The sequence below is a fragment of the Spinacia oleracea genome, chromosome 3 (assembly GCF_020520425.1).
Source record: "Spinacia oleracea cultivar Varoflay chromosome 3, BTI_SOV_V1, whole genome shotgun sequence".
Classification (NCBI taxonomy): Eukaryota; Viridiplantae; Streptophyta; class Magnoliopsida; order Caryophyllales; family Amaranthaceae; genus Spinacia; species Spinacia oleracea.
The window spans coordinates 11,071,796-11,143,884 of NC_079489.1; the positions used below are offsets into that span (position 1 = coordinate 11,071,796).

Consider the following 72,089-nt stretch of genomic DNA (forward strand, 5'->3'; position numbering starts at 1 on the left):
TACGGAGTAATAATTTTAGCCAACATTTATGAAAAGAGATCTAAAAATTAAAATTCCAAGACAATATGAATTTAGTGAACCTAGTTATAACTATTTTATCAAATCTAAAATGACGAGATCAGATTTTATTCGAACTGAAAATCTGATAAACAAAGTGTATCTAAATGCCTACCTAATCAATTTAATTACCACTTGACTTGAACTAAAACTGATTTGAATTAACACCAGACATCTGCAAAAAGACATGTATTAAACCATAGAACATTAGAATCCCATTGAATTGAACTTCACCTGTATTGAATAAAAAAGCTTACCTAAAATAACCCGAACCTGCTTGAATATAACATTTGCTACTTTAAGATTTACTACTTTTAAGGAAAAAGTAGTATTTTGAATGTATCCAACTATATAGACCATAAAGTTCAATTCATAATAAAACAGATTAGAAGGACGGCAAAATTACGAAAGAGAAGCCTAGTGATAGGGAAAGCTCCAAGCAACTTGAAAATTTCATTTTTTTTGTCAACTTGTTAGTTAGCTTGTGTGGTTACTCGTTAGAGCTTAGAGGAGAGAGATAAACAAAAACAAAAACAAAAGACCAAGAGAAGCACAATATCCATGACACAATTGTTTTTTTTTTTTTTTTTTTTTTTTTTTTTTGCAAGGTAAAATGAATAGTCCTACCGACTCTCGCGGGTTAGCAGGCTAGACACTTTGAGAGTGGGGGGAGTGATAAGGGGAACCCTCCCTCAAAGTGCCCCCTAGTGGGGATTGAACCCCCAACCTTTTGGTTGGAAAGTGGAATCCTTTTCACTAGGCCAAGACACACTTGAGTGATGGATAGCTCAGTTGGTTAGAGCTTCCATCCCGGTTCCAGGTGATCCTGTGATCGATTCTCATCCCCGCCTTTGTGGCTCATTTGCACCCAAAAAAAAAAAAAAAAAAAAACAATTGCTGAGGAGGATGCAATTTTCTCATGGATCAATAATATAATTAATTATTACTTAGGATGCATTGTTTTTACCTTTAAAAAATAATAAGTTTTAGGTTTTAGAAGTTTAGATAAATTATATTGCAGACTATAAATTTTAACGAGATCCATTAAATTCCAATCAAATCATATCAATTTAGTCGTTTAATCTCTTACAATCAAATTTAATCAAATTTAATCGGATCAAATAATCTCTAAGCAGATTCTACCGAGTCCAATAATATCAATCAAGTTTTATCTATTTCAACAAATTCATATTTCTTACTAGCATACCAGAGGCGGAGGCCGTGTACAAGAAGTAAGGTCATGACAGATGACCAGTTTTTTTTTGGTTAATGTTTGTAATTTTTTAATTTTTTCAAATAGTAATCCCACTCGGTATAATTTTGGGATCAGTCACTGACCATAGCACCATACCAGTACCAGTGACACTACTAATGATTTTGCCCAACTTCTCATTAACTTGTATACATCGAAGTCAATGTTGATTTTGGACTTTTTGTGCGCAAAATTATTGCCTCAAGTACACACGCTTTTACAAACTAGTTGTTGGCCGACGCGCTATCGCGCGCCGTCCCCCAAGGTAGGGAAAACGTATGGCATAGTTATTTTCATTAAAATATATCAAATATGTTTAATTAGTATTATAACCATGTATTTGTAGGAAAAAAAACTTTTTGTTTAAAGATTGCTAATAACATTTGTTTTGTAAGGGAGATGAAATAAATTGTGTATCATGTTGCACACCTCCATATCCGACAAATAAGGATTTGAAATGATAAAAAAAAAATTACAAATATGCAAACACATGAGGTATATAAATAAGAAATCAGTTACAAAATTATGGGGCCATTATGCAAACTCATTGGGACTATGTATAGCAAACAACAACACACCAAGTTTACATAACCACTTTGGTTAAAACTTCACGGAGCAACAAACAGAACCAGCAACAGAACCAGACTACCCCGCAACCCTGAACTAACTTTCACTGCCTCGGACCAGCAACCTTCATGCAAACCAGAACACAAAATCATCAGCACACTTCAGAGAATCAATTACCTGATCAAAGAAAGAAGGGTGTAATTAATATCTTGATTGCAAGATTTAACCTTTTAAACAAAATTTTACATTTTAAAAACCATCATTTTCAATAAACAATGATCCAAATAATAAAGTTCTCTCGCTCTGTCTCAAAGGCCACATTTTTATTCCGAAATTCCCCAAATAATAATAGGCCACTCCTCATATCTTGTAATGTCTGGTTATAAATTTCATATGTTTCTGTTACAATTTCCTAATATCATGGATGCTTCTTCTAACAAATACACTTAAACAAACCCATCCAAATGTGGTTTCTAACCTCTTTCATCTGGAGGTTAACCGTTGTTAGTGGACGTAGTGTCAACGAAGCATCGTATCCGTCCAATGTCCCAAGAACATGTACTAAACATACCAACATATACGGAAGACATCAGCCAAAAGAAATGATGCAGAATTGGCATGTCTCTTCTAAGAAAAGGGAACCACGAGTACGATATTTGTACCTTAATACTATGTGAATAATTTGATACTATGTGAATAATTTAAACAAATCTGATACTTCTATTCGATCTTTACTCCCTTCTCATATTTTTAGTGACAGTTAGCCACTATATTGATGCTTCATTAAGATACTAACAATTACCTTTAAATTTCCATTTGCCAAGCAGAAACTCTGAAGATCAATTCTTGAAGCCTCAAATCCCTTAGTTAATCATACAATTGGCAGGACTTGACGAATCTCATCAGAGACAACTTGCGTAGATTCTGCAAAAGTGTAAAACCTCAGTCAAGAGACCTGAGTAGGTGAAGAAAAGCATATACCAGTTAGGGTGGTTGTAACAAAATTTCATATATATACCAAGTAATAAGAAACAACTGCATAGTCACATTAATAAACCGTACACGCTCTAACCAAACACACATTTAGCAACCCTAGAATTAGAACCCCTCATATGGTAAATGCAGGCTACAACCCCATGCAAAGAAGTAAGGTCAGGCTCACAGCCACAAACGAAATACATATTGAAACAACAAACATAGTAAATGCAAAGCAAACACCTAAACTGAAGCAACGAATTGATGCAGGGAAAGGCACAAGACAAGTGAGGAAGCGGATAAATGTGGTACCTCGTGACAGTGGGCAGCAGATGGAACAGAACAACCACCGCAAGCACAAACAATGCACTCTGTAAAGGAAGCAAATACAGTCAAGTTACCACTTCATAAGTCATGACATACCAAACAGACGTCTCCAAACATACACTGGACAACAAACCCAAGACCTAAAATATAACACGGGCAGTAGAAAAACACCAGGATCATGGACTCTAGTACGTTCATTATTTTGCAATAGAATAGAGGGCAACCCAACATAACTAACCGAGATGCGATCATCTCTAGATAACCGCGCAAGACAATAACTGGGTGATTTTGGTTTATGACTTAAGACCACTAATTGACCCTATCACCTAGGCCCTCCAAGTCTCCAACATTGATGTCACACTTCCAATTGTTTTGGGTTTTTAAACATAGCAAGATCAGTATATATTCATGAATGTAAATTCAAAATGCTGACACAAAGCTATAGTTTTGATGATTCTCATAACCAAGATAGGATAACTGAGCGCATTAGATACTAATTACAAGTAGTACACAAAATAAAAGAGTTAACATAAATAAATAAAAAAGGTAAGTAAGTTAAAGTAGAGATTAAGGCAACAGCTACACAATAAAGTGGAAACGAACTAAAGTAAGCTAAAGTGGAGATTAAGGTAGTGGCTGCACATTATTAAAGGAAAAGGTTGGATTAACCGTGCAACTCTCAACAAGTAGCTAAAAGCTGATTGTGAAATGTGTATAAGCAAGTTACAATAGCAAGGTAGGCCGTATTTAAAAGCAAGTTACGCAACTACGAGATCAGTAATGTTGAATTGAGCTTAATATTTCCACTTTTAGTTTCTCACGGATCTTCACTTCAAATTAACTCCAATCATTGCTTCAACTACGAGATCAGTAATGTTATCATCCTAACTAAAAAAAGAATCAACTCCAATCAAACACCAAAAGTCATTCAGTAAATCAAATTAAGCAAATAAAACATCCCTCACATCAAACATTCAACTAACAAAACTTCACCAGCTAAATATAAAACTCTGTATAAATCCTAAATATAAACCTTAAACCTAAAGCTAAATCTAATCCGAATCCAGTGATGAAATTAAGAGAAATCCACGTAGTTCAGTTGATCAGATTAACAGTGCATGCTTCAAGTACATGTACACACAAGGAAACAACACATCAGACTCTCAGACGGACTAATTTTGAAAAGAAAAGAATGATTTAGATGCTCAGACTCTTAACAAATCCTTTTGAAACTTTACCAGTTGAACCCGACAGTATGACTTACAGAGGGATCTCAAGCAGAACATGAACCATTGAGCCCTAATGAGAATCATAAAGGTAAAGAGTCTTTACTTCCAATCTTTTTCATGAATTACAAGCACAAAAGGAACCCAAATAATGAAACTACATAACAGATGCAGCAGGGGGGACAACAAAAAGATAATAACTACGCAAAATGAGCTACATGTGTGGTAGAGAGTTGGAGACAAACACATCACTATTTTATCTAGAAACATTATACTTGCATATTTCGCTGTAGCTTAGTAGCAAAGTGACAAACACAGAAAACTAAAAATGCCCAAAAATCTGAAGAAATAGAAGACAAAGTCCAACCATTCTACTTTTGTAAGCAGCAGATAAATGAATTTGACAATACAGAATCCACATTTATACACCAATAGTCTAGCAACCCTGGTCATAATTAATGAGATGAAAAAAAATAGTAGAATGTCACCTCCGCTCGAGCCATCTCAGCCCAGAGTATCCTAATGCTTTTCAAGCTCAGTTTCGGCGTTATCTCCTTCCTTTGGCTGGTAATCTACCTAAAAAATTAATAAACCAACCAATTATGAAAAGAGTAGAATCCTAACACCCTCATAAGTCATAAGAAATCCAGATGCCAAGATAGTTAATTTATGCATAGACCTAGAAATTTCAGAAACTAAGAAAATATAAGAATCTGAACACCAAAAACCCCTAAAGTTACCTAGACCTAAAAAACTCAGAAATTGATAAAAGATAGAAATCTGAAACACCTAAAACCCCTGCAAAATCACCTAACAAAATCCAGACCACTTAATCAAGCACTTAACTACAATTTGGTGTTGGCCAAGGAATCATCCTTCCACATACAAGATCAGCAAGAAGATGTAAAATCAGTAACTAAAGCAAATAGATCTGGAAAACGCTAATGAACTTGGGCAATTGGAAAGCAAAAAACGGCATCGTATGCATAGAGATCTGGAACAATTTGGGCCAATGTTAAGACAAAAGAAACAAGAGAACATGTTCAAGCAATAAACGAACCCAGGGTAAACCACAATTGCAGATGATAAATAAACAGTAAAACACAAGAAAGGACGGAAGAGAAACATTAAAAAAATCCAGAGAAAGGAGAATCATACAAGGGAGAAAGAGACGAATTGATATTGAGGAGATTCCTAAGGAGTAAGCGTAGTGAGGATAAAACTTCCCTCGGTTTCAAACATCTGCTCCTACTCACATAAACCTTCCCTCGGTTCCACATGCTCTGCCTCCTCAACCCGATTCTCCTCCTGTTATTCCTGATAACAAACCACCAAAATCACTCCAACTTAAATTAACCTAATTTACACAATTCGATCTAATTACCAACATAAACCTAATTACCAACAAAACCCTAATCACCAACCATTTCTTACACAAAATTAAATTAAAAAAATTCAAGAAACAGAAATAAATTAAAAGAGAGAGAAATTACCTTGTGAAGATCCAAGTCAAGAAGCTCAGCACCAGCTTTTGATGCCGACACCGAAGAAGAAGGCCGCGCCTCCATGGACAGCAGATCTGCAGAGAAAAGGCTGGAGGTGAAGGAGAGGCAAGGGAGAAAGAAAGGCAAACCCGATAACAAACTCTGGATGACAAAGCCAAACAAAGAGAGGATAAAAAGGAGGGCGGATTTTTAGAGCAGAGTATGGAGGTGAAGGAGAAGGAGAAACAAGGGAAAGAGTAAGGAACACAGAAGTAGGTCATGGGTGAGAAAGAGGAAGGCAGTCATGTGTGAGAAAGAGGAAAGCACGTGTGGACAGTTTAGAAAGGGCAAATCTGTTAATGGGCATAAAACGAAGGGCTTTTTAGGGATAATACTATTGCATGAATAGTTAAACTAAGGTTCTCTTTTTTAAAAGGTTGTAGATGAAGTCGTGGTCTGATGATAAAGGCAAAAGTCTTGAGTATGATAGATTACAAGTTTTAATCATTTTTGTCATATTTGTATGGAGTAGTTCGTAATGTCCTCATGACTCATTCTTATCAATTTAATTAATTAAATTCATAAGTACTCTTTTTTTACCTTTTCAAGGCAACTAAACAACACCCCCCCCCCCTCATATTCTTACTTTCTAGTGGGAACAAACTCGTTGATGACCCCGGCCCATAACTTAGATCAGAATCCTCGTAAAAAAAGATAATTTGAGAGATTTTCATCACGTTGTAGCCGGGAAACTGGACCATAAAGTCATGATTTATTTGATTAAAAATAAGAGTGAGAAAGAAAGATAGATCCTAGAGAGATATAAGAAAGACAGATCCTGCAGAGATATAAATATCTCATGCAATTCAGCAAGAATAATATCTACCTTTTAAATAGTCCTGAATCATAATGGATTACAATTATCAGACAAAGATTCCTAATTTCATAAATATTAAAGGCCAACTCAAAAAGAATTCAACTACTAATAATGGTATCGTGCAAACTCACCACACTATTTTGTCCATCATTGGTAATAACTGAAATCCTTTGTGTAATTGGGGGGGGGGGGGGGGGGGAAGGCTTTTAACTAACATGTCCTTATTTAGCTTCCTAAACACAATGTTACAGAAGAAAATACTTCAATAAATTACAGCCTGATGTAATTCAAAGACACGCATTCTAATATGCAAACTGAAACTGCAGTGTAAATCATATACGCAAAGTTAGATCACTTACGATCTACAAGAGGTTGCTCAAGTCCATGTAACAATTTGCTCCCACGGCTAACAATTTGGTCAACTTTCTCAGAATACACTGCAGCAGTGCAACACAAATTAGATAGGATCAACAATGACCATAAAGGATCAACAATGACCATTAATAGCTAAAGGTTCATCCTTAGAAACAGCATAAACCAAGTTTTTCTTTTTCTCCTGTTTCCTACACACCCTATCCTTCTTCAAATCAGAGAAATCAACTGATAATTCAATATAGCTTATTTTAGACGCTAAAAACCCCTTTTCAGAGCTAAAATTAGCTGAAACCCTAGTACCAATTCTAGTTCTTGCACCATTATTGCTTTGAATACAATGAAATGAGCAAAACCCTTCATGGGTTTGCTTCGCAGGTATCATTACATCCATAATTACTCCTTAATTGTATGTTATATGATTGATTTAACACATAATTTTACACAGAAATGAAAAGTGTATTCGTATTCTACTGCTAATGAAATTGAAATTCCCTACAGAATTAATTGAACAATTTGAAGGATAATTACTTGGGGGAAAGAGGGAGGCTCACTTAAATAACAAATAACAATTACATAGAGGATTGAAGGCGGGTAATTACCAGTGTTGCCAAAATATGCATAAAAACCAAATTAAAGACAAAAATGAAGGTGGGTAAGTTACCTGTTACCTCATACAAACTCTAACAGCAGAAAGCCTATGAGAAGCAGCGTTTGTTGTAGATGGCGCGGAAGCAGCCAAGCGTAAACCTGTGATTGGTGGCGCTTCGTAGCCATATCCCAAAAAAAAACCTAGAAATAAATTAAACAAAAACACCAATCCAATTAAACCAGCCATAATTCAACAAAATCAACAATTAAAAACAAGAAACAAAACCCTAATTCGAAAAACCCAGATTAGGAGAATTATACCAAGGAGAAAGAGACGAATTGATAGTGAGGAGATTCAGAAGGACTGAAGGAGTACGCGTAGCGAGGAAGAAGAAAATGGTGAAAACCACTATATCGGAGAAAATGGCGAATGGAGAGATCAAATTCCAGATACGGCGAAAAGAAGGCAAGTGTGTATCCATGGACAACCGCGGACACAAAGAACAAGGAAAAAGAAACTGCGAAAGGAAGGGAAGACCGGAAAGGGAAGCACCGAAAGGGTGAGGACTGAGGAGCCCAGGAGGAAAGGGGAAAACCTAAACAAAGAGAGGAAGGGAAGCAATGAAGTGGGAGAAGGAAACGGTGGATGCGAGCAATTTGCAACAACGTGTCTAACGGTTGAGAAGGAGGGCAAAACCATAAATTGTGAGAAATTTAAGGGCATTTTAGGGACTACACTATTGAATGAATAGTAAAAACATACTCCTTGCTTTTAAAAGGTTATAGATTTATTACTAACCTACTCCTATCTTTTTAAGAGCTTTAAATTGGTATACTCCTAAGATCTTTTTAGGTAAAATGAGTTGTAAATTTGTTAATGCAAATTACTCCATAAGTTTTATAAAAGTACGAATAATATCTAAATTACGATGGCAAAAAATTATTATTATGAAACGGAAAAACTTGGTATAGTTTATATAGTTAGTACTTACAAAGTACTCCGTATTTTTAAAGGCAAAACCCTTGCCGCCAGATCCTTCACATACCGTCTAACCACTCAAGCATCGTGGATGAGGTAAGTCGCAACATGTGTCTTAATCAGTCAACTTTTACAAGAGTTTTTGTTTCTTTTCACAAGATTTAAACTAAATCATACTTCTATTATTTTCTACGCCGTATGAGTTTTAAAATATATTTAATTAAACCCCTAATTTCTTATTATATCGCCAATAAAAGTTAGGACGATGATAATAATTACTCCTACTCTCGGCATGCAATTTAGTCATATGATGATCAATTAAGTGTCAAAGTCCGGTTATCACTATAACAATCTGATTATTATCATTATAATTGTAATCTGTAACATTGCAAGTTTGCAACAGTTTGAAAATAAGTAAAGTATATGTCTTTACGAAAGTTTTCTTATACAACGTATTTTCCTCAATAACCTCGCCATATGAAAAAAATAAAAAATACGGAGTATTGATGTTTGTCGACTAAAAGACTGCGCTAACCACGAAATGCCAATTGCCAAGTCCCAAACTTAGCGCACGTTTGGATGATCATTTTATGTATTTAATTAATTATTAATTAAATTACTCGAAAAATTAAACAAATCATTGTCAATTAGCACGCAGTTGACCCATATATGAAAATCCAAGAACAAAGACCCATATATAAAACTGGACCCCAACAAAAACGGGGACATTCTTCTTCCAAAATTCTTGCAAAATTTTATGCAAATAAAAAAACCAACCATTTCTCACTCTCACAGTTTCATACCATAAAACCCCAGAAATAATTGTTTTTTAAAAGTTTTTGGAGAATTATTTTGATTATTTCAGCAAAATTGTTGCTGCAATCTGTCCAAGTTTGATTTTTTGGCTTTAAAAGCAGTTCCTTTTTACTGATTACTGATTTTATACCATAACTTACATGTATAGAAAAGGAAGAGAATGAAAAGAGAGAAATTGGTTGGTGGGTCTTTGGATTCTTTGCCAAATCTTACATTTTGGAGGCTTTATATACTGCACAACATAAAAATGTTTTCTGGGTTTGACGTTTTGTTGCTTTTTCTCAATCAACAGGTATAATACTTTTCTTTTTCTTTTTTTATTCCTTTGATTATGATTTTGATTCCTACTTTTTTGGTTCACTGTTTGCTTTAATGGGGTGTATTTTTGTTATTAGTGTTGTATAACAGTTTTCTAAGGGACTTTATCTTGTTAATTGTTGCTTTAATTCAGTGTTTCTATTGTGATTAATGAGTGCTATTTGAGTTTTTGGTACTGGGTTTTGGGTTTAAGGTACTTTTTCTTGCTAATTGATGCTTATCTACATTTCATTGTGATTATTAGGTGCTAAGTGGGTTTTTGGTGGGGTTTTTTTAAAAAAAAACAAATGGAGGAGAATTTGGTTTAATGGGTTTTGGAGTAAATTTGGTTTTTGATGAGTTTGGAGCTTGTTTGATTGGGATCAAGTTTCATGATTTAAGATATAAGATTGAGGGTTCTGGGATTTGAACGGTAATGTGAAGAATATTTGCTTATTTGTTGGAAATTGTGGAGATTTTGCAGTTCGCCCCTTCTAGTTTTATCTGTTTACGATGGCTTAGATTCTGATATCTATGTATAGATTCTCCTTTTTGTCATGGTGTTAGTTAAGTTTTGTCAAAAATTTAATGTAAATGGCCAGTGTTTGCTGCATAATTCTTCATAAGAGAGATTTATTAGCATAGTCTCTCAAAGATTTTCCTCTGACATTTGTTGTTATGTGTGTTTGCGGTGGAAAAGAAGTACTTGTGTGTAATATGAAAGCTAAACCTTGGAGAAAGAGTGAGGGTTCCGGTGGAAGAGGCAGATTGAAGAAGATGATGAAGTGCATTTTCTTAGGGAAACAAGTAAGGGCAGATGAAGCAGCTGAATCATCAGACTCGTCCTTAGCTACCCGGGATTATTCAGCCAGTGGTTTTTCAGGTCAAGGTGGGGAGATTGAACCTAAGACAACCACAAGCACCATTGAAGAAGCTGAATCATCTCTTCGTGCAAGTGGTTACTTGAACTATGAGGTTGGTTTATCAATCAATGACTTCAACGCTCTTTTAAGTATTACGTCATTTATTAGTAACTATGTTAGGTGAATAACAATACCTAGCAGGCTATGATCAATAGATAATTCATAGTATATGCTTATACATTGTTAATGTGTGTGTACATTGTACAATATCCATTTTTGTTCAGTACAGCTAATTATATATGGCTCTGAACTTTGAAAAGGTTTCTATGATTCCTGCTTTGCTGGAAGAGGGAGTTTGGTATGATTAGTACCCTTCTTCATTTCTACTGGTGTCATTTTACCGGGAGTTGCTGTAGGGTTTTCTTCTGAAGTTATCATGCTTTCAACTGTAAATTGATGATCAGGGTTTTTGTATATGAAAAAAATCTTGCATATGTGGATATTTCTACGCAAGTGAAGTAGTAGTGCTTAAAGAGAAGGTGGAACCACAGTTTAACTTACCGATGAAGCTTTATTACCACGTAAAAGGTCAAATCATATCTTGTTGAAGAACTGGTATTACTTATTGTTTAATGAATAATAGTTAAGGCAGTGCAAACATCTGTAACCTCAGCTGTTTTAACCAAAAGTCCTATCTTTGGAATGCTTATTAAGTGTGAAGCTTTTCAACTTGTATCTAAGCTAGAAGAGGTATGTGTCAGGATAAACTGGCTGAAGAAGCAATAGATATATTACTTGATCATAAGTTGTTGAGGATAACATTGTTATCCTAGAGGATAGAATATTATGAGATAGAGTTATGTTATATGATATCAGATAGTCTCATATCATATAACTTAACTCTCTTATATGATATCCTTTAGGATAACTACGTTATCCTCAACATAAGTCCTATTGGTTTGCTGTTTTTAGTCCCCGAAAAATTTTCATTGCTGCGTTCTGTAAATTAAGGTGTACGAGTAGAAATGCAACTCATTGTTAACTAGCTTAACCCCTTTTCCTCTGCTTACAAATAGAAGGAACTGATAGCAGTAAGTAGTTAGCTGTTTACAATTTGGCTATAACCTACAGCTAACATGAGTCTTTTCTGCCAGTCCTTTCAAACTTAAGATAAATGTCTTCCGTAGTTTAAGAAATAGTGTGATGGATACCTTAACAAGGTTTGATAGGGGATTATAAAGGTAAAGTGCTTAGCTAACTTTAAAGTAAGTTATCCTCAGAAGGACGTCCCCTTGTTTGATGGTGATAAACAGCAAACACAATCCTATCATGTCATACGAGTTATTTCACTTATTAGAATGCCACGTCATTTCTGTTTATCACAGAACTGTGTGTTCTTGACTAAAAGGCAGTGATGAAAGGCACATATGATTGAATTCTTATGATGACCTTACTAAACGAAGATGACTGTTTGACATGATTATGTTGAAAGTAAATAATAGCTTAGCTATTGCATTTCTGGAGTTCTATAAGTGTATCTGAGATCGTTAGATTGGCTGGGAAGTTCCTTTTATACGCCTATAGTATTGCTGGCTTGCTGCTACCGGAAGGGGTAGTTTTAAGTTTGATGGATATTGAATTTAGAGAAGTTATGCATAATGATATTAAAAACAGCTTTTATAGAAGGGACTCCCTCAATAATTGGGGACTGAAATTCAATTTGGTGTTTATGATAACTTTGGCTGCAGCAGTGATGAATGCAAAAGATTTCGACATTGAACAGAAAATAAAAAGACGCGTTTGATGATAAGTTCGAAGATCTTTAAGAGGGACAGTTGAGTGAAAAAGATGACAATTGAAGGTTGTGGAGCGGTACGAACAGGATGCTTATGTAGAGAGTGGAGTTGAAACAAGGAGAGGTTATAATTTTAGATACATCACTTTTCTGGTGTAAGATAAAGCCTAAAAAGTGAGAACTTCCATAAAAGCCATCTTCAGAATAAATTGGAGGTTACGTTTGCTTTCTTGTATTCTACGTTTACCTAGGACCAATTATGGAAATGGTTTAGCGACAATATCTCTTGTTAATTGAGAGAGGAATGGTAGAAGTAATATCATTACCATTTACTCCTAGATACCCTAATCTTTCTGCTTCCCTGCTAAACTTTCGGCGATGCCATATTTGGTTGCTGCTAAGGTACTTCCTGTTCATCCACCCAGCTGCAGCCAAATCCAGTTGCGGTAGGGAAGTGGAGTAATTGACAATTACTCTGCTTCCTTTTTTAGAGCATATGTCTTGAGTAATGAGACTCGAGAGAAATTAAAGCCATTTGGTTTCCTTTTTTAAACCCCAATTCATCTGAACTGTTATAATCCTCAAGTCTTGACTGTTGGTTTAAAAATGCCAAGCAGGAAGTATCAGAGTGTGACCCAAAGCTGACTGAAAATGAAAGTGAATGGTTGCGGCTTGCGACCATTGTGTTGCAGTTTCCAGTGCGATTAGGTCTTAGGAATGACGATGACGAGACTTGATCTTTTATACAATATGAACGATGAGGAAGCACTGATGCTTAGTGGTATATAGTTGAACTTGGTAACACGGGGTGGTGTTTAGTGGTATATAGGTAGACTTGATAACATGGATTGATGCTTAGTGGTATCACTGGACACTGGTGTATAGGTGGATTTGGGTCATCTTGTTGGTTCACATCCATCTTATGTTAAAGTTACATGAACCGCTTCTCTCTCTGCCCGTTGTTGCCCACTGGCAAAAAAGTAGAAGTCCTCCGTATAGAGTTAAATTACGGCAATTACACTTGACTTTTGGTATTATCATAAAAATATGCTATGCTTACATCATGAAATCCATATTTTAAAAACTTATACAAAATAGATAAAATAAGTAGAAGAAAAGTTACCAGACAGGAAAATATCGTTTGCTGTAAGTGTGTATGACTGTATTTTGTGAGGTGTTGTTAAGAAAAATTCACCTGATATTATCATAGAAGGAAATTTCCATCTACCGGCCAAGTTTTGATTGGTTGCTGTAGAAACCACTTGACACTTAGGAGCTGGTATTTGTTGGTTTAAAATTCACTCTCTTCCTCTAGTTGACTTCCCACCTATTTTCCCCCTCTCAATAGGTTTATTCGTTTCTAAAAGAAAAAGAAAAAGGAGAATACTTAATCTTGGAAGAAAGGAGATACAAATAATCTTAATGCACACTCACTCTCCCAAGCCTTTTTTGGAGCTGGATTACAAGGATTAATTGCCTTGTTTAGTGTTCAACGGTTCATAACTTGTAGCCTTATCTAGATAGAAACATAAGATATCTTTTTTATGGTATAATGAAATAATGAAATAATGAAATTGAAATAATTGGGCTCTAATGAGATATGGAAAAGAATAATTCTGCAAGGTCTCTTGATGGCTGCTACGTTGTACAGGAAGCCAGAGCTTTGTTAGGAAGACTTGAGTACCAGAAGGGAAATGTAGAAGCAGCATTTCGCGTATTTGAAGGCATTGACATTGATGCAGTTACACCTAATATTAAAGTTTCATTAGCCAGAAAATGCGAGGGACAAAGACGCAATTCACAGAGTGATGCAGTGCTGCCCATGTCAATGCATGCTGTTAATCTCCTTTTTGAAGCAATTTTTCTCAAAGCAAAGTCATTACAGGCTCTTGGAAGGTTTGAAGGTATTCTTTTGATTTCTTTTCAACCTATTATTCATACTTACATTTATGGTTTGGACTACAGATGCTAGTTTGCTGTGATCAACATGTTCATGTCTCATTTGTACGACTTATCTGTCTAGGCACTCTGTTGATCCTTGTTCTGTTTGGTTGTTGTAGGAAGCCCATAATTATTGTGAACAACTTTTTCAGAGTAGCCTTTTTTTCTTAGGAAGTTTTTGATTGATTGGTTTGCAGGACATTAAGGTCAAAGTGATTATGTCAGGCTTGGATAATTCATGGATGGGATCCTTTGGAATTTTGGCTAGTTAGAGTCTAGATATAACATTGCTAAGAAAAGAGGGACTTGGGACATAAATGTCACGACATAAACATATAATTTGATCAACTCGAGGGTTTATTTGTATGTAAAAGCATGAGGGTAAGGTGGAACCTTTTATGCATCCTATATTTTAGAGGCTGATTTGATGCAATACAGATGTGAAATGATAAAAAAAATTCATTCATATGTTAGGCACTATAGTACAAGGAGAGAGGATTTGCTTATTTTAAGGTCCGGCGTGTTCTTTGCTTACACACCTTCCTTTATTTTTGAGATGACAAGTACTGTTTGGAAGAGGATTTTTGTTGTGCATGGGGAGTACCGGGTTATCCCACATACTGTTTTGGATCTGCTGCAAGTCCAATTTGTGGGCTTTGGAAGGGTGGAGGGGCAGAAGATTTTGTGGTGAAATGCTTTTATGCCGATTTTGTGGTGTTTTTGGTTAGAACGGAATGCGCGAAGTTTCGAAGGAGCAGTTTTGAGTGCTGGTTTTCTGTGTGATAGGATTATGTATTTAGCCTTTTTTTGGGCTGAGGCAGATGGGGGGAATTTAGAAGTTACCAGTCAAGTGGGAGAAATTCAACTAAAATGGGCTAATTTGTAAATCTGTTTTTTTGGTTTTATGAGGACGACTTGTTTTCCGTTCTTGTACTTTCTGCTAGTTTCTGATGTTCAGTATAAAAGAATTTTTCTTTGAAAAATAAAATTATGTTGTAGATTTTAAGCAAACTAGGGAGCCCTTATTGGAACTTATACGAACATTTTGGAACTTATTGGCCCTTATCTGAACTTATTTCTCCTGAAATTAGTTAATTGAGGTGAAAGAGCAGAATAGGCTTTTTGATGGGTGATCAGCTGAAATGGCCCAAATGCCCAACGGGTAGTCGGGTAAGCTCCGGCAGTGGTTTGAAGAGATCTTGATGAGGCTTCAGAATGCTGGATATGGAGGGAAATTTTTGTTTGTTCCTATTATAGTATAAAATTTACATCGCATACATAGTGGCCTAGGGGGTTAAGTTCGTCCAATTAAAATAATCAATTGCTATATCTTTCTAATTAAACCGTCCTATGTTCCTAACATCTCACTTAAGAAACTCAAAGAATAAAAAGATCAAGTAGCATGAACCAAATGTTTGTACAGTTGAAAAGCTTGAGTATACCCATGGTCCTTTTTGACCAAAGTCCCAACAGTGTAAAACTTGGAGCAAGAGATCAGACTTATCAAGTACCCCCTCCATCCCGTATTTAAGTTTACATCAACCTTTTGCACGGATATTTTGGAGAGTGAAAAGTAGAGAAAAAGTGAGTGGTTGTGGTCCCCAACTTTAACTTAAGAGAAAAAGTAAAGAGATTTCTTTTTAAATAATGATAGACGTTAACTTACTAGCTTTGGGAGATTGCAAAATGGAAAATTTTAACTTCAATCTGATGAAGGGAGTACCTGCCAATATAGGGTTCATAATTGGCCAAGGGTTATGATCAATGTATCCATATTCCAGTGGTTCTTGTACACTGACGACTCTGGCTGCCTTTTACTCTATTGATCTCCATCATAACATTTGTCTCAGAATTAACGTGGAGCTCTTTCATGATGCGCAGATTTTGTTTCTCAGTATAATCAAGTGGTTATGACTTAAACTAAGCATGAGATTGATTCAGTATGCCCTATCATTCTTATAAATTCGAAGTAGCAGTATGTGTTTTCCCTTGCTCTTTGAGTAGCGTAGTATATTAAACCTGTAGGGCATCCCTCACGAGTCATGGTATAAATTGAAAGCCAGTTTCTTATGATTCTAGAATTAGTTCAAAGCCTAATTTCAACTTATGTATCTTTCTGCAGAAGCTGCTCAATCATGCCAGGTGATTGTGGACACGGTTGAGTCAGCAATACCACAGGGTTTGAATGGGAGGTTCTCCACCAACAGTAAATTGCAGGAGACCTTGAATAATACAGTTGAGTTACTACCTGAGTTGTGGAAACTTGCTTTATTTCCGAATAAAGTAATTTCATCATATCGGCATGCATTACTCTATGATTGGAATCTTGAAATGGGAACTCAAGCAAGGATTGAGAAAGAATTTGCAATTTTTCTATTGTACAGCGGTATTGATGCAAGTCCCCCAACACTTCGTTTCCAAGTGGAAGGAGCATATATTCCTAGTGACAATGTAGAAGAGGCAATTCTTCTTTTTTTACTGTCACTGAGGAAATTTCTTCAGGGAAGTATCGACTGGGATCCGTCAATCATGGATCACCTTTCCTTTGCGCTATCCACTTCAGGAGATTTAGGGATCCTAGCCCGTCAATTAGAAGAACTACCTGCAGGTACCATAGACAGGAAAGATAATTATGGCAGTCTAGCGCTATGTTATCACGGTCTAGGAGAGGATAAGGTTAGCTTAAACCTACTTAGGAATCTTCTGAAGGACCGAGAAATTCACAACTGCACCCGTGAGCTATTACTTGCTTCAAAAATCTGTACTCAAGATACAAATTGCTCTGAAGAAGGGATCAAGTATTCTGAAAAAGTGATCAAGAGACTGGATGGAGACTGTCAACAACTGGTCTGTAAAGCCACCTGCTTGCTAGGTATTTTATCCTCAGCACAATCCAAGTTGGTTACTTCCGAATCCAAAAGAGTACGGATGCAATCTAAAGCCTTAGACCTGTTGGGAATTGCTGAAGCACTGACGAAAGAAACAGACCCAAACGTCATATACCATCTTGCCTTAGAAAATGCTGAGCAGCGGAAGTTGGATATGGCACTCTCATATGCAAAAAAGCTGCTGAAACTTGAGGCTAGTTCAGGTACTGCAGGATGGGTTCTTTTGGCTCGTATACTGTCTGCACAGAAGCGCTATATTGATGCAGAAACTATAGTCAATGCTGCTTTGGAGCAGACTGGGAAGTGGGAACATGCTGAATTACTGAGAACCAGAGCAAAACTCGAAATTGCGCAAGGCAAAACTAAGATTGCTATACAGACATATACTCATGTTCTTGCAGTTCTTCAAGTTCGTAAGAAAAGTTGTGGCATTGGAAAATTATTTTTAGAGGTATATTTCTCTTTGGTTAATTGACTCCATATCCTTCTGACTGTCCACCTACTATTCTGGCTAGCTTCAAACTGATTTGCTGAATGTTCACTACAAATAATGCACAAATCCAAACTCTTGGTTTCCTCATTAAATACTTTTTTAAAACAACTCTTGGTCGTAGTTGTGAAAAGTCAGATTTGATAATCACTCTATAGGAATATTAGATCATCAAACTAATACCAGTATTATCGAGCTTCATGAACTATGTGCACTGCAATTGAAGAGCTAGAACCTGATTAGTGCTGTTTTTTATGTTCATGGTATTTGCTTGTATAACACAAGTATGTTCAACTACAGAAGGATATTGATCAGCTCAAGAACTTGCAAACATTGTACCAAATGTACAAAAAGAGCTGCAAGTGACTGTTTTGGTTTGATAAGGTGTTTGAAAATATGCACTCGAGAAAAACTGTGAATTTGAAAGTTTGATGAATTGTCTGCTCTGGTTAGGTGCCTAATGAAATGATAACATATTGCAATTAATTCTCTTGACAGAGGAAGGAGCGAGATAAAAGCTTGGAGGTGGAGACATGGCATGACCTGGCCAACTTATACACAAGCCTATCACAATGGCGAGATGCTGAGGTCTGCCTCTCAAAATCGGAGGCTCTTTGTCGTCATTCCGCTTCTAGATGTCACTCCAGAGGTAAATGTTGTTATATTCAAGTCCATCACATTTCTTGCTGGCCCACGTTGACAGTTTTGATAGAATATGAGGAAGTTATATAAAGTTTTTGCAGTTCTTTTACCAGTCCTTTAGATGAAACCATTATTGATTTAGTCCCAACCCCTCTTTCCGTATGTGCATATCCGTGGACTTTGGAGTGACTGGAGACAAAAACCTTGTCTCCTCCCATTTGATGCTATGAAAACATGACTTGCTATATGCTTACTCTATACTCCCACTTTTTATTAATTTTATTTACACACATTGTGCTTTTGTAGTATTCACACTCCTTCGACCATATTTGGTGATTTATACATAACGAAAAACATTGCCATGTTGGTCTAGTTAGATTTTTTTTTTCTTGTAATATATATTTTCAAAATATCGACTTCTTACTACCTCCATTTATTTAGTTCTGCGGACTACTTCTACCATATTCCTTTCAGGGGTATTTTGAATTAGTTCTACCATTTCTTATTTTGGTATGCTAGAATGTTTTATAAAACACCACTGCGGGCATGGGTTTGTTTTTAACCAAGATATTTGTCTTTCTTCTACTTTTTAGCTAGTCGTATGGGTGGGTTTGTCATCTTGATACCATTTCTCTTTGACCACTAATATATTTTCCTCTCTCTCTAGTTACTCATCTCAAACATATCCCAAAGTAGCAAATTAACAAATTTCCTGCCAACTCATCCTCAAATTTTTCCACACTTATGGTGTGCCATCAAACGTAGTTGGCGACAACAATGTGGAGTGTTCATCCTCCTTCCTCCTCATATGCAACTATGCAAGGGCTTGTAAATGGGCGGGTCATAGTGGCTGAGATAGATGGGGGGCCGTCCCAAAGCCCACGTGTGCCTGTCCAAAAAAATTATCTGTGTGTGTTACCTGTCTTTATGACTCCTGAATGAGCTTTGTGATTGATTTTGTGATTTAGTACTGATGCTTATGTGTATGATGTATTGTTAACAAGGTTTACTTTACGAAGCCAAGGGCCTTGAAAAAGAAGCTCAGAAGTCATTCTGGGAAGCGCTGGACCAGGATCCGAACCATATCCCTAGCTTGATCTCCATGTCTAAACTTCTAGTGAAGTTCGGAGAGCAATCCCTGCCAATTGCTACAAGCTTCATCAGACAAGCAATTCGTCTTGACAGGACTAATCATATGGCGTGGCGCATTCTTGGGTTACTCCATAGATGTGAACCTGAAGGCGGATCAACAGCTGAAGCTCTTGAATGTTTCGAGGCTGCTACACTTCTTGAAGAGACTGCTCCAGTTGAACCCTTCAGATAGGTGTTGTTCCCCTGTTGTACAGACTACAGAACTTCTTGTTATAGAAAATTTTATCTCTAGGAAACACACCGGCTCCCTGGGCCGGGCCGGGCCGGGCTAGAACAGTTTCCTGAAATATAGACCACAGTTTTAAAGTCAAGTTATCATACACCACAGTTTCAAAAGACATATTTTCCCAAGGATCTTATTTACTGCATGGTTTTGCAATCTAGTTCTTGGCCTCATGTCATGGATTAGGTTGCTACTTGCAATTTATCCAAAATATTATTCCTAGAAAAACCAGTTTAAAGGGCTACAAATCATATACTTGTTGGAGTAAAGCAAAAATGATGATACATTTTGAGAAAGTATCATAAGGTATCTCTATCAACAAGTCTGTGCACATGACAATCCACTATGTTGCAAAACTAGCTGCTGAAAATGCTGTCGAAACAGCTTCTATGGTTTGTCTATTGAAAAACCACTCTTCCAACTCGATATTCATGCCATACAAGCTACCGTTCCAGATACAGCATCTGAGATTATGGAAATGGTTCTAAGTTTCTAACCATGAAAGTTTTCTTATTATGATTTGGTATTGGGTTCTTACTTGTCATCGCACCAAAAACACAAGTTTTTTGTCAATCCGTGGACTATGGACCGTGGTGAACATAAAGCATGGTGCACCAAAAGAACATATGTGCATAAGCAAAAAAGAACATGACACTATGACAAAAGAACATGCAATATAATATTTCACTTTTTTGTTATAAAAATAATATATCTAGTACTCTACTAAAACACAGGGCACTCAATTGACACGTAAGAATATAAACTACTATAGAATATTTAGAATATTATTAGATACGAAAGATTTTAGATGGAAATCTACTATAGAATATAATTGGCAATAGAATCGTGTACTAGGAAAAGATTGTCATCTAAAATCTTTTCCTATTCCATATATTAGAATCCGTGTATTAGGAAAAGATTTTAGATGGCAATCTACTATAGAATATAGTTAGGATACTAGGAATATATTTTGCGCACATTACCTTTGCTTCGTATTACGTTTACTAGAATAATAGGAAAATACGTTTAGTAGGGTTTGCAGCGTATCTATCTATCTATCTATCTATCTATCTATCTATCTATCTATCTGTGAGGGGGTCGAAAAAGCACGAGGCTAATGCGTGACCTTGTCCCTCGTGGGTGTGACGATTCTTTTTATTCAATCAAGTGTAATTGGATTTCCTGTGAGTATACACCCAATTGACTAGTAATATAGGAGTCGCCATTCAGTTTTTAACGACAATGAGAAAAACTGACAAAACCCGGTTATCGTGACATAAAGGGAGTGCAATTATGTTTGACCACGATGGCCGTAGGTTCCTTTGTGATCCCTGGTGTGGGGATCTCTCAATATACACCCGCAAGGTAGAGATTGAGGGTTCGGGGGACTGTAACTACCGAGAGGAGTAATTCGCTCGTCGATAACTCCAGAGGCAGGATATCCTTACTAGCTCAGCATAAATAATTGAAGGGACATGCGTTGACTATCAAACTAATCTGAGTTGATTTTAGCAATATGCAACATATAACACTAATTCGATCGTGATTATCTGATTTAAATAGCATTAAGGGACCTAGCATGATAATCCGATTTCCCAAAAATATTATATTTGTTAGGCGTGATAGAACAATCAGATTAGGTTAGTTTAACAGTTCATAAAAAGGGCGAGGAAAGCAGTTAAATCATCGAAAAGGGACACATTACGACGCACCCTTGAGAGGTGCGTCACGGTTCTCAGAAAACTAACCACTTTGACTTTGCTATTTCTCCTTTTTATTTAACGAATCTCAATTATGGGACAGGATACGTTCTGTTCGATTTATGGATCGATTGCGACAGAACGCGTGAACAGTTTCGCAGCGAGAGGCTTAGGCTAAGGGTTGGAGTCAATACTCAGAATATAATTATGTGTTGTTATGTGTTCTTTCACGTCGAAACTAGGGGCCTATTTATAGGGAAGAGTTCGTGGAAAGATAGAATTGCAGAGTTCTAATCCACAAAGAATTAGGAAAAGAGACGTACCCAGGTATTTTCAGCGCCCAGGCCTGGGCACCGAAGATTTCGGCACCCAGAGCCAGGCGTTGAAAATAGGGTCTGGGCAGTTTTGTTTAGTCAGATTCGGATTCCTAAAATCCGTAGAGTTTGAGATTAATTCGAGTCTTTTAGCGCGTATCAATTTTATGACGGAATGCGTCTGGGCCCGTTACGAACTCTAGGCTCGTTAGGATTTTAATTAATACGTAACTCTTATTTCCGAATCCTATTAGGAATAGGATTCTCGCAGTTTTCTATCTCATTTAGGATTTATGTTGGAATGCAACACCTAATTCTGACAGGTTTCTATCTTTTATGATTTTCCACTTTTAGAAGCTACCTTTTACGGCAGTTACTATTTTTAGCAGGTTTCCATAAATAGCAGGTTTCGGGTGAAATGAAATGGGGAATCGAGATTCGTTTATTTTATAGGAGATGCATTGTCAAGTGGAGTTTTTATGCTTTCATCATCGAACCTTTCCCTTGCGGGAATGGGGACAAAAGTAGGTGTCTACACTATCTATCTATATTCTATACACTCTCTTAAAACACAGGGCACTCATTCTGAGGCTGACAAATGTCCTTGTATAATAACTTTTATTTTATTTTTCTTCTAAAATTCTATGTAGGCTAAATAGGAAAGCAATTCTCACAAATATACACCAAAGATTATACTCCGTAATACAATGAAAATAATAGTAATTCCTAATTTGAATCATTATACTCATGATATATTATGGCAACAAGCTACTTACGAAGTATTTTATATGTACAGAAGTATTTTGTACATCATATGGCAAGAAACTATTTTTTTAATAAATAAATACTATTTTTTTTATCTATATATCCCATCACTTAAGATTGTTAGTTTGTTGATGAATTTAAATTGTACTACTTTAGATCAAAATAGTCAGTCATAATATTTAATATGCTGTAAAATATTTTACTATAATATTTAGTTATATGTATCTTCTATATTTTTTTTTTGAGGGGGAAAAGAAGCTAGTTCATTAATCAAGGGACAAAACGTCCATTAGTACATAAGGAGAGATCTCCGTCGGGCAATGATTCTCCCATATTTGTTCGGTACCAAAAGGAACTAGCCTAGCAAGCTGATGGGCTACAGCGTTCCCGTCTCTTCTAACATGAGACCAGGAGATTGATTTAAAAGAGGAGCTAATTTCTGAAATGTCTCCTAAGATTGTATCGAGGTCAGAGAAATATATTGCGTTCTTGGACAAACGGGACAGAACTGACTGGCAATCTGTTTCGATGATCACGTCCTCCAAGCCATACCTTCGTCCCAATTTGACTGCGTTGGCTACTGCTTTTGCTTCAGCTATTTCCACGGGCCAGTGGGCTCGACATCTTCGACAAGCTGCAAATTGCACCTTACCCATCCAGTCCCTTGCAACCACACCTATACCAATCCACCCTTCCGTTGCTAGAGAAGCGTCCTCATTCAGCTTAATCACACCTTTCGGAGGAGCTACCCATATATTTGCACTTCTGGGAACACTGCAGGCAGGCCTGCTGTATATACGTGATGCGTAGCTCCCTTGCTCGTCCACTAGTCGCTGCACGCGGTTAATGAGGACCTCATTCGTAGTTGTCTTGTCTTGAAAGACCTTGTAGTTCCTCTCTCCCCATATAACCCAAGCCAACGTGGCTCCCCACTGCTGCACTTTCACGTCTACCCCCTTCCAGCTTTCAATGAAGTCACACATGGTCTCAAACTCCTTCCACTTTGTTAGGCACAAACATTGGCTTACCTCCCACAGTTCTTGGACACGGGGACAACTAAAGATTGCGTGGCCCATGCTCTCTTCCTCCAACCCACACCAAGGGCACAAAGCATCCTCGGTTAGGTGTCTGTACTTCAAGAGGCTTTTCACTGGTAGGGAATGTGTTCCCATGCGCCATAAAAAGTGCCTCACTTTCGGTGACACCTCCAGCCCCCATATAGTCGACCAAGCAGAGTACAAGCTATCGAAATTTAATCCTTTGCCTAACATGTATGACGTCCTCACTGAGTACCTCCCGTCATTCGAGTAAGCCCAAGTAATTTCGTCCTTCGGTTCACGCCAACTTAATGGTATGGCTAGGATGCATCTCACATCTCTTTCACTGAAGTTATCTGTAATCACCTCATGTCTCCAATCCTTCGTGTTGTGGTCGATCAAGTCACTTACCGTAACCAACTCCTCATCGATCTCACTTTCAATAAATCTGCCAGCAACATCAGTGAGCCACGGGTCCTCACGAATCCGAACGCTTGCCCCATTCCCAAACTTATCATTGTTTGGGATATTTCGTAACTTATAAAAGATTTTAAAATAACGTTTTCGTTAACGACTTATTCGGAAACTAAATTTAATTATTTGCACTTTATAAATATTATTTTCAGAAACTAATTTAGTCAAAATTGTTATTTTAATTTTGGTTATTGGTAATTAAATTATGAAAATTAGCCCAAAAATTTCTAAACTACCCTTATTAGCACCTAAATGAAACAAAGTCAGCTTCTCTTTTCTCTTCTTCTTCCTCACGTCACTTTGGCCATGGGAGTCAAAAGCTCCACTTTCTACTTGTCACCACCTCAAGGCAACTCAGTCTACTTGTCACCACCATATTGCAATTCAAATCTTACTCATCAAACCTACTTGAATATCTGGAAGTCTAGAACTAGAATAGCTCATCTTATTCATCAATTTCCTTGATTCAATCTCTTCCACTTGTCAATACAATCAAGCTGAGTTGTTGCATCTATGGAGCTCCATAACAACTATAAATGGATGTTCAATCACCCCCAAATGCAACCCAAATCAGATTAACAATTTCAATTTCAATATTGATTTTGGGAATGGGGCAAGCGTTCGGATTCGTGGAAGAGACAGGCTAGGGAAAAGAAGAACCTAGATGTACCGAGTGAAGGGATCCTAGCTAGACCAGAAACGCCACAGGGAGGTGGTGGATATGGAGATTGAAGAAGGAGCTAAAGAGAGTGTGAAGCGCTGCAAACCTGCTTTGCCTTTGTCTGCGAGCCTTCTAGTTTTGGCGGAGGTTGGTTCGACCCAACCCCGCCGAGATCAATGAGTATTTTAATTTGGAACTGCCGGGGGATAGGCAACCCCTGGACAGTTCGACAGCTCCGTCGGTGGAGTAACAAATATGCCTCTAACATGGTCTTCATTTCGGAGACTATGATTAGCAAACTGGATAGTGAAGCACTAAAAGGAAGGCTGGGGTTCTCGAACTCTTTTGGAGTAGGAAGCAGAGGTAAGGCAGGGGGCTTATGCTTATTCTGGAAGGAGGAGAAGGTGTCTTTTAATCTTGTATCTTATTCACAAAACCACATATGCGGAGATGTCCAAGATGGTGACAGGGTGTGGAGATTTATCGGAATATATGGGTGGCCGGAAGGAGAAAACAAGCACAAAACTTGGACCCTAATGCGTCACCTGGCAGAAGGAGTGGAGATTCCGATAGTTTTTGGGGGGGACTTCAATGAAATTTTAGGATATGAGGAACAAGAGGGTGGAGCAGGTACGGAAAGAAAGGAAATGGGCTCGTTTAGAGAGGTGGTAGATGATTTGGGGCTTAGAGACATGGGGTACAGGGGAAGTTGGTATACTTGGGAAAGGGGGCTAACCCCGGCCACTTGCAAGAGGGAACGGCTCGACAGAGTGTTGGCAGTGCCGGCTTGGCTAACTCTCTACCCAAACACGAAGGTGGAACATCTCATTCGCTACAAGTCTGATCATGTAGCAATGGTGGTACGAACACAGGATCGAAGAAAGGGGAAGAATAGTCGGGAGAAGAAGGGTTTCAAGTTCGAGACCAGTTGGCTTCTAGACGAAGAGATCGTGGTATGCATGCTATCTTCTATCAACGTTTCTGGCATATTCTTGGAGATGATGTATTTGATTATGTGAGCAATATCTTGCATGGTTCCCGTTTTCCGGAACAAGTAAATAAAACCAATATAGCTCTGATCCCGAAAGTGACATCTCCAACAATGATCTCTGAGTTTCGACCAATAAGTTTATGCAATGTTCTTTATAAGTTAGCCTCGAAAGCCTTGGTGATCCGACTAAAATCAATCCTTCCATCAATTGTGACAGAAAACCAAAGTGCCTTCGTCCCGGGGAGATTAATCACTGATAATGCCCTTATTGCACTAGAGTTGTTCCATACTATGGAGAAAAGAAGCAAGAGCCGGAAGGGGCACATCGCAATGAAGTTGGATATGAGCAAAGCATATGATAGAGTGGAATGGGGTTTCTTGAGAAAGCTCCTTTTAACAATGGGCTTTGATGGAAGATGGGTTAATCTGGTAATGAATTGTGTTTCTTCTGTCACATACTCTTTTATTATTTAATGGAGGGGTTTGTGGGTCGGTTCTACCTTCCCGGGGGCTCCGACAAGGGGATCCACTATCCCCGTTTCTGTTTGTTTTGGTAGCTGATGCGTTCTCCCGAATGCTACAAAATAAGGCCAAAGAAGGAGGAATTCACGGAGTTAAAGCAAGCCGAAATGGGCCAATGGTCACACATCTTCTCTTTGCAGACGATAGCCTACTTTTCACTAGAGCCAACCGACAGGTATGCTCAATGATAGTTGATATTCTCAACCAATATGAAGCGGCTTCCGGGCAGAAAATTAATTATGAAAAATCGGAGGTTTCGTATAGTGGAGGGGTAGGAAGAGAACGTAGAGAGGAGCTGTTGGGGATTCTCAAAATGCGTGAAGTGGCGAGACAGGGGAAGTATCTTGGTATCACAACTATTGGGGAAGATCAAAGAAGGCTATTTTTGGGGCATTGATGGATAGGGTATGGAAAAAACTAAGAGGTTGGAAAGAGAAGCTCCTCTCAAGGGCCGGTAAGGAGGTGTTACTAAAGTCGGTCATTCAAGCAATCCCAACTTACTTAATGGGTGTGTATAAGCTTCCAGTGTCAGTTATACAGGAGATACAATCGGCAATGGCCAAGTTCTTTTGGGGCTCGGAGGAGGGTAAGCGAAAGATGCATTGGCGGAGTTGGAGTAGTATGTGCGAGCCAAAGTGTGCGGGCGGGCTGGGGTTCAAAGACCTTAGCGTGTTTAATGATGCTCTATTGGGGAAACAAGCATGGAGGTTGGTACAAGGTGAGAACACTCTTCTGGGGAGAGTAATGAAAAGCAAGTACTACCCGAATTGCTCGTTCCTTGACTCATCACTAGGTTACTCCTGTAGTTATTCTTGGAAGAGCGTATGGAGTTCGAAGGCACTAATCTTGGAAGGGATGATATGGAGAATTGGGAATGGGGCAAGCGTTCGGATTCGTGAGGACCCGTGGCTCACTGATGTTGCTGGCAGATTTATTGAAAGTGAGATCGATGAGGAGCTGGTTACGCTAAGTGACTTGATCGACCACAACACGAAGGATTGGAGACAGGAGGTGATTACAGATAACTTCAGTGAAAGAGATGTGAGATCAATCTCATGCATAATATCTTAATCATACGGATTATTATCTGACGTAATCTTATCTTAGAATATTTTACTTAAATAACCCATAATGGACAATTTATTTAGAATGCAATTTTGTTTACTATTTTTATACTCAATAATATTATTGACAACATTAATAATATAAATACATACTCATTTAATCCTTTATACAATCTCATGATATATTCTCATGCATTTATACAATGAAATTATGAATATCTTTGCATATATGAAAATAAGACCCGTGCGATGCACGACTTACCAATTTTAATTGTATGTGCGACGTTAAATTTTTTATGGAAAAATATATAAACTGATTTGATAACTAAAACAATTAGGTGTTAGTCATACTTTTCTATTGGGTACTTTAATTTTTATTATTAACAATTTAAGAAGTATGTAGTTGTCCCGCTATTTATTAACGTACTGGAAACAACACATCAATAAGATATGAAAACTATCACCAAATAAATTTACTAATATCTGAAATCTTACAACTTGGAGTATTCTCAATTCCATGATATTATTATCTTCAATATCTCCATAAAATATTTTATATCTCAATTAAAATAATAAAATTGATGAAGCGAGTTGAATGAACATTTGTCTGTCTCCATCATGTTAGACGCACGGGAATATATAAGTAGTGATTCGACGAGTGATGGACATTCACAGAGTTAAAATTGTATTCTTCATGGTGATGTGGTATGTGGGTTTCTTTGGTTTTTGGTTTTTAGCAAACATAATTTATTTCCTTCATAAATACTCCACAAAGTATAACCAATTATTTATTTATTATTTTGACCACATATATAATAAGTGAGTAGAACAAAGAAAAATGGAGGGGGGTGCGTTCTCTTCACCTTATTTGCAATCAATTTTTTGAATTTATTTTAACTTATCTAAACTTACTAGACTCAGAACTGATTAAATCTAATGAAACTTATGGATTTGATCAGACTTGATTTCAAGAGAGTAAACTTGAGATTGGGCAAGTACTTAAAATGGTACGTGTAACACAATAAAAAAATGAGATAGTATTTGAACTTAATATCGGTTCTGAAATGGGTCGGGTTGAACATATATGGCTGGGTTACATCGGTTCAAGTTTATCTTGGTTCAGGTTTTTAATGATAGGTTCATACAATGTGGATAAATCAGTAGTGGGATAAAATGGATAGAGGGTTGTACTTCGGGTTAGGTGAATTCGATTCCAATTATAAAATCACAATTTTTAATACGTTTAAAAATTCTAATATTTGAGGCCTTAATTAGGGGGACAAAGGTAATACCTAACTTTTAAAATTGTTAAGAATTTACGATCAATAGCGAGATTAAATTTATTATGGGGTTAAGATTCGAATTAAACAGGTTACGGGTTGTAAAGTATTCGAATTAAGAGGGTTACGCGTTATAACAGTTTGTATTTTAAACGGGTTTTCCTCGGGTTGAGATCGGAGTTACACATTGTAGGTTAATGGAAATAATTTTAAATGTTAGGCACAACTATTACTAATATTACTCATGACTTCACTCTATATGGAAAATAAGAAGCATATGTATGTGAAACCATCATAGGGGTATGCTGTTAATTTTTACAGGGGTACGATGTACCAGTGTTCTTATTTTTTATACCATTGTTTGTACAAAATTACAATGTTATGTATTTGACAATTCATAACAGTTATGGGAATTTACTTCCTCTATGTTTGTAGGCTTTGGCATGCTTGAATTGAAGTAGTGCTACCTTTAATATAGGTCCATCATACAAGGAACAAGAGACGCGCATTTACTTTTATTTGGTTTTCTACTCCGATATTTTATCGGTAAGAGCAAGTAATACTCGGTTTAGTTTGATTTTTGTAATGACCTAGTACTACTTGTGTTCTTAGCTTGAACCTCTATAAATGATGCATGATTAAGCCTATGGCCCTACCTCAAACGCTACTGCCTCCTGCTACTCGTTACCTCAAACGCTACGTCAAACGAATTAAATTTTTTTTGGGATTGTTTGTGAAGCTTGCCAGAATTGCTGGTTAAGTAGCAAGACGCATGAGGTTTCACGAAGCTTGCCGGAATTAGTGTGGAAGCAAGCACGAAGCTATCAAACCTAGAGCACAAGAGCCAGGTGCTCCCTAGGGAACTAAATAATTTGTGAATTCATGGAACTTTAATAGAAAGATTTAAACATTGGATGAATTACAAAACATCAATAAATCATGCAGCATAAAGAGCAAGAAATTAGGGACTGGTCCCTTTGATACTGCAGACAAATACTAGGGTGGAGAACAAATTCACTTTTACTCCAAAGTCTAATGCAGCCGTAGATCACCAAATATAAAACAGAGATCCACCCAAAAACGATCTTTAAGATGATTAAGAAAACAATAGACATTCAAGAAACTCGGTACTTGTCTGCGACAAACTATGAAATAACCAAAGTCACTCATACTAATTCAAATTGTGTTCTGAAAGACAAAATTTTGGCCACTGACTATAACACCCTGCTTAAGAGATTTGTCCTTACATGAACAAGTTAGGCTTTGAGGCCTTGTATGTTGTCTTGAGCTTCCTGCTTGGAGGCCTGATCTTCTTGAAGGTCATTGGGAACTTGATGTCACTGCTGTGGAACTGTTTGGTGCTTTCCCTCTTGCAAAGCTCATCAGGTACGGTAGCGGTCTTGATGATTTGAATGCAAGGTGCCCTCACCCTGTGACGAGATGCCATCTCACAGTACATCTGTTCAACTCCACCGTTCAAGGTTGTGTCACGGTACTCCTTGTACATGTTGTGGTAACCGGTCCTGCTTTGGTAACGGAGCCAGATGCCGTAGTTCTTGATCACAGTAGGATCCTTCTCGTAAATCTAAGACCAAATGATTATGTATGAGTTAGAACAACCAACTATGTGACAGAAACTAGAACATATCAAATCATGAAGTCTCGACACCATTCAAAATAAACTAGATTATTGTTCAAACTCACTTATACAACGGTGATAACCGTAGTGCTATTCAGAGAACAAGCATTCCAGAAGTGTTGCAACACTAGATTAACTTCTAAAGTCCATTTGCAAGATTAAAACAAAAACTATTGCAAACAAGACATTAAAAAATCAATGCTTTTCAGAGCTCAAGCATAACAGAATAGTCATAACCTTGTTACAATACAGGGAGAAAATAAGAAGTTTGGTCCCAACATAGGCAAACTCTATGATACTTGGATGCTTCATTTTATCTCAATACGCATGTTAGATATGGATATGGATATGGATATGGACAGTTTATCTTGGACCAAAATCATATAAAAAATCACAATATAGAAGTTTGGTCACAACATAGGCAAACACTATGATACTTGGACTCTTCATTTTATCTCAGTAAGCATGTTAGAATATGGAAATGGACATGGACAGTTCATTTTGGACCAAAATCATATAAAAAATCACAATATAGACAAGTTGGACCAATTGGACATGTTGACATAACATAGAACACCATGGAAAAACATCAATCAACAAACAAGACAGGTTACTAAAAATGTAGAACTATAAAGCATGTTGAATATCTAATCGGCCAAAAACAAGGTTCCTTTAGTAACAACCAAAAGGATGGATAACAAGAAAAACATTCAAATTTCCAACTAACGTCGAAACCTAATCAAAAATAGTACTCCTAATAATCATCCATTAAACTAAATACACTCTTAAACTCTAACCATCCAACATCCCAAACACCAAATCAACAATGTATTAGTTCCAAATCCAAAGCAAACATCTGAAATATCATAATAATCGCTTCAAAAGCATCATTATTTTAAACCCGAATCAAAAACCCATATCCATAGAAACCACCACGTTAACAAAAAACACCAAATATTTCATTGCAAAACTTCTATAGAAATTATACCTCGTTGATGGCGAGAACCTGACCAACACTCTTCTTAACCTTCTTCAGCTTCCTCAAAAAGTACCTTCAAAATCACAGCCACAAAAAACTTCCATTAAAATCATTTTTAAAAAACAAATTAACCCAAATTAAAATCAAATCAAATTCAAATTATACCAGAATTTGGACTTAGCACGGACTTCATTGGTAGCCCAAAGCTTCATCCTGTAGATCTTTGGTGTGACATCTGTCTCAGTTGGAAGAGCTCTACCAACAACTTGGTATTGATGAAACTGTACCAAAAATAAAACCCAGAAAATTAATCGACTAATTTGTAGAAGTTCGTAAAATTTAAATCAAAATTTGTAAAGTTATATATAAACAATACCCATTTTATTTAAACACATTCTCATATTAAACGATGATTTTTACAGAAATTCGTGCGATGCAAATCAATTCTTCTACAGAAATAATCCAAAATGACAAAAGTACCCAGAAACACAATCAAAGACATTGCAAGAAAAAATAATACTGAAAAGTAAATCAAACCTCTGGAAATTAATCTATTCCTGAAATCTAAATCAACCCCACTAACAAATTAATTAAAATAGAAAAACCGAGAAATTGAATTGAAGATCATTGCAAAAATTTGTGAATTTTTATATCAAATCATCTAGCAAATTGTTTCTAAAAGAAAACCCCAGATAATTAAATGAAGAAATTGCAAATCAAATCGTTAAAATCTAAATGAAGAATTAAAAAGGAGGAAGAGTATGGAGGTTGTTACTGACCCTGTATTGAACCATTTTCGCCGAGCTCGAACTCTCTTCCACTGAAAGGTTTAAGCTGCGGAATTGGAAGAAGACTGAAATTAGGGTTTTCGTAAGGTTATATATCAACCGTTTTGGTGAGAAATGAAGGAGTAGTAAACTGTAAACCCTAATCTAATGGACATGTATTTTGGGATGGGCCTTTTTGGAGCTCAAAATTGGGACGGGTCGGGTTTCAAATAAGATGTTACCCGTTTTGTTCATATGCGGGTGGGTTACTTATGACAGATCAATTTTCTTGTTGTAAAACCCATCACATAAATGACGAAATTTGGGCTTGTCGTTAATAGGTTGTTATTAATGGACCTTTTGTTAACCCAAAAAAATGGGCCCTATTTTTGTAATACACACGTACACTTGGGCCACTTGGCAATATTAGTCAAATTTTTTTGATTTTGTCAACGCCAAGCTTCAATCCCCAGCAAAAGAAATAATACAAGTACAAGATCACTACAACGTATTAGGTGCATCCGAGTGCACCGGATGCACGGTGCACCCTCTCACATCTTCCCCTTAAAAGTGAGGAGAAAATATGAGAAACACCAGTAAACCACTTATAGGCATAAATATACCCTTAAATGCACCTAATAATTTACATAAGATCACAAAACAAACATATCAACATTTTGCAAACAAGATACAACCATCAAAGTTCCCGTTCGGAAGGGGGATGATGATATTGAATAGACAAGGACAAATGTTTGGCAATTGCCTAAAGATGGCTCTAGGCTGGGTCCAGCCTCGTGTTTGGCAATTGCCTAAAGATGGTTGGGGGCGGCCCGACCCAATAGGATAAAAGTGTGGCATGGCCTGTACATGAAGTTATAGGTTGGGCTTAAGTCATATTTTTTTATAAAACACTACAAGACACGACTCGGCCAAACACAATAAAGCACATAAAATTAAGTAAAATTAGGCTTATATACGAGGACACGTGGATCTAGCCCGCATTTTTTTAACTTTGCCGTTGAAAAGGGAACCAAATTAACACATAGATGATGCTCACCACACCACACTATTGAACCTAAGAAGAAATATAGATATTGCTAAAGTCACTTGGAGAATAAGATTGTTCCTTTAAAAGAAGAGTACTATAGAGATCCAAGTGAATGGGTGTAAGGAAAAGCTAGAACACACTTCTTCAAATATGTTAAGATGAAGGCATTTAAGTAAATGAGAGTTGTGATCAGGATGAATATCAATAATAAATCAATTCCGTCAATTAAGTTCGTGTTCGGTGGTAGCGTTTGAGGTATTAGTAGCATTTTGACCGAGTTAATACGCTACTTGTAAAATTTGTGAGTGTTTGACAAGGTAGCGGTTTAGGTAGCGGTTTAGGTAGCGGTTAGCGGTTGAGGTAGCGGTTGAGTAACTTTTATCAAACGTTAAAATTAGTAGCGTTTAAGGTAGCGGGTAGCGTTTGACAAATTTATATTAAAGTTTTAAATAATATTTCAGCATTTATTTTATTTTATAATATCAACCGCTATTTTTACCGAACACTAATATTAGTTACCCGCTACTTTGACAGCTAACCGTTACCCGCTACTATTGACCGCTACTCGCTACTTCAACCGCTACCCGCTACTCAACCGCTACCCGCTTCCCGCTATCGCTAGTTTTGCCGAACAGGGCCTAATATGGATTCGTCTATTATACACATTTATCTTCCCCTTGAGCTAAATCTCCAACTGAATAGTGAAATTATAAGATCTTGGGTGTGTTATTTTCCATTTCTAGACCCTGAAATTATCTAAATTTATCTAAACTGAACTTATCTAAAGTTAGCTAAACTTATAGGATCTTATTAAGCTTATAGGACCTTGTAAAAACTTATTTAACTTTTATGATCATATAAAATCTTGTTCAACTTATAGGACTTTACAGGACCTTATTGAACTTATTATTCCTAAACTTTTAGCCATTAGAATATTGACAATAGTTGATTCTAAATATTATTAAATATAAATTAATAAAGTAATTCTTTGTTAATTCTTATATTAATAATTATGTCTTTTATGTTATTATTATTACTCCAAAATAATAATTATACCTTGTATTTTTAAGTAATTATAAATATATTTAATTATATTTACAAAGCATTTTTTTAATTTTTATAAATTAATGTTGCATTTAAATAGATGAGGTCAATAGTGTGCCACAACAAGATGAGGAGGTTATGGAAGAAGATTCTGATCCAGAAGAAGACATGGATGATCCTGAAGATCAAGACCTCACTCCAGAGCACTACAGAGAAATAGATGGTAGGCGTGATGCCGCTAGCATTTGAACATTTTATTGTTGTAGTTGATTCTTTCATTTGTGTCGAACAATAAAGTAGCAAATCTACTACTTGTGGTTTTAGTAGAGTAGTTATTCATTATTCAAAGGATGTAAAATTCTTATTAAAGTAATAAAAGAGTTTAATTTCTTTCGTTATTCTCCAAGACCTAAGTTCTAAGCTGTTTCAATTCAAGTGAGTTTGAGTAATTAACGCAAAAGGGATTGGAGATTTTCTTCCAATTAATATATTTCCTCCGGTTTTTAATACTAGCATCGTTTGTGATTTCTACACTATTCACATATTATACTTTGACTATTGTTGGTGATTTATACGTAAATTAAAATATAGTCATGTGGGATCTTGTTAGATTCGTCTTAATATATATTTTCAAAATATTAATTTTTTATAATTTTTGCTTTAAGATAATTAAATATATTAATGATCAAAGTTGTGCATTGACATGCGTAAAAGTGACAAACGTTGCGAGGAAATATGAACAGAGAAAGTATATAGTTTGCTATTCATAGAAATTCTAAATTCTCATATTTTTATATGCCAACCAAATAACACCAATATGGCTATATTCAGCTGAAACAATTCTTTGTCAACGTTACAAGAAAAATCCCTCAATGTTGGACAAGAACATGTGATTTCTTTATTATTCTACCAGTTGTTACCACGTGGTCAAAATAGGATTTAAGTCACTATTTCAAAAAATAAAAATAAAATAGACAGCAATTATAGAGAGCAGCAGTCACGGTTGGCTGTGATGGGCAAGTTCGACGAAAAACACAGTTTTTTCAGGAATTCTTGGTGATGGTGAAACGACTGATGATATTGGAAGGCAGGTGAGGAAGATAAATGGATGTGGTAGTTGGAGACATGAATTCAAATTAACCAAAACAAATCCACCAAACATAAAGAAACAAAGAGGGAGTTACTCCCATTTTTATCGAAACATAAAATGTCTGATTAAGAGATGATTGATGTTATATGATTGTAATTGTAAAGTTACTCGTACTACTATCGAAACATAAAATGTTTGATTAAGAGATGATTGATGTTGTAATTGTAAAGTTACTCATGTTATTATCGGAGTACTTATGATATCTCCGATTTCAAAATGATATTTACATTTATCGTTTTACTTTGTTTCATAATATTTTTTACATTGACCTTTATTACAAAATATATGACCTTACCCTATTTCCCGCACAAAATTTACATATTTCTACTTTTTTTTAAGTCCGTCCGTAAATTTGTAGCAGTTACATGTTGACCGATACAAATATTAAAACTTCCTTCCAAAAGCTCAAAGAGCTTAAGCATGTAAACAACCGAAAGCTTCGCTTAAGCGACTACATACCTCTAACAAGTAAGTAATTTCATACCTCTCCTTTCTGGCTAGCTTTGGCTGGAGATCAATCAGATATAATCACTGAGGTACGATGTTACTCTGCGCTTGCTACAAGTAAACTAAACTTCCAAAGCTTACGTTTGCTACAAGTCACTGAGCTCAAGCCTATAGCTAACTGCGGTACGAAGTTATCGACAGGGAGAGGAAGGGAAGGACTGTAACAGCTGTCGAATGTGTGCGCGTTAATTTTCTTATAATAATGATGCAAGTGGTGGATGTATTAACTATTTATTGTAAACATTTGATAATGAGTGAATAATTTATTGTGGAAAAAAAGATGATGTAAGTATGTGTGGACCAAAGGAGAAGGTTAAATTAACAACAGGGGAGTGGAAATCTAGTGTAATATTTTAATGTATAATTTACTAAAAATGAAAATGTAACCCCTAAGAAATTACGGTCGAAAATGATATATGCAACTCCTAAAAATACAGAGGGAGTACTTTATTCATTTTTTTCCATATGTCGCCACCCGTTTTTTTTGCATTACCTCTCTTACTTTATCTATATTTTATTTTACTCACCCACTTTTTTACACACTTCATTACATTTGTGTTAATTATTTGTGCAAATAGTAATTGTCAAAATCATACTAGCTAGTAATCATTATTGATAGTCTAATATGAACACGCACAAGAAGGGGGGTGAATTGTATTCGGAACTAGAGTGAGTTTCTTTGAACTTTAAGGCAATATAAGGAACTGAAAAAGACAGAAACGAATGTTGCTCAATTTGAGGAAACTTCTTGACACTAATCAAGAAGAGAAAACCTCAAAATCCTTTTATATTAAAATAATTCCTCGATTACAATAATATAACAACTTGAGTTCCACTCAAACTCAAGTATCTCACAGTAATCTGCTCTGATTACTCTCTATTCTTTTTCTCTCTTTCTCGACTTTAACTCAAAAGCCTTTACAAGATTACTCAATCTCTACTCACTCAGATTACAATTTGTTTTGAAAACACTAGTTAATAATAAAGCTCTTCTGATATTTGTGGGACTTAGGAACTTGAATATTGCTAGGACACAAATCAATTTTATAAACTCTTTTGAAAGCGTTTTGATAGATAGGAAAGTAGGTGGAATATTTGTGTCATTTTACCAGAAGGAAAACGACTCTTTATATAGAGATGATCCTTAGGGTTAGTTCCCTTCAAATCTCAACTGCCCACACTCCTACATACTTGGTCTCCACGATCCATGACTTGTGGATCAAGGGAAGACCACTTTCCTTAAAACGGTTTTTAGAGAAAATCGTGGTTTAGACTTTGTCAACCACTAAAAGATTTGTGAAATTATTTACTGAAATCAAATCAGATATTTAGGAGAAGTTTTAGGGAAAGTAAAGCTGTTTTAACAAGAAGGATAAAAACAGATTTTATTAAAGAAAATAAAACGACACTTTATTTATGTAATTTTTCCTTAAAACTTGCTGTTAAATAATTTGATAAAATCTTTAATAAATATTTAATTAAGCATCCTAGTTCCACAATGTATCTTAATAGTTGTTATTATTTTACACAGAAATCTAAGAGTATTTAACTACCTAGGTTCGTGTTTTGCTCTTTTACTGGAGCTACAACTCAGCAGCTGCAATGGTTCCTTCTCTGGAACAGGTGAGTTCCTCTAAAGGAACAGAGGAACTCATCACATGAAAACTTCATCCTTCTTTGCTTTGTTGTTCCTCTGTTGTGTATTAGCTTGGAGTTCATAGCCTTGCGCATTCCACCTCAGGAACATCAGCAGCCATCTCAAGTTCCTCTCTGGAACAGAAACACTTTACTTGTAGACACACCAGAAACTTTAATCAGGAAGTTTGCTATTTGTCATCAACCAAAATCAGGGTCAACAATTATGAAACTAAGCAAATACATAAATGAGAATTACTTAGGAAGATTTTATCCCTCAAATTTAACCTCAATCTACAAATTCTCCCACATCGGTTTTCCACTGACTTTTACCTATCTTTTCATCATTTAGGCTCAAATAAGACTCTTCATGTTTTCACACATCATCCACAGATTCATCTCAAACCACCTAAGCTCCTAAAAAAGATAATTAAGTATGATAATGTGTGATTACGTGGCATGCTTTGATTTGGTTGGAGAAAAAAGTAAAGTCTCAAGTAAATATTGAGTGAGTCGTGGATCTTCAAACCCACCTCCAGATTTTTTGTAGTTTTATACCACATTATCCTAAGATTTTGGCCCAAACTTCCTTCTATACTCCCTTCCAAACTATGGATAAACTCAACCTTAGACGAATCAAATGTACCCTAAGACCTTGTTTGGAAAACTAGCAGTGGCGGTTAGCGGTTAAGTAGTCGGTAATTGTTATAGTAGCGGGTAACAGTTAGCTGCCAAAGGAGCGGGTAACTAGCTAGTATGATTGTTCGGTTAAAATAGTTGTTGATATTGAAAATTAAATACAATAAAAGTTACTTCGTACATCTATTATTTGGAACTTTACTGCTGCACATAAATTTATCAAACGCTATACATTATCTTTAAATGCTACTAATTTTAACACAGGTGATATCCATATAAACAGGTGGAGCAGGAACTTTGCGAGGTCTGGTAGCAATTCTCATACTTTTTCTATGACCCCTCTTAGGAACACTCTTTGTTTTTAATGACACAGTTTCCTCCAAGATAGGAACTTCAGGTTCTACCTCCCTTTTTCCAGAGAAACTTAACACTTTATCCACTACAACCAACTTCAGATTTCTTAGGAATTTTTCTTGAATAATTTGAGAAGGGGTTAGTGTTAGGTTATGATACATATGACAATTCATAAATCATGCGGAAAAACCATAAAGCCAGGAAAGCATATTATTTACACATAATCATTTAGCATAGTTTAGATGCATACACTTTGTTGCGTGCCCTCCCTAGCTGCGCCCGAACCGAACAAGAACAAGTCTTTAGGAATCCAAGTGTCGTCCCTCCGTAGATAGTCCACAACACGTCCGGATCCGCCTTAAGCTTGACCAACTAGGATCGCCCTTAAGGTACTTAGAATTTTCGGCTAATGTAGGCAATTGTATGACTGAATTTTTGCTCTCAAAAATCACTTTGAATACTTGAATACTCTGTTCAAAATAATGACCCTAGGCCTTTATTTATAGAGGTATGGAAAGGGAATTGTAATCCTATTAGGATACGAATTAATTAAACTAGAATCCTAATAGAATTCTTATTTAATTAATTCATCCTTTTAGGTTTAGGAATTTAATCATATGTCGAAACCTGATAGCTTTAGGATTCGTATAGCACACAAACACACACACGCACGCACAACAGCCCACGAGGGGCGCCATGCGCGCGCGCGCAGCCCGCGAGCTCGCATCCCATTGCCACGAGGCCCACACGCTGCCGCAGCGTTGGCGCGCGCTGGGCCTGCCTTGCGGTGGGCCTGGCGCAGCCTTGGCTGGTGCGTTGTGGCGCGCTGGCTTGCTGGGCGATGGCCCGGCTTCGTGCTGGGCCTTCGTCTGGCAGGCCTCATCCGATGCTAATTCGTACGATACGCTTCCGATTAATTTCCCGATTCCGGAATTCATTTCCGATACGAACAATATTTAATATTTCCGATTCCGGAATTAATTTCCGTTTCGAACAAATATTTAATATTTCCGTTTCCGGAATTATTTTCCGATTCCGATAATATTTCCGATTCTGACAATATTTCCGTTTCCGACAATATTTCCGATTCCGGCAATATTTCCATTTCCGATAATATTTTCCGATACGTACCATGTTTCCGTTTCCGGCAACATCTACGACTTGGATAATATTTATATTTCCGATACGATCCATATTTCCGTTTCCGGCAATATCATCGTTTCCGGAGCATTCATTTCTTGCCTGTGACGATCTCAGCTCCCACTGAAACCAAGATCCGTCGATTCCGAATATCCATAGATGGAATATTTAATGCCATTAAATACTTGATCCGTTTACTTTCTATTTGTGTGACCCTACGGGTTCAGTCAAGAGTAAGCTGTGGATTAATATCATTAATTCCACTTGAACTGAAGCGGCCTCTAGCTAGGCATTCAGCTCACTTGATCTCACTGAATTATTTAACTTGTTAATTAATACTGAACCGCACTTATTAGACTTAATATTATATGCATACTTGGACCAAGGGCACTATTTCCTTCAGTTAGGGGTTGGGATTCATAGGAACTCAGGTCAACTGCGAAGTTGTGGAATATGGCAGTGAGTAGGGAACCATACCTAATTTTGTATTTACCAGAAATGCAGTGGGCTAGGTGTTTGATCATGATGGCTGGAAAATTGATTGGAACATCAAACTCAAGGCAGTAGATTAGACATGCATCATAAAAACTGACATCATCCCTCTTTTGAGTCCTAGGAACTACCCCCCTCTAAAAAAGGTTGAAAAGAAATTTGTGGAGTGGTGAAAGAAGATTGTGGTTAGTGATAGATGATTCTTTGAGATTTCCCCCTATGTTTGCCACAATTTGGTTACTATCAACTTCATTTATTGTGATTGTGGTTTTCTTTTTCACATATTCCTCAAAACCCTCATTGGGTACACCAAACAGATTGGACAAATAAGTTGCATCAAAAGAAATTGGAGTTCCATTTACAATGCTGGAAATAACCCCATCTTTGCACTCGAAATGATCACAGAATTCATTGACAGCTAATGGATAGATTGGTAGTCTTGCATGTATATCAAAGAGGCTTACCCATTGTTGGTGATCAAGAATTCCAACGAGCTGTTCCAATTTTTCCGATTTGCACCACACATAGTTGATCGCAAATCCACCAGTGAGACCCTTTGCCAGTTCCTCTAGCTTCTCTGTTTCCCCCTGAGTTTCAGCCTCCTGTTCCTCAGACTTGTCGATTTTTTGTCTCTTGGTTCTTGAGGAAGATCGACGGCCAGGTGGTGGAGTGGGACTTTGGGTTTCCATTGGTTGGTCGGTCCACTCACCGTAGGTGAGAGCGAGTACAGGGGGTGGTTGAATTTGGAGTGGTGATGGTGATTGAGCGGGTGAGGTTTCCATTGGAATCGGAGAGTTAGGGTTTCTTTTTCTTTTGAGTTGGAGAAGTTTGATGGTGTGATTTGAGGTACTCATGGTTTTTAGGCGTTTTATAGGTGTAGGGAATTTAAGAGGTTAAGTGGGAAAAACCGCGTGGGAGGTGAAGGAATTGAGAAAGGGGGATGGATGGAAGGTGAAGAGTTTCTTTTATATTGCTGATTTGTTTTGGAAAGAAAAAATAGGATTTGGTTTTTAAAAAAAAATTTAAAATCGTAACAACTTTTAATTTTAAAAAAAAATTAATAAAATTGCTTGGTTAATTTTCTAATATTTACTGATTTATTAGGAAGGTGCTTATCTGGCTTAAGTGTTGAGTGAGTCGATCTTTTACGATGGTAAGCTTCAACTGTGTTTGCACACGAAAATTGTGTTTGAAATAATCAGTATCATACACCATTGTTGTTGTCTTCGTCTTCAGAGGAACTTCACTTTTGCATTTATCTTATTTTGATCATCCCGAGTTCCATCCTCATTTTCTCATGTTTCTCCCTGTTTAAGGGCTTAGTCAAAATGTCAGCAATTTGATGATTAGTTTGACAAAAATCTAATTTAATTAAACCTTTCTCAACATTGTCTTTAAGGAAGTGGTGTCTAATGTGAATGTGTTTGACCCGGGAATGATGAACCGGATCTTTTGAAATACAGATAGCACTAGTGTTATCACAAAATATAGGAACACAATCATAGATAATACCAAAATCTCTTAACTGTTGTTTTATCCATAGAATTTGTGAGCAACAAGCTGCAGCAGCTACATACTCAGCTTCAGCTGTGGATAGAGCAACAGTATTCTGTTTCTTGGAACCCCAAGAAACCATGCATGGACCTAGGAACTGTACCATACCTGATGTGCTTTTTCTATTTACTAGATCACCTGCATAATCAGCATCAGCGTATCCTTTTAGCTCGAATGATCCACTTCTTCGATAGAATAGGCACAGATCATCAGTTCCTTTGAGATATCTAAGTATTCTTTTTACAGCAGTTAAGTGAGACTCCTTTGGATTGGATTGGAATCTTGCACATAGTCCTACACTGAAAGAAATGTCAGGTCTACTAGCAGTTAAATATAAGAGTGATCCAATCATACCTCTATACTTCGTTTGATTTACACTTTTCCCATTAAGATCTGTGTCTAATCTGGTGGCAGTTCCCATGGGAGTGTGATTCACTTTAGCATAATCTAGCTCATATTTCTTTAGGAGTTCCTTCACATATTTTTGCTGGTGGATCATGATTCCTTCTTCTGTTTGTTTGATTTGTAGACCAAGGAAAAAGTTGAGTTCCCCCATCATGCTCATTTCAAATTCACTGCTCATTAGATTTGCAAATTCCTTGCTTAGATTTTCATTAGTTTCCCCAAATAATATATCATCTACATAAATTTGAACAACTAATAAGTCAGTTCCTTTAGATTTTAGAAACAAAGTTTTATCTATTCTACCTCTTTTAAAATTATTTTCTAAAAGGAACTTTGAAAGTCTTTCATACCAAGACCTAGGAGCTTGTTTTAGTCCATAGAGTGCTTTGTCTAACTTGTATATGTGATTTGGAAATTCAGGATTTTCAAAGCCAGGAGGTTGTTCCACATATACATCTTCTTCTAGGAACCCATTTAAAAAGGCACACTTAACATCCATTTGATAAAGTTTAAAACCCATAAATGCAGCAAAGGCAATTAAAATTCTAATGGCTTCTAGTCTAGCAACAGGAGCAAAGGTTTCTTCAAAGTCAATACCTTCTTGTTGATTATAACCTTTAACAACTAACCTTGCCTTGTTCCTTATGATTTTTGCATGTTCATCTTTCTTGTTCCGGAACACCCATTTCAGTCCTATCACTTTTTGATGTTTTGGCTTGGGTTCCATGTGCCATACCTTGTTCCTTTTGAATTCATTCAGCTCTTCTTGCATGGCAATTATCCAGTCAGCATCTTCCAAGGCTTCATTGTGGTTCCTTGGTTCAATCATGGAGAGGAATGCATGAGTTGCACAGAAGTTCCTTAGTTGGGATCTCGTCTGAGTTCCTTTTCTAATATCACTCATAATGAGTTCTATTGGATGGGAACTCTGGTGCTTCCAAGGTTTGGGTTGAAATTGTGCAACTGGTGTTGTAGTAGCTCTTTCTGTTCCTTCTGTGACCTCAGTTCCTTGTTGTGTGCCATGGAGTTCCTCGGGTTCATATGCTGTTTCTGGTTCTTCTGGAACTGGACCTTCTGGTTGTTCTTCTTGATTTGGAACTTGTTGATTCTGTTGAACTGTTTCTTTAGCTGTTTGTCTGATTGGGTGAATCTCTTCATCATAATCTGAGACACGGGACAAACCGATTTCGAAACTTTCTTGTTCCTGTGCTGCATCAAATCTGTTAGACTCATCAAAAATTATGTGAACACTTTCTTCTACACACATTGACCTTTTATTATATACTCTGTAGGCTTTGCTATTTAAGGCATAACCTAGGAACACTGCTTCATCACTTCTTTCATCAAACTTTCCCAAGTTTCTTTTGCCATTATTGTGAACAAAGCATTTACTACCAAAAGCTCTAAAGTAAGAGATGTTGGGTTTTGTACCTTTTAGTAACTCATGGGGAGTTTTGTTTAGGATTGCTCGAATCATAACTCTATTTACAATATAACAAGCTGTGTTAACTGCTTCAGCCCAGAAGTTCCTAGGCAAGGAACTGGCTATTAACATGGTTCTTGCCATGTCTTCTAAGGTTCTATTTTTCCTCTCAACAACTCCATTTTGTTGTGGAGTTCTGGGAGCTGAGAAATTGTGGTCCATACCTTGTTCCTTGCAGTATTCATCGAATTTGTAGTTTTCAAATTCTGTTCCATGATCAGATCTAATGTGGATCAGTTGATGACCTGTAGTTTTCTGGATTTTCTTTGAAAATGCAACAAACTCATCAAACGTTTCATCTTTGCTTGTTAGAAATATGACCCAAGTAAAACGAGAGTAATCATCAACAATAACCAAAACATATTTCTTCCCACTTCTGCTTTGAATTCTCATTGGGCCACACAAGTCCATATGGATGAGTTCCAATGGTTTTGTGGTGCTTACCAATTTCTTAGGCTTAAAGGAACTTCGGACATGCTTGCCTTTTGCACATGCATCACAAACTTTATCATTTAGGAACTTGATTGAGGGGAGTCCTCGAACTAGTTCCTTTGATCTTAGTTTGTCAAGTAGTGAGAAACTAGCATGTCCAAACCTCCTGTGCCATAGTAGGGAATCTTCTTCAAAGGCACTGAGGCAGGTTAAATTGTTCCTGGGAACTGTATTGAGATCCACTGAATATGTGTTCCCTTTACGAGTTCCTTCCAAGATAACCTTCCCAGTGTTATTATTAATGATTTGACAATTTTCAGAAGTAAAACTTACAGAGTTTCCTTTGTCACAAAATTGAGAAATACTTAGTAGACTGTGCATTAAACCCTCGACTAAAAATACATTTTCAATGGCATAGGAACTTGACCTTCCGACTTTTCCAATTCCGACAATTTCTCCTTTCATGTTGTCTCCAAAGGTCACAGTTCCTCCATTGTAGGCTTCTAGTGAGAGGAATTTTGATTTGGCTCTTGTCATGTGTTTGGAACACCCGCTGTCGAGATACCACGAGCTGTTCCTCTTCACTAGAACATGTAAAGAAATCAAAGGTTAGTTACAGGAACTCGGGTTTCCTCGAGTTCCTTTTCAACTACAATGTCTGACTTCTTAACCCACTTTTTCTTTACATAATCTATGTTTCTTTGATCTAGTTCCTTCATTTTAGAGCATTCAGTGCTTACATGATTTCCACTGCCACACGAGAAACAGACTTTTACACTAGGGAGTTCCACATACTTTTTCTTATGACTGGTTTTGTGATTGTAACCTAAACCTTCTGTTCTCTTGGATTGAGCATTCTCAATCCACTTGGGGGGAACTTTAGGTGGATGTTTCTGTGCCCTAGCCATGGCCAATTCCCTCTCTAGTTTCTCTTTCTGTTCCTTTGTGGTTATCAGATCTTTGTTCAATCTTTCTAAGTCGATGTTGAACACTCCCATGTTAATCTCCAAGGACTTTGTAGGATCCAAAATTAGGTTAAACATCTTATATTGACTGAGTTGCACTTGTAGAAGTATGTTCTCATTTCTAATTTTCTCAAAAGACTCATTAATTGAGGTATTTCTATCTAGCAATTCAAAGAACCTGCCTTGAACATCAGATCTAATGTTGTTCAAGTAATTTATGTGATCTTTACTGAGTTCCAAGGCTCTATCACTTTGTGCTTTTAAAATACTTAGCTTTTTATAATCATCTAGAGTTTCTAGCAATGGTTCAATTAGTTTTGACTTTGAGAGACACTGAAGAGTGGAGGAACTTACTTCTTCTGATGGAACTGGTTCAGTTCCTTCTGTTCTTGCCATAAGGCAAAGATTTGCAGTTTCTTCATTTGGTTGTTCCTCATCATCTTCTGAATCAGTTTCTTCGCCCCATGCAGCTATCATAGCCTTTTTGAAGTTAGGCTTGTTGAAGGTGGATTTATTGTAGCGTTCCTTGACCTGTTCCTTTCCTTTTCTTTTGTCGTTTTCCCACTGAGGGCACTCACGAATTTGGTGATCAGTTTCTCCACATTTGAAGCAGCCTTGCTCAGTTTTGGAACTAACAGTTTTCCTTGCAAAGTTCCTTCCTTTCTGGTTGCCAGGTTTGAAGTTCCTGTAGCGTTTTCTCATTCTTCTGACCAGCATAGCAGCCTCCTCTTCATCTGGTTCAGAATCATCGAGTTCCTCAGCTTTTAGAGCAAGCCCTCGGTTTCTGGAGCTCTCAGGAACAGCAGCTCCAAGGTGCAGTTCATGAGTCATCAAGGAACCAGCAAGTTGTTCAATGTTGAATTTTGTGAAATCCTTGGTCTCAAACAATGTTGTGACCTTAGTTCTCCAACGATCATCTTGAGGCATGCTCCTTAGTATTTTTCTTACTTGTTCATCTGTGGGAATGATTCTACCAAGGGAAACTAATTCATTTGTTATGTTAGTAAAACGAGTAAACATCTCTTGAATAGTTTCTTTTGGAAGCATTTCAAATCTCTCATATTTAGACATTAACAGATCAATTTTGGAACGTTTAACTTCGTTAGTTCCTTCGTGAGTTACTTGTAGTAATTCCCAAATTCGTTTAGCGTTCTTGCACCCCATGACCCTATTGTGTTCATGGGGTCCAAGTCCACAATGCAAGATTTTAACTGCCATAGCATTCATCTCATATTTATCAAAATCTTCTTTAGAGAATTCAGACATTGGTTTAGGAACTACCTCGTTTTCTGCATTGGTTTTTGTTACCTCGAAGTCTCCAACTTCAATCACACGCCATACTTGGTAATTTTCTGCTTTGATGAAAATCTCCATTCTGTTCTTCCAGTATGAGTAGAATTTGCCGTTGAACATAGGTGGCCTTTGCGTGGAGTAGCCTTCTTCCAGTTTCTCTTGTGTATTCATACTATCAGGAACTAGACTCAAACAGGGTTTCCTGTGTTTTTATTGAGTACTGGCTCTGATACCAATTGATAGTCTAATAGGAACACGCATAAGAGGGGGGGTGAATTTTATTCGGAACTAGAGTGAGTTTCTTTGAACTTTAAGACAATATAAGGAACTGAAAAAGACAGAAACGAATGTTGCTCAATTTGAGGAAACTAGCTTCTTGACACTAATCAAGAAGAGAAAACCTCAAAACCCTTTTATATTTAAATAATTCCTCCATTACAATAATATAACAACTTGAGTTCCACTCAAACTCAAGTATCTCACAGTAATCTGCTCTGATTAATCTCTATTCTTTTTCTCTCTTTCTCGACTTTAACTCAAAAGCCTTTACAAGATTACTCAATCTCTACTCACTCAGATTACAATTTGTTTTGAAAACACTAGTTAATAATAAAGCTCTTCTGATATTTGCGGGACTTAGGAACTTGAATATTGCTAGGACACAAATCAATTTTATAAACTCTTTTGAAAGCGTTTTGATAGATAGGAAAGTAGGTGGAATATTTGTGTCATTTTACCAGAAGGAAAACGACTCTTTATATAGAGATGATCCTTAGGGTTAGTTCCCTTCAAATCTCAACTGCCCACACTCCTACATACTTGATCTCCACGATCCATGACTTGTGGATCAAGGGAAGACCACTTTCCTTAAAACGGTTTTTAGAGAAAATCGTGGTTTAGACTTTGTCAACCACTAAAAGATTTGTGAAATTATTTACTGAAATCAAATCAGATATTTAGGAGAAGTTTTAGGGAAAGTAAAGCTGTTTTAACAAGAAGGATAAAAACAGATTTTATTAAAGAAAATAAAACGACACTTTATTTATGTAATTTTTCCTTAAAACTTGCTGTTAAATAATTTGATAAAATCTTTAATAAATATTTAATTAAGCATCCTAGTTCCACAATGTATCTTAATAGTTGTTATTATTTTACACAGAAATCTAAGAGTATTTAACTACCTAGGTTCGTGTTTTGCTCTTTTACTGGAGCTACAACTCAGCAGCTGCAATGGTTCCTTCTCTGGAACAGGTGAGTTCCTCTAAAGGAACAGAGGAACTCATCACATGAAAACTTCATCCTTCTTTGCTTTGTTGTTCCTCTGTTGTGTATTAGCTTGGAGTTCCTAGCCTTGCGCATTCCACCTCAGGAACATCAACAGCCATCTCAAGTTCCTCTCTGGAACAGAAACACTTTACTTGTAGACACACCAGAAACTTTAATCAGGAAGTTTGTTATTTGTCATCAACCAAAATCAGGGTCAACAATTATGAAACTAAGCAAATACATAAATGAGAATTACTTAGGAAGATTTTATCCCTCAAATTTAACCTCAATCTACAAATTCTCCCACATCGGTTTTCCACTGGCTTTTACCTATCTTTTCATCATTTAGGCTCAAATAAGACTCTTCATGTTTTCACACATCATCCACATATTCATCTCAAACCACCTAAGCTCCTAAAAAAGATAATTAAGTATGATAATGTGTGATTACGTGGCATGCTTTGATTTGGTTGGAGAAAAAAGTAAAATCTCAAGTAAATATTGAGTGAGTCGTGGATCTTCAAACCCACCTCCAGATTTTTTGTAGTTTTATACCACATTATCCTAAGATTTTGGCCCAAACTTCCTTCTATACTCCCTTCCAAACTATGGATAAACTCAACCTTAGACGAATCAAATGTACCCTAAGACCTTGTTTGGAAAACTAGCAGTGGCGGTTAGCGGTTAAGTAGTCGGTAATTGTTATAGTAGCGGGTAACAGTTAGCTGCCAAAGGAGCGGGTAACTAGCTAGTATGATTGTTCGGTTAAAATAGTTGTTGATATTGAAAATTAAATACAATAAAAGTTACTTCGTACATCTATTATTTGGAACTTTACTGCTGCACATAAATTTATCAAACGCTATACATTATCTTTAAACGCTACTAATTTTAACACAGGTGATATCCATATAAATAGGTGGAGCAGGAACTTTGCGAGGTCTGGTAGCAATTCTCATACTTTTTCTATGACCCCTCTTAGGAACACTCTTTGTTTTTAATGACACAGTTTCCTCCAAGATAGGAACTTCAGGTTCTACCTCCCTTTTTCCAGAGAAACTTAACACTTTATCCACTACAACCAACTTCAGATTTCTTAGGAATTTTTCTTGAATAATTTGAGAAGGGGTTAGTGTTAGGTTATGATACATATGACAATTCCAATTTTCAATTATTCCAATTTTCAACAAATTAATCATAATAACAAATTAGATTGCATAATTAACAAGGCTAGGCATTCAAACTTGTTAAACATATACAATATGTCAATCAAAAATTCAAGATTTATCAACAAGAATCGCAAATATTTAATTTAACATCTTAAATTTATGAAATTTTGCATTCGAAAAACAAATACTCCGAAAAGTCATAGTTAGGCTTCGAATTTGAGAATTCTGGGTTCGGCCGAAAAATATTATTTTTGTCAAAATTTTAGAATCCTTTTACATGCGGAATTGACACAAAAATCACTCGGTTTGGATGAGTAACGAAGAAACTGCCGAAAAACTGCGTACGCATAATTAAATAAACGCAATTTGCAATTAATTAACAATTACGAAAATTAATCACCCCTTTTAATTCTTGCAAATTTGTAATATTTAACCATGTTCATGCAATTTAGATTATGAAAATAATAAGAGGCTCGTGATACCACTGTGAGGTTATGATTCATATGACAAAACATAAATCATGCGGAAAAACCATAAAGCCGGGAAAGCATATTATTTACACATAATCATTTAGCATAGTTTAGATGCATACACTTTGTTGCGTGTGTTAGGTTATGATACATATGACAATTCATAAATCATGCGGAAACAACCATTAAGCCAGGAATACATATTATTTACACATAATCATATAGCATAATTTAGATGCATACTCTTTGTTGCGTGCCTTCCCTAGCTGCGCCCGAACCGAACAAGAACAAGTCTTTTAGGACTCCAAGTGTCGTCCCTCCGTAGATAGTCCACAGCACGCCCGGATCCGCCTTAAGATTGACCAACTAGAATCGCCCTTAAGGTACTATTATTTTCGGCTAAAATGGGCAAGAGTTATGGCTGATTTTTCTGCTTAAAAATCCTAGTTTTGAATACTTGAAAACTTATGTATAAATAATGACCCCTAGGCCCTTATTTATAGAGGTATGGAAAAGGAATTGTAATCCTACTAGGATGTGGATTTGTTAATTAGAACTTTATTAGGACTCTAAATAACAAAGCAATTCTAATAAGATTAGGATTTTAATCTTCGCACGAATCCCAATAGAATTAGGATTTCCGGCATACGCATCGCACAAGCCGTGCACCCGCGCAGGCCTTGCGGCCCACGACAAGCGCACAGCCCATGTGCGGTGCTGCGTGCGCGCGCGCGCCCTTGGCTGGGCCTGGCCTTGCGCTGGGCCTGGTCGAGGCGTGCGTTGCGTGCGGCTCGCTGGGCGATGGCCTGGCTTCGTGCTGGGCCTTCGTCTAGCGGGCTTCGTCCGATGCTAATTCGTACGATACGCTTCCGATTAAATTCCCGATTCCGGAATTCATTTCCGATACGAACAACATTTAATATTTCCGATTCCGGAATTAATTTCCGTTTCGAACAAATATTTAATATTTCCGTTTCCGGAATTATTTTCCGATTCCGATAATATTTCCGATTCTGACAATATTTCCGTTTCCGACAATATTTCCGATTTCGACAATATTTCCATTTCCGATAATATTTTCCGATACGTACCATGTTTCTGTTTCCGGCAACATCTACGACCTGGATAATATTTATATTTCCGATACGATCCATATTTCCGTTTTCGGTAATATCATCGTTTCCGGAGTATTCATTTCTTGCCTGTGACGATCTCAGCTCCCACTGAAACCAAGATCCGTCGATTCCGAATATCCATAGATGGAGTATTTAATGCCATCAAATACTTGATCCGTTTACGTACTATTTGTGTGACCCTACGGGTTCAGTCAAGAGTAAGCTGTGGATTAATATCATTAATTCCACTTGAACTGAAGCGGCCTCTAGCTAGGCATTCAACTCACTTGATCTCACTGAATTATTAACTTGTTAATTAATACTGAACCGCATTTATTAGACTTAACATAGAATGCATACTTGGACCAAGGGCATTATTTCCTTCAGTCTCCCACTTGTCCTTAGGGACAAGTGTGCATTTCCTAATTCCTTTGTCGCTCGATGCTTGCTCTTGAACATAAGGTAAGAGTTGTCATCCTTATTATGTCCAGAGGTGTTTCTCGGTTTCAGAGTTCAACTGATCAAATAAACAGATAATCATAGCCTATGATTCATCCGAGCACGGCCATGCATTTCACAGTTTCTAGCTCTCCGAGTGGCCTTGTACAACTTTTAAGCATCTCATCCCGATTTATGGGAGGACAATCCCAATCTTGCGATCTTGAGATTAGACTTCGTTTGATAGGTGATTACCTGAGCGTTGCCTTTATAGCCTCCTTTTACGGTGCGACGGTTGGTCAACGTCAAAGCAACCAGTTCTCAAACAAGTAATCTCAAATCACTCAGGTATTGAGGATTTAGTGTCTAATAATTTTAATGAAATTTACTTATGACAGATTTTCATCTCTTACAGTAAAGTTTCATAGGTCTTGTCCGATACCAGTCTTCCCAAAGTAAGTATCTATGCAAATGATTATGACATTGCCATGTCCACATAGTTCAAGAAACAGAACTACTAGTCATCTTGCATTCTAATCGTCTAACGTTTTCTATGCGTCCAATTTTATAGAAAACTCCGACTAGGGACCATTTTCAACCTTTGACATTCAAGTTCACTTGATAGACATTTCTTAGTCACAGGACTGGTCCTGACAGTCTATCTTGAATATATTGTCAAATTGAAGGGACTCATCATTTAATACTAAACCAAGATTAAATGGAATATGAAAATATATTTCATATATGATAAATGTTCAACCCCAATGTTTTATAACCATGGGCCTCAAACCCATCTTCTAAAACAATTCATGGAATTCAAAGCTATGCTTGATTTCCAGTGCTACAATGTGAGTGTTGCTTCTCACTTGTTGCATAGGTTTAGTTATCATGCTTTGCCAATCTTAATATCCTTTTCATCGAATGTCTCTTCGAGATATGATGATAAGATCTTTTGAGTATGTTTATTTTGTGATCTAGTCTTTTCTTGCTTCAAGAGTGGTTCTACGCATTTTTTTAATGAAGAACCATCAAGCCAGCAGACATGTGATCTACCCAAGTTCAGTGAAGAACTTTTTAACATAAACAACCCTGTTTTATTGCTTTTTAGGCAATAAGTACTTTTACTTCAACTTTATAGGTTGCTAGTGATGCTTTGTTTGGATTTACTTATCCAAGCAGTTCACAGACATGTGGAAGACTTTCCAGCTGTATCTTAGAACATAGAAATTAATATTTTAATTTCTCACGCAACAACTCATGGTCTCCAACCCATGTTGCCATTTCAAAACACGATGCTCTATAGCTCGTCCTTATCAATGGTTAACTCCAAAGGGTCTTGCTTGATCCTTTGCCAGTGTTTATGCGTGTAGCATCAATATTTAGCATATCTTTATTTCCTTGAATCAAGAACTATTCCTATGTACCTTTTCAAGTACCATAAGTATTCTTGATCTCAATCTAGTTGATCTTCACTTAGATCAATAGAGATTGGTATATGTTCGTCATGCCTAAAGTCATACGATACGTTTTTGGCGATCCTCATATTATATCATACATGATAAATTCTTTTGCAGAATAATTCCCAATTGAATTCTATTCATGTAACTTTAGCTTATCTAGTTTCAGTAGATACTAAATTCAGCTAAATTCTTTGACATATAATATAGGTTAAGAATCTTATTTAGATCCTTTGATGTTTAACTTAGTAAATGCTTATACATAGTTCAAACATCCTTTACTTAGATTTATTCACATGGGTCGAATATCTCCAATGGAGACTTTCGTGTTTGATTTAGTAAATGCCATTACTTAATCCAAAACAATATCATAAGATCTTTGTAAATAGATCTTAATACCCAGTATGTACTAAGTTTCGCCATGGTCCATCATTGATGAATAATTTCAAATCTAAGTCATTAGCATTTGAATGTTATTTCACAATAGAGAGATATGTGTGTAATACACATAGGACCAATTAAGTTTTAAGTACTCCCACTAAACTTCTTATATATCTATAAGAATCATGTATATTTTATGAAACTAAAATGCTTATTAGCTTCACTTAAAATACAGTTCCAATTCCCAATTGCTTGCTTAAATCTGTACTTAGATTTTATAAGCTAGCTTTCCTTTTTCAAGCATTTATTTGGATCCACAAAATCTATGACATACCATGTACATATTATATTCCAACATTTGATTGAGGAATACGTTTTGTCATCCAATTGCCATATGTACCAATATGTAATCATTGCTTGAATTATAGACTTGAGCATTACGATTATGCATGAGGTTTCAACACAATCCATGCCATGAATTTGCTTGTAACCTTTAGCAACTAATCTAGCTTTGTGTGTGAACACAATTCCATGTTTGATGGTTTTTATCCTTAAAACAAACTTGCAACCAATAGGTGTGAAACTATTCTTGTGAATCAACAAAATTTCAATTTTGTCATCAAAACATTGGTTATGTTTTATGGCCTTTAACCATCTAAAACAATTGAGTCTATATATGGCCTCTAACCATTTTAGGGAATCTGAGTTTCGTCATAGCTTTCTTACAAGTCACTTCTAATAGTTTGACTGCAAGTTGTAGGTTTCTTTACTATCTAATAGAAGAATTGCATAGTTTCAGTGACCTGAACTCCATGTTTCTTCACTATCTAATAGAAGAATCTCATAGTTTCAGTGACTTGAACTCTATGCCTACTTGGGTATAGAACATCAAACAATAGAATATCAATAGTCACTTGAAAGTCCTTTGAATATTCTGTTCTCCTTGAAGCACTTGTAAAGTCTTCTAAGAGATGTCTATTCTTTAAAAGCCACTTCTAAAGTCCTTAAAGAATACGTTCGGGTTTTCTGAAGCACTTCGAAAAGCCTCCGGAATGTCCGTTTATGTTTGTTGTTCGCCTCGAAGACTTTCGAGGTCTATTTTCTCCCACTTGTCATTTTGGAAACGAATCTCCAAAAGGACATCATTTCGAGCAAACAAACATTATGTTCTCAAAAATTCGTGGTAGAAACAATACCCTTGTGTCTCATTTGAATAAATCACAATGAAACATATATCTATACTTGGGCCTTAGTTTGTTGAATAACAAACACTAAGCTCCCACTGAGTTTAGCAACTCTCTAGATATATATTATCGAAAAGATATTCTGAAATTTCTTTTCTATAGCTTTGACGAATTTAGTTTAGTTTGGTGGTAGTTGAGCATTTTGTTTTAGAAATTATAGGAAAATTCTTTATGATCCATCATTGATCGAATCAAGTACTAATCGACTTCGATCATTCCAACTTAGATATGCCATATCTTATGGAGCTAGATTGTGAATTTTACTACACAATCATTGATGATCATTCTTGATTTAAGTAATCATCAACATGATCTAACCTAGATCTTTATGATTTCTTACCAAGTGGGATTTATACTTCTGAATCTTTGAACTAGCCAAACAGATTCAAACTTATATCACATTGAGTAAATAAACCTATATTCACTCAAATCTGTGTGAAATAATAAAGTCATAAAACCTTTCTTTAGCTTTGAACTCTATTGTCTAGGCGTTCTAACAATAGTTCATATCTTTTGTTACTTTCAACAAGTAAGACTAGTCGTCTTAAATTGATCTAGAAATCAATGAACTTTCAAAAGTCCATCAAAATAGAGCTTTTGAATGTTAATTTGTTCATATGGTCTAAGCAACAATGCCAAAGATTAGTGGAACTCAAATCAAGGGGTTGATTTGAACCTAGTAAAGTTCTTTAAAGAGTTGTTTGTTTTAATCAAGCATATTGACTCAACCTGTAATTGACCATTTCATTCAAATAAACAAACAAACATTGTTTTTGTTTTTCTTGAATGTGAGTCTTTCTGTGTTTGAAAACAGAAATTTAGGTATGTTGATTATGGAACAAAATAGCCATTAAGTTCCAGCCTTTGAAAGGACTTAAAACAAACTAGATGACCCTACAACTAATGTAGCATTGCCATGCTTCATTTCCCACTTGTAGGTCATTAGTGTATCCTAGCTTCCATTGTTTGAGTTATTACCGAAGTAAGAACCTCAAGCGGTATATGATACCAAGGAAGTTTGATTGCTAGGTCACTTCTCTTTAAACATAAACTTATAGGTAGAAACGGAATCGTAAATTCCTTTCATATGTTCCTTTGTTTTCCTATTTCTTGTACCCTTTCTTATAGTCTTAAGAATTGAATTCTTTAGTGTTGACTTTTATACTTTGTTAGACATGTCTAATGTCACCCCAACAAGGTTCTTACCATTTAATTTATGTTGAATATTAAGTTTCAACTAGATGATCTTACCAGAAGCTTCTAAAGTTCTCTAAGCATCGATCTATTCGAATGTCTAGGGACTAGACTCATTCGAGAATTAAATGGACAAAGATATTAGGTTGTTAACCATTGGTAAAGCTGAGCGTATTAAACTCAATGCTTTATGATCTCAAAACTACAGTGTATTTTGAATTCACAAGCACCAATTGGTTTGCCATTCGACTTTGATATTCGAAAACAACCATAAAAGTCGCTATAAGAAACGTACATTTTAAATTGCTCACTTTCTCTCATTTCCGTGAATCGTTCTTGGATTCACTACCAATCGAGGAAATTTACTGTTACCTTTCTAAAAGGATTTATTGCAGTGCAAGATATTTAATTATAAACAATAATTAAAACATACATTGAAGCATGCAAAGTCTAAACATTTATCATGAATAATAACTTGAAAATGAAAGCAATCATGCAATTTAAACAAGTCATTAGCATTTTATTCGAATTATGTGTTCCGGCAGGTGTGAATAAAATGATTCCAAGACCCTAAAACCATTGAAGAATTAAGCACAGTTTGTCGACTCAATTCTAAAACATTTTAGGTAAGCAAAAGCCTTTTGCTAATAGTCTAGAAACTACTCTTGGTTGATAGGTACGTCTAAGAACTTATTAGGTAAACCTATCGATTTTGCCACGACATAAAAGGACTCCTTACTTATATCGTTGAGTTTCACCAAAACTAACATGTACTCACAATTATTTGTGTACCTTGCCCCTTTAGGACCAATAAGTAACACCTCGCTGAGCGAAAACTATTACTAGATTGATGTAAAGGATATCCAAGCAAGTGTATATTTTGGCATGGCACCTTATAACTCAATTTTTAAGTTTGGAACTTAAGGCTCTTACTATGTTGGTTAGATTTTAAGTGAACTAAAATCCTTAATCATGCAACATAATCAAGCTTTTGATCTCATGCATTTTAAGACATATTTAAAAGCAATAAATAACTTAAAACATGCATAAGATAAATGTGATCTAGTATGGCCCGACTTCATCTTGAAGCTTTAACTTCAAAGTCCGTCTTGAAAATCTCCGTGGGAGGCACCATTTTCTTCAAATAGGATAAGCTATAATTAAAACTAATTACAACTATTTGATGGTACGCATACCATATTTAAATTGAAAAACAACTTTGGTACTTTAGACCAATTACATTCAAATTAATGGTACGCAGACCATATTTTCTATCCTATTTGGGCCATACTAGTCACTTCATAACCTGCAAAACAGTACATATACAATATATACCATTCACCCATTCATTATCATGAATGGCCCACATAGCTGGTTAGTAAAACACATTATGCATCACGTAAACATTTGCAGCAATTAATCAAGGGCACCAATAATCTACCAATTATTCAGTCCTTATTAATTCTAATCAAGTTGTTTTAACCTTAAGGATTTGTAGACCTAATCAAGAGTTTATGACTAAAAGGGCTCCCACTTAAACCAATAAATTCATATGCTTTACTAATTTTAAACATAAAAATGTATTTCTAGTCTAACCGGAAACATACAAATTTAATTAAAATTTAAAGCTCATATAAATTTATAATTGAATCAAAAAAGTTTAATTTAATTTCAGTCGTATTTAAATTAATTCATGATTTTAATTTTAGTAAAATAATTAGAATAAATAAAATTTATTATAATTACAATATTCAAAATTAAAATCCAAGAAAATAATTTAAATTATTAATTTTAAAATTAATTAAAATTACGTAAACTGAAAATTTCAAATTAAAATTTCAAAACGATCTAATTGCAACCCAAACACCCTACGCATCGCACGCCCATGGGCCACACGCACACAGCCATCGCTGGCCATGTGCGCGCAGCCCATGCGCTCGTCGCATAGCTGCTTCATCTTCCCATCGCAAGCCATCGCACAAGTGGTGCTCGCTGCGCGCTCGCCAGCGCTTGCTGCGCGCGCTCCAGCGCTTGATGCACGCGATCCATCGCTCGCTGTGCGCGAGCAATTGCGCGCGATCAACTCTGGGCGCATCGCTCGTGGCACGCGAGCTTGCGCTCGCTGCGCGCAAGGCTGCGCGCGCTTGCGCGAGGCAGTGCGCGTTGTGGCGCAGCTCGCTTGCTGCCCACACGCGACTGCCATGCCTTGCCTTCGCCCATGCCCATTCATCCATAGCTCGTGGCCCACGACACAAGGCAGGGCTGCTGCCTTGTGCTCGTGCACCATGCCCCTGCTCATTGCATTCGTGCCGCACGGGCGACGAGCTCCCTTGCTCGTCGTCGCATGCCCGCACTATACAACACCCCTTAAGGGTAACACGAAGCGTCCATTGCTTTGTGCGTGCAAGTTATATGAACGAATCGCATAAAAATTTAAAATTTATATTTAAAATTAATGACAAATTAATAAATTAATATTAATTTCATAATTTTAGGGCGAAAAATCGAAAATTTATTATTCAATTGATTTCCGATTATCATGGATTCAAGCCTAGGTCATAAAAATTTAAAATTTATCATAAATTTACAATTTTTATGGTGGTTTTTAATCATAGGTTTCTAATTAAATTATAATTAATTATGAAAATCAAATTAATTCTAAATTATTCTAATTTTCAACAAATTAATCATAATTACAAATTAGATTGCATAATTAACAAGACTAGGCATTCAAACTTGTTAAACATATACAGTAGGTCAATCAAAAATTCAAGATTTATCAACAAGAATCGCAAATATTTAATTTAACATCTTAAATTTACGAAATTTTGCATTCGAAAAACTAAAACCGTCGAAAAGTCATAGTTAGGCTTCGAATTTGAGAATTCTGGGTTCGGCAGAAAAAAACTATTTTTGTCAAAATTTTAGAATGCCTTTTACATGCGGAATTGACACAAAAATCACTCGATTTGGATGAGTAAAGAAGAAACTGCCGAAAAACTGCGTACGTATAGTTAAATAAACGCAATTTGCAATTAATTAACAATTACGAAAATTAATCACCCCTTTTAATTCTTGCAAATTTGTAATATTTAACCATGTTCATGCAATTTAGATTATGAAAATAATAAGAGGCTCGTGATACCACTGTTAGGTTATGATACATATGACAATTCATAAATCATGCGGAAACAACCATTAAGCAAGGAATACATATTATTTACACATAATCATATAGCATAATTTAGATGCATACTCTTTGTTGCGTGCCTTCCCTAGCTGCGCCCGAACCGAACAAGAACAAGTCTTTTAGGACTCCAAGTGTCGTCCCTCCGTAGATAGTCCACAGCACGTCCGGATACGCCTTAAGATTGACCAACTAGAATCGCCCTTAAGGTACTATTATTTTCGCCTAAAATGGGCAAGAGTTATGGCTGATTTTTCTGCTTAAAAATCCTAGTTTTGAATACTTGAAAACTTATGTATAAATAATGACCCCTAGGCCCTTATTTATAGAGGTATGGAAAAGGAATTGTAATCCTACTAGGATGTGGATTTGTTAATTAGAACTTTATTAGGACTCTAAATAACAAAGCAATTCTAATAAGATTAGGATTTTAATCTTCGCACGAATCCCAATAGAATTAGGATTTCCGGCATACGCATCGCACAAGCCGTGCACCCGCGCAGGCCTTGCGGCCCACGACAAGCGCACAGCCCATGTGCGGTGCTGCGTGCGCGCGCGCGCCCTTGGCTGGGCCTGGCCTTGCGCTGGGCCTGGTCGAGGCGTGCGTTGCGTGCGGCTCGCTGGGCGATGGCCTGGCTTCGTGCTGGGCCTTCGTCTAGCGGGCTTCGTCCGATGCTAATTCGTACGATACGCTTCCGATTAAATTCCCGATTCCGGAATTCATTTCCGATACGAACAACATTTAATATTTCCGATTCCGGAATTAATTTCCGTTTCGAACAAATATTTAATATTTCCGTTTCCGGAATTATTTTCCGATTCCGATAATATTTCCGATTCTGACAATATTTCCGTTTCCGGCAATATTTCCGATTCCGACAATATTTCCATTTCCGATAATATTTTCCGATACGTACCATGTTTCTGTTTCCGGCAACATCTACGACTTGGATAATATTTATATTTCCGATACGATCCATATTTCCGTTTCCGGTAATATCATCGTTTCCGGAGTATTCATTTCTTGCCTGTGACGATCTCAACTCCCACTGAAACCAAGATCCGTCGATTCCGAATATCCATAGATGGAGTATTTAATGCCATCAAATACTTGATCCGTTTACGTACTATTTGTGTGACCCTACGGGTTCAGTCAAGAGTAAGCTGTGGATTAATATCATTAATTCCACTTGAACTGAAGCGGCCTCTAGCTAGGCATTCAGCTCACTTGATCTCACTGAATTATTAACTTGTTAATTAATACTGAACCGCATTTATTAGACTTAACATAGAATGCATACTTGGACCAAGGGCATTATTTCCTTCAGCATGCCCTCCCTAGCTGCGCCCGAACCGAACAAGAACAAGTCTTTAGGACTCCAAGTGTCGTCCCTCCGTAGATAGTCCACAGCACGTCCGGATCCGCCTTAAGCTTGACCAACTAGGATCGCCCTTAAGGTACTTAGAATTTTCGGCTATTGTAGGCAATTATGTGACTGAATTTTTGCTCTCAAAAATCACTTTGAATACTTGAATACTTCAATTGTATATATAAATTATGACCCTAGGCACCTATTTATAGAGGTATGGCTAAGGAACTGGAATCCTATTAGGATACGAATTAATTAAACTAGAATCCTAATAGAATTCTTATTTAATTAATTCATCCTTTTAGGTTTAGGAATTTAATCATATGTCGAAACCTGATAGCTTTAGGATTCGTATAGCACACAAACACATACACGCACGCACAGCAGCCCACGAGGGGCGCCATGCGCGCGCAGCCCGCGAGCTCGCAGCCCATTGCCACGAGGCCCACACGCTGCCGCAGCCTTGGCGCGCGCTGGACCTGCCTTACGGTGGGCCTGGCGCAGCCTTGGCTGGTGCGTTGTGGCGCGCTGGCTTGCTGGGCGATGACCCGGCTTCGTGCTGGGCCTTCGTCTGGCAGGCCTCGTCCGATGCTAATTCGTACGATACGCTTCCGATTAATTTCCCGATTCCGGAATTCATTTCCGATACGAACAATATTTAATATTTCCGATTCCGGAATTAATTTCCGTTTCGAACAAATATTTAATATTTCCGTTTCCGGAATTATTTTCCGATTCCGATAATATTTCCGATTCTGACAATATTTCCGTTTCCGGCAATATTTCCGATTCCGGCAATATTTCCATTTCCGATAATATTTTCCGATACGTACCATGTTTCCGTTTCCGGCAACATCTACGACTTGGATAATATTTATATTTCCGATACGATCCATATTTCCGTTTCCGGCAATATCATCGTTTCCGGAGTATTCATTTCTGGCCTCTGACGATCTCAGCTCCCACTGAAACCAAGATCCGTCGATTCCGAATATCCATAGATGGAGTATTTAATGCCATTAAATACTTGATCCGTTTACGTACTATTTGTGTGACCCTACGGGTTCAGTCAAGAGTAAGCTGTGGATTAATATCATTAATTCCACTTGAACTGAAGCAGCCTCTAGCTAGGCATTCAGCTCACTTGATCTCACTGAATTATTAACTTGTTAATTAATACTGAACCGCACTTATTAGACTTAACATAGAATGCATACTTGGACCAAGGGCATTATTTCCTTCAGTCTCCCACTTGTCCTTAGGGACAAGTGTGCATTTCCTAATACCTTTGTCGCTCGATGCTTGCTCTTGAACATAAGGTAAGAGTTGTCATCCTTATTATGTCCAGAGGTGTTCCTCGGTTTCAGAGTTCAACTGATCAAATAGACAGATAATCATAGCCTATGATTCATCCGAGCACGGCCATGCATTTCACAGTTTCTAGCTCTCCGAGTGGCCTTGTACAACTTTTAAGCATCTCATCCCGATTTATGGGAGGACAATCCCAATCTTGCGATCTTGAGATTAGACTTCGTTTGATAGGTGATTACCTGAGCGTTGCCTTTATAGCCTCCTTTTACGGTGCGACGGTTGGTCAACGTCAAAGCAACCAGTTCTCAAACAAGTAATCTCAAATCACTCAGGTATTGAGGATTTAGTGTCTAATAATTTTAATGAAATTTACTTATGACAGATTTTCATCTCTTACAGTAAAGTTTCATAGGTCTTGTCCGATACTAGTCTTCCCAAAGTAAGTATCTATGCAAATGATTATGACATTGCCATGTCCACATAGTTCAAGAAACAGAACTACTAGTCATCTTGCATTCTAATCGTCTAACGTTTTCTATGCATCCAATTTTATAGAAAACTCCGACTAGGGACCATTTTCAACCTTTGACATTCAAGTTCACTTGATAGACATTTCTTAGTCACAGGACTGGTCCGGACAGTCTATCTTGAATATATCGTCAAATTGAAGGGACTCATCATTTAATAAACCACAAATTAAATGGAAAAATGAATTCTCTTCATTTATTGTGAATGATTAACCAATAATGTTTTACAAAGATTTAAACTCTAAAACTTTAAAACATTAAACAGGGATATCAAAGCCATTCTCCAATATGCTTGATTTCCATAGCTGCAGTGTGCGAGTTGTGCTTCGCCTGCGGCAGAGGTTTAGTCAATGGATCTGATATGTTGTCATCAGTTCCAATCTTGTTTATCTCGACTTCTTTTCTTTCAACGAACTCTCGTAGAAGGTGAAATCTACGAAGTACATGCTTGACTCTCTGGTGGTGTCTAGGCTCCTTTGCCTGTGCAATAGCTCCGTTATTATCACAATACAGGGCTATTGGTGTAATCCCCCGTAATTTTATTATATTTTAATTATATACTTTAACGTATATTTAATATATTTAAATGTAAATTTACGAATTTTAGAAATGAATATGTAATTGAAATATAATTATGTTATTACATTTTGAATATTTTAAATGATTTACGAAATCAAATGTATTTTTGAATTTTACGTTGAAACGGATTCGAATTTTGAAATCACTTTCTATTGGAATTAGAAAGCAAATCTCGATTACTATTCCTAGCCCAATTGGGCAAAGCCCAAACCAACAAAACCCATATGACCATACTCCTTTCTCTTTTCTAATTCATGTAAAACAAAAAAAAATAAAAAAACTAAAACCCTATTCTCTTTCTCCTTCCTCATTCACGTGAAAACCAAAAAAAAAAAAAAAGGGGAGAAAGCCCTCACGCAACTCAGCTCTCCTTCCCTCCCGCTGCTCGCCGCCCAGCCGACCACCATCAACGGTAAATCCTCCTTCTCCTTCAAGCTCCTTCTCTTTCGTTCTTTGCTTTCTAATGACTTACGTTCTTTTATCCTTTTGATTGGTCTCCGTTAACTCGACTTCGCACAGCAGCCCACCGTGTTGTAACCGCCGTCCGGCAACCACCCATCGTGCCGCCGTCCGCCTTGCACGGTAGCCTCCTCTTTCCTCCTCCTTTTTCTTTTGATTTTTCGTTCTTCGATTCATTGCTTGCTCTTCGATTTCGTGGCTGACCACCACCATATTCGCGCAGCAACCACCGCACGCAACCACCGTGCTCCTCCCTCGCCGCAAGCCGCCGCCGTCCACCGGCCAGCCTCCTCTCCCCTCTCTAATTCGTGGTTATTTCTTAAACCCTAAGTAAACTAAATATTTTGATTTTATTTTGTTTATTTAATTCATGATTTGATTTAATAAATTTATGATTTTTATGAGTTAATTGGATTTTCAGATTTATGTAGTATGCTCAAATAATATATTTAATTTTCAGATTATGCAATTTGATTGAAATAATGGTTTTAATTATTAAAGTATGAATTTTAATGGTTTTAATAGTTTCGAGATCATGGTAGGATGATTATAAATTATTAAAGTTATTGTTTTTATGATTTCAAAGCTTGGGGAGTAGTGTGAAATTAGTTATGTTGCTGAAAATTTAAAGTACGGTGTTTGCAAAAAGTTTTCAACGAATTTCAGTCACTAGTTCAATAAGTATGATGCTAGGAAATCAAATGTTTAAGTTTTGATATTGGGGAGAGCTCTAAATATGTTTAGGATGCATTTAGAATGCTTTATTATGGTTACCAATGATTAGAAATTGATTGGTATTACTTGTTGGTTGTTTTAGGCGGAGAATTCTCTCTAGGCGACTTTTGAAAGTGTTAAGGTGGCCTATCAGTTTGTTTACACAAGGTACGTACATACCTGTGTGCCTGGAATGTGTGCTAATTGTTGAAACCATGTTGAATCTTGTTGTTGAACTTGGTTATGTTAATATTATTGTGGAACTTGGTGATGTTGATATTATGGACGAACTGGGTTATATTGAATGTGCATGTTTAATACTGTTGGACAAACTTATTGAACTTATTTTGCACTATAAGAACTGTAACATGTTAGTATGGATGTTTGATACAAACATGTTGGTTGGGAACACTAGATTATTCTATATGATTGGGTTGGATCAATTGGTTGTTGTTCCCTTTCTATCTTTTCACTACTTTATAAGGGCGGAGGACCTTGTTTAGTAGGTTGAAACTTTATGCCCATATACAGGGTTGCTCATGGTTAAAGGAAAGGTTGGTTAAGTTGGAATGAGTCTTGATTGATGCTTTTATGATCACTTACTTAATTCCAAGATAAAAACAGTTGTGAACAAATGTGAATTGTCTGTCTTATGTAATGGTTGAGTCATAACGGAATCTCAATTTGTAAATCATGTAAAGTGAAACTGAATAGCAATAGCTTTAGACTGTGCACGTCTGAAGTGACGGACAAACAGGAGTTGGGGTTCATGGTGGTAGCCCATGGCCTTTAATTCGGACCGGATTGATCACCGTGTCCTATTTTTATTTAAACGTTCCTCGATATCGCAGGTCACTGAGGTTACGGAGTCGCGCCCGTACCTCGTCTTCCTTAGTGAAGACTTCTGGATGGTCAACTCGGTCCATTGTCTATTTCAACTAAAATAATGTTATGGTTATTAAGCCTAGCTTAGTCTAGTCAAGTATAATCGTCAATTTATTATGTTTTGTCTGTCCTTACTTATACTTAATAGTATCATGTTAGGGTTGTCGGTTTGATAGTATCATGCTAGGGTTGTTGTTGTTTTAGTATGTAGTACTCAGCTTTGCTGATTACGTGCTTTGTTTGTGTGTGTTGATCATGGCTATGCCTTATTGATCCTGTGATGACCCATCTTTGGTGAGCAGTCTCTAAGGATCAATAAGCATTGCCCATCTACAGGTTTGAAGATGATGCATCATTGGGATCGGGATTAGAGAGCTTGTAGTTCTATTCGTTTAATTAAGTGATTTAATTTGTTAACTTGGATTTGAAATTTGTCGTACTATTCGTATTTCCTTAATTCAGTTAATTGGTTTGGACCTAATATGTAATAGACTATTTATGAACCTAAAAGTTAGTTTTATGTTTTCCGCTGCAAAATTCTGAATAAGCCGTAACGTTTTCACACGGGCGATAATGCCTTGATAATTCTCCACGTTTATATTAAAAGGTTATTTTAGAAAAGAGAGAATTGTCGGGGTGTTACAATTGGTCCTTTAATGGAGGGGACTACACCAAGTTCACCTATGAACTTCCTTAGCCATATAGCTTCCTTTGCTGCTTCATGTGCAGCAATGTACTCCGCTTCAGTTGTAGAATCCGCAATGGTGCTTTGCTTAGCACCTTTCCAGCTTACTGCACCTCCGTTGAGGCAGAAGACAAACCCAGACTGTGATCTGAAATCATCTTGTCGGTTTGGAAACTTGCGTCCGTATAGCCTTTAACAATTAATTCATCATCTCCACCATAGACCAGGAAGTCATCTTTGTGCCTTTTCAGGTACTTCAAAATATTCTTGGCAGCAGTCCAATGCGCCTCTCCTGGGTCTGACTGGTATCTGCTCGTAGCACTGAGTGCGTACGCAACATCCGGGCGTGTACATATCATAGCATACATTATTGAACCAATCAATGATGCATATGGAATCCCATTCATTCGTCTACGCTCATCAAGTGTTTTTGGGCACTGAGTCGTGCTTAGAGTTATTCCATGAGACATGGGTAGGTAGCTTCGCTTGGAGTCTGCTATCTTGAACCTATCAAGCACCTTATTGATATAAGTGCTTTGACTAAGTCCAATCATCTTTTTAGATCTATCTATGTAAATCTTGATGCCCAATATGTACTGTGCTTCTCCTAGATCTTTCATCGAAAAACATTTCCCAAGCCAAATCTTGACAGAGTTCAACATAGGAATGTCATTTCCGATAAGTAATATGTCGTCGACATATAATACTAGGAAAGAAATTTTTCTCCCACTGACCTTCTTGTATACACAAGATTCGTCTGCGTTCTTGATGAAACCAAAGTCACTGACTGCTTCATCAAAACGTATATTCCAGCTCCTGGATGCCTGCTTCAATCCGTAGATTGACTTCTTTAGCTTGCATACCTTTTTAGCATTCTTTGGATCCTCAAAACCTTCAGGCTGTGTCATAAACACAGTTTTTATTAAAACGCCGTTTAAGAAAGCAGTTTTGACATCCATCTGCCATATTTCGTAATCGTAATATGCAGCGATTGCTAACATTATCCGAATAGACTTTAGCATTGCAACTGGTGAAAAGGTTTCATCGTAATCCACACCGTGGACTTGCCTGTAACCTTTTGCAACCAATCTAGCTTTGAAAACTTCAAGTTTCCCATCCTTGTCCTTTTTCAGTTTGAAAACCCATTTGCTTCCAATGGCTTGGTAGCCATCTGGCAAATCGACCAAATCCCATACTTGGTTTTCAGACATGGAGTCTAATTCAGATTGCATGGCTTCTTGCCATTGCTTGGAGCTAGGGCTCGTCATAGCTTGTTTGTAAGTCGCAGGTTCATCACTTTCAAGTAATAGAACGTCATAGCTCTCGTTCGTCAAAATACCTAAGTACCTTTCCGGTTGAGATCTATATCTTTGTGATCTACGCGGGGTAACATTTCTAGATTGACCATGATTCTCACCATATTCTTCTAAAGATCACTGAGTTTCATCCTGAATGTCATCTTGAGCATTCTCTAGAGTTTGTTGTTCGACTCGAATTTCTTCGAGGTCTACTTTTCTCCCACTTGTCATTTTGGAAATGTGATCTTTCTCCAAAAAGACACCATCTCGAGCAACAAACACCTTGTTCTCAGATGTATTGTAGAAGTAATACCCCTTTGTTTCCTTTGGATAGCCCACAAGGATACATTTGTCAGATTTTGGATGAAGTTTGTCTGAAATTAATCGTTTGACGTATACTTCACATCCCCAAATCTTAAGAAAAGACACATTTGGAGGCTTTCCAAACCATAACTCATATGGAGTCTTTTCGACAGCTTTAGACGGAGCTCTATTTATAGTGAGTGCAGCTGTATTTAGTGCATGTCCCCAAAATTCTAATGGAAGTTTGGCCTGACCCATCATTGACCTGACCATGTCTAGCAAGGTTCTGTTCCTCCGTTCCGACACACCATTCCATTGTGGTGTTCCAGGAGGAGTCAATTCTGATAGAATTCCACATTCTTTCAGATGGTCATCAAATTCATAGCTCAGATATTCACCGCCTCTGTCAGACCGCAGTGCTTTAATCTTCTTGCCTAATTGATTCTCTACTTACTTCACTCTGAAATTCCTTGAATTTGTCAAAGGATTCAGACTTATGCTTCATTAGGTAGACATAACCATATCTACTGAAGTCATCAGTGAAAGTGATAAATTAGCTGAAACCACCTCTAGCATTTGTACTCATTGGTCCACATACATCTGTATGGATTAAACCCAATAGTTCATTTGCTCTTTCTCCAACTTTAGAGAAAGGTTGCTTTGTCATTTTGCCAAGTAAACATGATTCGCATTTACCATAATCCTCTAAGTCAAATGGTTCTAGAATTCCTTCCTTTTGAAGTCTTTCTAAGCGTTTCAAGTTTATATGGCCTAATCGACAATGCCACAGATAGGTGAGATCTGAATCATCCTTTTTGGCCTTTTTGGTATTTATGTTATATACTTGTTTGTCGTGATCTAATAAATAAAGTCCATTGACTAATCTAGCAGATCCATAAAACATCTCTTTAAAATAAAACGAACAACTATTGTCTTTTATTAAAAAGGTAAATCCCTTAGCATCTAAGCAAGAAACTGAAATGATGTTTTTAGTAAGACTTGGAACATGGAAACACTCTTCCAGTTCCAAAACTAGCCCGGAGGGCAACGACAAATAATAAGTTCCTAGAGCTAATGCAGCAATCCGTGCTCCATTTCCCACTCGTAGGTCGACTTCACCCTTGCTTAACTTTCTACTTCTTCTTAGTCCCTGTGGATTGGAACATAAGTGTGAGCCACAACCTGTATCTAATACCCAAGAAGTTGAATTAGCAAGTATACAGTCTATAACGAAAATACCTGAAGATGGAACGACTGTTCCGTTCTTCTGATCTTCCTTTAGCTTCAAGCAATCTCTCTTCCAATGCCCCTTCTTCTTGCAGTAGAAGCATTCGGATTCAGAAGTGGGTTGACTGACCTTCCTCTTTACAGATTTGGCGCCAGTTTGCTTAGTTGGGCTGGCCTTGTTGCCACCTTTCTTAGCATTCCTCTTCTTTCCAGATTTCTTGAACTTACCCCCACGCACCATAAGCACATCCTGCTTATCACTTTTGAGCGTCTTTTCAGCGGTCTTCAGCATACTGTGAAGCTCAGTGAGCGTTTTGTCCAGACTATTCATACTGTAGTTCAGTTTGAACTGATCATACCCGCTATGAAGAGAATGGAGGATGGTGTCTATAGCCATTTCCTGAGAAAATTGCTGATCCAGCCGACTCATATTCTCAATGAGTCCAATCATTTTGAGAACATGTGGACTTACGGGCTCGCCTTTCTTAAGCTTGGTCTCAAGAATTTGCCTATGAGTCTCGAATCTTTCGACTCGAGCCAGATCTTGGAACATGTTCTTCAACTCACTGATGATTGTGAAAGCATCTGAGTTGATGAACGTTTTCTGCAGATCTGCACTCATGGTGGCGAGCATTAGACATTTCACATCCTTGTTGGCATCAATCCAACAATTGAGGGCTGCCTGAGTGACCCCGTCGCCTGCGGCTTCGGGCATCGCCTCTTCTAGGACATACTCCTTTTCTTCCTGCATAAGAACTATTTGCAAGTTCCTTTGCCAGTCAAGGAAGTTTTTCCCGCTCAACTTCTCCTTTTCGAGAATTGATCGAATGTTGAATGAATTGTTGTTTGCCATATTTAAAACTACAATTGAAAAGAATAAACAAATAAATAACCATTCACAGTTTCTCTTAATAAACTTAAATTCTAGCATACATGCATAATTCAATGTTCATTAAGCATTTTATTCAAGTAATGTGTTCCGGCAGGTGTGAATAAAATGATTCCAAGATCCTAAAATCATTGAAGAACTAAGCACAGTTTGTCGACTTAGTCCTAAAACATCTTAGGTAAGCAAAAGCCTTTTGGTAATAGTCTAGAAACTATTCTTGGTTGATAGGTACGTCTAAGAACTTATTAGGTAAACCTATCGATTTTGCCACGACATAAAAGGACTCCTTACTTATATCGTTGAGTTTCACCAAAACTAACATGTACTCACAATTATTTGTGTACCTTGCCCCTTTAGGACCAATAAGTAACACCTCGCTGAGCGAAAACTATTACTAGATTGATGTAAAGGATATCCAAGCAAGTGTATATTTTGGCATGGCACCTCACTACTACAAAAATGTCCAAAGAGACCTAAAAAAACAGATCCATTAGAGTACTTAACGGGTCTCTTTACTTAATAAGACCTCATAATACAAATCAGAGGTCTCTTATGTTATCTGGGCGCAAAAAAGAGACCCGTTAGCTTAGAAAGGAGATTTCTCGTAGAGGCGGGGTCCACTAATAAAAAATGAAGAGACCCGTTATCTCCTATAACATGTCTGCTCCTCAATTAAATTATTATTAGAAGGTCAGAAATCATAACCCCTACTTCTCTCTCCCTTCCCTGTACAGCGAAAATAAAACCCCAAATACCTCAATTTCAGATCTGATTAAATTCGCAGAGAATTCATTCATCTCTCAAACTTCTCACTCCGTTATTCTCAATCAAAATCCCCAATTTATATTCTTGCAGATCACCAATTTCTGCAGCTCATCGAAATTGAATAAAAGAACCCTAATTTTCGAAATCTAAATTTCAATTTCCGACTTTAATTCATACAATAGTTTCCAATTTTTCCATTGTAAAGTTTATCAACCTTGGAGGTTTCGTATGGTGAGTAAGTCGCGGAGCTCAAACAACAACTAACAGAGCAAGGTATATCTGCACTTTATTTTTCATGTTTTTTTTTTCGCCATGAATTTGATTTGGTTTCTAATGTTTTTTACATATATTATTTAGTAATTAGTTTGTTCTTGAACGTGTTTGCTTGATAATCTGATTTTTATACAGGCGTATGAAATTTGGTTGATTGGTAGCTATTGTACAGACATGTTAATTTGATTTGGAAGTTTGAAGTGAGGTAAAAATTAGATATTTTTTCGTATAATTTGGTATCATTGAAGATTGTAAATTTGTATATTTTTAATTGGATTTGATATTGACTTTGTATGGTAGGGTTTTTGTTTTGGTTTTTGTTCATGACGATACTTATGATAAGATTACGAATGATGTTCCTGCTTGATTTTGTGTGTTAAAATGGTTTTAGTACAATCAGCCCAAGTTGTGCAGCTTCTAAAGACTTGAGATTAGTCAGAATTCTTTGTTACTTGAGTCTCATATGATAGAGATTATTCGGGCATAATTAAAATCTCTTAGACTTCAGCGCGTCCCTTCTGTTTACACCAGTATATAACATTCTCATAATTAACAGAAATTAGTTTACTTTCTTTTTGTATCTTTTTTTAAAAAGTGAAAAAGTTAATGAGCAATAAAAATAAACCTTATGTTGAGCAGATTGGTGTTCAGTTTTAGTTTTCAGGAACCAGGTATAATCAAGTTGAAATAGCTGAATTGGGCAGAATGATGTTCAGTTTTAGTTTTCAGGAAACAGGTATAATCAAGCTGAAATTTGATCAGTTTCAGTAAAAATAACATCACAAGTAGACATTCCCATAAAGTGGTCGTAACTCAGAGCCTTACAGCCGCAGGCATTTGTTTTTTCATGAATTTTTTACGAGTATTTGATTATGCCTTGTTTGGAAAATTACATTGTTAATGTCACCATTACTAATGGCGTACTTGAATGCCAAAATTTTGTTAGAGAAGGAGCTTCCCTTAACATCAGAAATTGTAGTTGCCTAGTTGGCATTCATCTTGGTCTTTCTTTCTTGAGCATTGGTGTAACAAGGAATTCATCAATTGAACAATATCACAAATGCGGAGTGCAGAGCCTGTTGTTGATATATATTTATAAGAAGTCTTATTAGTTACTTCAATTCATTGGTATTGAGTTTTGCTCCTAGAATAGTCTTATTCTTAAGAACTTTATAACTTTCTAGGCCTTGAGTCAAAGTAAATCTATGTTGCTTTCAGTTGTTTAGACTTTAGAGGGCTTAGTTTATGCTGGGGTTTGTTTTGTGTGGTTTTTTCCTGCGTTTATTCTTTATTCAGTACACGAATGAATGTAGAGTCTTGGGTTTCTGTCAACAACTATGTGTTTGGAACTGGTTCTGTTGGTGGTAGTGTATAGGTCTGATTGCTTGAGGTGTTAGCACTTAGCAGCAGTTTTGTGCATTGCGCCTTAGAAGTAGAAGTATCCTTTTATGGCAATAATGGTTCTGACTCTTATTTGGTCTACTTTCTTCATGAAAGCGATGCATGTCATTTAGAATTTTAGAAATAACTTCAATTTGGCAAAACTGAAGGAACAATTCTGCATTGTGAAGGATTGTGGACCACTGGACCTTGACATATCTCATTAGCTTGCATGGATCAATGGATCAACATACTTTCCAGGTAATTATATACTCTCCATTGGAACGATATATAGCCTCGAACCTGGTATGCAAAGTCCTGATTTGAAGTTCTGGTTTGAAGAGCTTACTGGGAGTCTGGGGCTGATAGCTTGATGTCTGCTTTGCTACTTTATGTTGTGAACTTGTGATCACTGTTTTTGTACAAAAAACTGATGGTTCATCGCTTGTTATCATCATAAGTTCCTGCTTGATTCACTGTGGTTGTTGATATTCATGAGATCATAATTTTGAACAATCGTGTTAAGGGTTCAGACAGAAATTGTCTTTCATAAGTTGTAACTTTGATTATCTGGATAAAATTTGGTGGAAATAAAATGAAGTTTTGTTCGTTAATTTTCTGTATTTACTGTGCCGTCTGAAATTTAATCTTCTGAAATTTAAGTCCTGCAAGATATATCTGCTATTCAGAGTAAATTCTGTGGTGGTCAAAATAGTGTTGGTTCTTGCTGATTTGCCGTTCATGGGCACTTTTGTGCTTATCAGCTTGTCTTGTTCTGCGTTCTTAATCCGAGTTTCTTCATGTTGTTTTGCACAACTTTGACTTGTGAATTAGTGACATTATGCTTTGTGATTATGACTTGTAAAGTTGTTATCCTTGGGCTCTCTCTCACGTGCTTTAGTTGTCTTGTAGTTATTTCTTCGAGCTCCCGGTGCCTACTCCAACTAATATTGATGAGATCAAGGGCGTGATGTGGATTTGACACATATGTTGGAGCGTGTTACGTTAGAATCATGCTTTGGGTGATTTTTTTTTTTGAGGGGATGCTTTGGGTGATATTTCACGGAGCATAAAGACACAACTTAGAAAAATGTAGGTGGTCGTATGAAATGGTTTAATGCTATAGTTGTAGCAGGACTTAATTTTATATGTGTTTAGTTCTAAATTTTTGTTGTAAAATATTGTATATAATACTAATTATTATGGTAATTTTGTTTTGATGCTTCCCTTTTGGTGTGTGTGTGCGCTACTGTTTTTTTTTTATTTAAAATATAGCTGAAAAGAGACCCGTTATCTATAAGCATAGGTCTTTCGATTTTCAAAATAAAAAAAATGTTTAAATGTCAAAGAGACCC

At 36.8% G+C, this 72,089-nt stretch overlaps 3 protein-coding genes across 6 annotated transcripts; 2 read left to right on the forward strand and 1 right to left on the reverse strand.

Moving 5' to 3' along the window:
- The first annotated feature begins 9,423 nt into the window (after positions 1–9,423).
- LOC110787355 (protein NPGR2) lies at positions 9,424–19,959 on the forward strand. 4 transcript variants are annotated; one of them, XM_021991967.2, is made up of 6 exons: positions 9,424–9,815; positions 10,524–10,795; positions 14,130–14,382; positions 16,542–17,758; positions 18,296–18,446; positions 19,444–19,959. In XM_021991967.2, the coding sequence occupies exons 2-6, from the start codon at positions 10,538–10,540 to the stop codon at positions 19,761–19,763; spliced, it is 2,199 nt and encodes a 732-aa protein (XP_021847659.1). In that variant the 5' UTR covers positions 9,424–9,815; positions 10,524–10,537; the 3' UTR covers positions 19,764–19,959. The 4 variants fall into 4 exon arrangements, with proteins under 4 accessions (XP_021847659.1, XP_021847656.1, XP_021847657.1 ...); XM_021991964.2 differs by having other exon boundaries at positions 9,425–9,815; positions 10,521–10,795; XM_021991965.2 differs by lacking the exon at positions 9,424–9,815 and adding an exon at positions 9,934–10,034 and having other exon boundaries at positions 10,521–10,795.
- A 5,093-nt stretch (positions 19,960–25,052) lies between these two features.
- On the forward strand, positions 25,053–25,784 carry LOC110787346 (uncharacterized). The gene has a single exon (XM_021991954.2). The coding sequence runs from the start codon at positions 25,053–25,055 to the stop codon at positions 25,782–25,784; it is 732 nt and encodes a 243-aa protein (XP_021847646.2).
- A 3,907-nt stretch (positions 25,785–29,691) lies between these two features.
- LOC110787354 (60S ribosomal protein L18a-2) lies at positions 29,692–32,177 on the reverse strand. Its single transcript, XM_021991963.2, has 4 exons — positions 32,020–32,177; positions 31,406–31,521; positions 31,250–31,313; positions 29,692–30,207 (listed from the first exon to the last, which is right to left on the reverse strand). The coding sequence occupies exons 1-4, from the start codon at positions 32,032–32,034 to the stop codon at positions 29,866–29,868; spliced, it is 537 nt and encodes a 178-aa protein (XP_021847655.1). The 5' UTR covers positions 32,035–32,177; the 3' UTR covers positions 29,692–29,865.
- Between the last annotated feature and the right edge of the window lie 39,912 nt (positions 32,178–72,089).

Coding starts and splice junctions, on each gene's coding strand:
- LOC110787354 (XM_021991963.2), bottom strand. Junction 31,314..31,405: donor CGTGCTAAGTCCAAATTCTG/GTATAATTTGAA, acceptor GTGATTTTGAAG/GTACTTTTTGAGGAAGCTGA. Junction 30,208..31,249: donor AGGTTCTCGCCATCAACGAG/GTATAATTTCTA, acceptor ATTTGGTCTTAG/ATTTACGAGAAGGATCCTAC.
- LOC110787346 (XM_021991954.2), top strand. CDS start 25,053: ATGATTAGCAAACTGGATAGTGAAGCACTAAAAGGAAGGCTGGGGTTC.
- LOC110787355 (XM_056838676.1), top strand. CDS start 10,499: ATGTGTGTTTGCGGTGGAAAAGAAGTACTTGTGTGTAATATGAAAGCT. Junction 10,796..14,129: donor GTGGTTACTTGAACTATGAG/GTTGGTTTATCA, acceptor TACGTTGTACAG/GAAGCCAGAGCTTTGTTAGG. Junction 17,759..18,295: donor TTGGAAAATTATTTTTAGAG/GTATATTTCTCT, acceptor TTCTCTTGACAG/AGGAAGGAGCGAGATAAAAG.